The sequence below is a fragment of the Mauremys reevesii genome, linkage group 1 (genome assembly GCF_016161935.1).
Source record: "Mauremys reevesii isolate NIE-2019 linkage group 1, ASM1616193v1, whole genome shotgun sequence".
Classification (NCBI taxonomy): Eukaryota; Metazoa; Chordata; order Testudines; family Geoemydidae; genus Mauremys; species Mauremys reevesii.
Genome location: NC_052623.1, coordinates 105,813,917 through 105,886,005, shown reverse-complemented (window position 1 = coordinate 105,886,005; position 72,089 = coordinate 105,813,917). Strand labels below are relative to the sequence as shown.

Genomic DNA, 72,089 nt, shown 5'->3' with positions numbered 1-72,089 from the left:
TGGCAGGGAGGCAAGCAGTGTGCCTGAGCCCTGCTGTTCTGCCGGCCAGGAGCAGCCTGTGATAAGTGCTTCCCGGCCAGAGCCTGCACCTTGCAACCCCTCCTTCACCCCAACCTCCTGCCCCAGGCCAGAACCCCCTCCTGCACCCAAACTCCCTCCCAGACCCTGCACCCACTCCTGTACCACAACCCCCTGTTCCAGGTCTGAATCCCCTTCCTGCACCCAAACTCCCTCCCAGACTCCGCACCCCCTCCTGCACCCCAAAACTCTGCCCCAGCCTGGCGCCCCCTCCTGCACCCAAACTCCTTCCCAGAAAGAAACTAATATAACAGCTGTTCTAAGGTAAGAAGTAGGTTATTTTGAATTAACTTAACTATATTCTACATGTTTTGAGATGGAAATATAACCACAGAACTGCTTTATGTTAATTAAAAGGCAAGTTTAGTATGGCATTAACAGCCTCGATGCCATAACTGTGAGCATTTTGTTTTAAATTAGGAAAAAGACTTGTATATCAGGGCCACACAAAATCGAATGGCCCTGGGCCCACAGGAGAGTTAATCCGGCCTTGGTGCCCCCCAGTACTGCTGCAGGACTATACAGCTGGCCTCAACAAGCCTGAACTGCCTTTCAATGTTCATGCCAAACTACAGCACTATCTTTGGGTTCAATTCCCTTTTATAACGGCAAAATAAACAGACTTCTGCAGTAATTATTCTGAACCCAAGAGGTTAACAATTCTGAGTTGTTGAGTGCTTTTTAATCTCTATGCATTTTTAAATGTCTCACTTTGGGAAATGTAATCATAAAATGCTATAGTAGCTAAATGATCAGGGCATTACTCAAACTGAAGAAAAGACCTTTTATATTGTGTTTTCTTTTCATGTATCTGCCCTTTCAATAAATGTGCCTGCATTACAATGTTGTAACTATTGAGATTGCTCAGGGCTGGAGTTCACCAAACCCCTATGATGCCAGTAGCACACCAGGTGCAGGGACACCTGGGGGAGGGGGGGCAAGTGGGGCAATTTGCCTCAGGCCCTGGACCCCGCAGGGGCCCCATGAGAATATAGTATTCTATAGTATTGCAACTTTTTTTTATGGAAAGGGCCCCCAAAATTGCTTTGCCCCAGGCCCCCTGAATCCTCTGGGTGGCACTGGCCAGGGGTACTGTGACTTGGAGGCAAGCAGTATAGGTGATTTAGCAGTTAGATTTTGGAGGCGCTAGTCCTGGTGGGTCCCAATCTTCTTCTTTCATATGGCTTGGGTAGGTAGCAATGACTACAGATTTATGTCTAAGTTTGATAGCCAGCACGTTGCCGCAGCAGTGAGCTGGTGAATGTCCTTCAGGCCCCCAGCAAAAGAATGAAGGGGATACTCAGATATGATGTGCTTCCTCATTTGTTCCTGTTGACAACAGTTGCATATAGGTGTTTGCCTCATTTTCCATTTAAAGAGGGTTTGTCCACATCTCCCATGAAATATCTTGATGTGACTCATTCTGCACCAGTCTTTCCAGCATACATCAATACCCAGTGGTTCCTCAGCAGGGTCAGTAATGAGCTGTTTGTTTTGAGCGGTCAAAATGCTCCATGTGGCTCTCCATTGAGCCTCAGTGTTGAAGTTGGGTGTAAGGCTCTTCATGTGGTTCCATAAGGGTTTGTGGGATTTTAATCTCGTCTTTGATGGGTTCTGCAGGTCGTCGTGTAGCCTCATGTTTGCATTGACATGGTTAAGAAAGCAAGATGTCTAAGTAGCTCTTCTAATCTGTGAAGTCTGGATGTGCGATAGGACTGGGATCCAGTCAACTGGGATTGAGTTGAGCATCCCTGACTCTATGTGTATAGCATTATTGAGTTGAGTGTCAAGGAATTTGGTGTGACTACTGTGAGACCACACTGGTGTACAATATTCAGCTGCAGAATATACCAAGGCAATTGTTGCAGTTCATAAAGTCCGTGGACTGGAGCCCCATGATGTTCCAGCCAATTTTCTGATAAGTGTGACACGAGACCTGAATGTATCACGGGTGTTCTCAATGTGTTGTCAAAAGGTCAAACTCTGGTCCAGTGTAATGCCAAGATTCTTTCGATTAGCCTCATGGCTAACACTCTAACCACAGAACTGCACATCAAGTTTGGTATTAGCCATTTTATTGTTCAGCTAGAAAGCGGTCACCATGGGATTTTGAGTTAGGCCTAAATTTCCAGCATTGGAAATAATCAGCAATTGTGCTAAGATCTCAGGTTAGGGTGCAGCTAATGGTATGGAGGCTTGTATGCTGAACAGCTAGGGAAATATAATCTGCATAGATGAATTTCCTTGACACTGTAGCTGGTATATCTGCGGTGTATAGATTAAAAAGTACTGGGGCCAGGACCAAGCCCTGAGGGGTGCCCAAGTTAAGAGTTCTTGGTTTACTGATCTGGCCATTACGTTGTACTTTAAAACAGCGGCCATTGTCACCAAGAGGCGGATCGTTCGCCAACAGTGAATAAAACGGGAGACCTTGAGGAGGAGGCTCTGTCTCCAGACAGTGTTGTATGCTGAGGACAGATCAACAAGGGTGATTCCTGTCTTCAACTTACGTTGGAATCCTGTCTCAGTGTGGCCGGTAAGTGAAGCTACTTGGTCACAGCAGTTCCAATTTTGGGCGAAATCCTGCCTGCTCCACTGGGAGGATGTCTTTGGTGATATCAGACAGCCGGTGGAACAGAACCCATTCCAGGACCTTGCTGGTGGTTGAGAGGAGAGAGATGGGGCGGTAGCTGGCTGCATCCTCTGGGGGTTTCACCGGCTTCAGTAGGGCAACCACTGTTGCCTGTCACCAGCTTGTTGGCATTTCTCTGGTTCTATGCACAGCAGTAAAAAGCACTGCCAGCCATCTCTGCATCCCCAGGTTCTTGAGAAACTCTGGAGGAATGCCATCATTCCCTGCATCTTTCCGGATTTTGGTTTCCGACAGCACAATGTTAGTCTCCTGGAGAGAATATGGAGAGAAGAGTGGGGATTCCTCTGGGCATTGTTGGAGGTTTCTGTGGAGTTCCCACTGGACCTCCTAGAGTGTAATCTTGTCTGTCAGCATTTTGCTGTTAGAAAGAAGATGAGAGGCCACAGCATTTGCGGTCACCTTTGCTGTGCATCATGTTACTGGCTGAGATCCTCCAAGTTGCCACAAAAGAGCCTGGGCCTTATGGCTCAAATGGGTGAAATCAAGGCTTTCAACAGTCTCTTTCCATCTGTCCAGGTGCGCTGAATTCAAGGACTCGAGGAGTGCAATGGCTTTTTCTGGGTTGCTTCTCCTTTCATATTCCCTCCAGAGCGACTCAGATTCTTTTGTCGAGCAGGGGGTGAAAGCCTTGCGGTGACCACGTGGGATGTACTTCTTAGCAGTCAATTTTAGGATGTTTGTAAATTGGCCAAAGTTTCTAGGTGGGTGCCAATAACCACACAGCGTATATCGACACTGGAATTGAAGACCCAGAGCTGGCCCATGCCAGCTGACTCGGGCTCACAGGGCTTGGGTTAAGGGGCTGTTTAATTGTGGTGTAGACATTTTGTCTCAGGCTGCAACCCAAGATCTGAGACCCTCTCACCTCACATGGTCTTAAAGCCCAGGCTCTAGCCTAAGCCCAAATATATACACCACAATTAAACAGCCCCTTAGCCCAAGCCCTACAAGCCCATGTCAGCTGACACAGCCAGCCATGGGTTTTTAATTGCAGTGTGGACATACCCACAGACAAATGGCTAAGTGCAAGAGTATTTTACTAAGGCTGGCAGGATAAAGATAGGTTACAGATACCCTAGGTACGGAGGCGTAACAGTTTCAGTTCAAAGTGAGCAATGGTGGTTCTTGTGTGGGCTCCTGAGACAGTCCAATTGACAGTGAGGGCTTGTCAGGCCCTGGGCTTGGGGTGCCCTCTTCAGTACAGTCTCTATTCAAGAAAATAGGAGCTTGCAGGTTTCCAGGCCAGGTTCAACTAGTGTCTCTCATTGGGGCCCTTCAGCCCTGGCTCCCTGCCCAACTGCAGCTGCTCCATCCATGCAGATCTGCATCCAGATATAATACCCAGCAGTCACAGCCTCTTCCACAGGTGGCTCTGCCTACAGTTTCTGAGGTTTTCTCCCTGCCTCTAGCTTCTCTGAAGCTCCTAGCTCACCATGCAGCTGTGCCTCTCAAGGACCCCGGCCACTTCCTGGTTCAGGACCTTTCCTGTTACTTGGCCAAGAGGAAAGGAAGGGAAGTGCAGTGGGGAAGGGCCTGTAGTTGCAGTTGTAGTTCCCTGCTTGGCAGATCCATCACAATGAGTTTGTTTTTTAACCTCTGTGGTGCAACCAGCTTGAAGAGGGGGAGCAGTGGAAAAGTAGGAGAGCAAGAGAAATTTTTATGTTTGCAGAGCTTAAGTTATTCAGGATGGATGCCATTTTGAACATGGGAATTGTGGAGCACAATAAAAACTGAGCAGGCTCAGAAAGGCTCATGTCTGCCCAAAATGGCTGCATCCACCAAGCACCATTTGAAACACCCTATATATTTGTGTTACAATATAGCACATAATACTAACTGGTGGAAGACACCCCCACTCAGCACAGTTATGCTGGGTGCCTGCCTGAACTTCAGGAGCTGTCTTCCTTAGTGTCTCCTTGACTCCTGTTGGGGAAAGAGATCCTGGCCTTCTGGGAATTTCCAGGGAAATTTCTTCATCAAAGTCCTGGTCAGAACCCACACTCTTATAGGTGCCTTTGGTGCTGTCCACAAAATACCAGGGTTTGTTAAAAATCTGGTCCAGTTCGTACTAGCAGAGGCAGGTACTGGGCCCTGTCTTGTTGCTGTCCTTGTTTTTTTTTAGCAATTCTGCCAGAGCTCCCTTCCTTTGTTGCGGTGTTGGAATTTGTCCCAGGAGTGACACCTCTCTGTCATTTTCTTTGATATACACTCGTATATTTTGGCATTACAGTGACTGCTGCTGAAGCAGGACTGGACTGTCTCCTCTCCCCAGATCACAAGGAAATCCATGATCTCTGCACAGATCTACACACATGAATGAGGGATGGCTGCTATAATCAAAGAATTGTAAGACTGGAAGGGACCTCAATAGGTCTTCTAGTCCAGTCCCTGCATTCAAGGCAGGATGAAATATTATCTAGACCATCCCTGACAGGTGTTCGTCTAACCTGCTCTTAAACACCTCCAATGAGGGAAATTCCACAACCTCCCTAAGCAGTTTATTCCATTGTTTAACTACCGTGACAAAGTTTTTCTTAATGTCCGACCTAAATCTCCCTTGCTGCAATTTAAGCTCATTGCTTCTTGTCCTATCCTAAGAGGTTAAGAAAAAAAATTTCTCCCTCCTGCTTGTAATAACCTTTTATGTTCTTGAAAACAGTTATGTCCCCCTTCGGTCTTTTCTTCTCCAGACTAAACAAACCCAATTTTTTCAATCTTTCCTCACGGGTCATGTTTTCTAAACCTTTAATCGTATTTGTTGCTTTCCTCTGGACTTTCTCCAATTTGTCCACATCTTTCCTGAAATGTGGTGCCCAGAATTGGACAAAATACTCCAGCTGAGGCCTTATTAGTGTGGAGAACAGTGGAAGAATTACTTCTTGTGTCTTGCTTACCACACTCCTGCTAATACACAGCAGAATGATGTTTGATTCTTTTGCAATAGTGTTACACTGTTAACTCATATTTAGTTTGTGATCCACAATGACCCCCAGATCCCTTTCTGCAGTACTTCTTCTTAGGCAGTCATTTCCCATTTTGTATATGTGCAATTGATTGTTTCTTCCTACGTGGAGTACTTTGCATTTGTCCTTATTGAATTTCATCCTATTTACTTCAAAACATTTCTCCAATTTGTCCAGATCATTTTGAATGTTAATCTTATCCTCCAAAGCACTTGCAACCCCTTCCCGTTTGGTATTATCCGCAAACTTTATAAGTGTACTCTGTATGCCATTATCTAAATCACTGATGAAGATATTGAACAGGACCAGACCCAGAACTGATCCCTGTGGGATCCCACTTGTTATGTCCTTCCAGCTTGACTGTGAACCACTGATAACTACTCTCTGGGAACAGTTTTCCAACCAGTTATGCACTCACTTTATAGTAGCTCCATCTAAGTTGTATTTCCCTAGTTTTTTTATGAGAAAGTCATGCGAGGCAGTATGAATAATGCTGAGAATGGTATGCACCTCTGGAAATATGTGCTTGCAGATGGGGTGAACCTGGTTGGGCACCAACATTTAAGCAGGGTAGTAGAGGGTGGAAAGGTAAACAGGGAGATTGATCCAGATGTGAGACAATATAGGGTCGGATAGCAGTGGGAGGACTGCCCAGAGGCAGAAAAGTTCTTCTGAAACACAGATGCATCCACAGGCACCTTTTTCTGAATTAACTCATCACAAAATGAACTTAATCTACTTTCAGGCCAGGTAATTTAGAAAAAAAAGAATATGTTTGTGTGGACACAAGACATTTTAATTCAAAAAGACACCCATAGGTTAATGAGAAAAAAAATCTCTCTATAGACAAGCTCTAGGCAGGGGTAGTCAATTATTTTTTGTCAAGGTCCTACTTTCTTGGTCAAGGTATAGTCTGGGTCCAGACTCCAGAGAAAATCATTTAAAAATATAATAATAATGATAATTTCCACCCTCTACTCCCTGTAGGGAGGAGGGAGAGCTCAGTGGTTTGCGCATTGGCCTGCTAAACCCAGGGTTGTGAGCTCAATCCTTGAGGAGGCCACTTAGGGATCTGGGGCAAAAATCAGTCCTGCTAGTGAAGGCAGGGGGCTGGACTCAATGACCTTTCAAGGTCCCTTCCAGTTCTAGGAGATTGGTATATCTCCAATTATTACCTCTAAAGGTAATTAAATAAGAAAATTTAGAGGTTCATTCAAAACCATCTGGTGGTCCGGATTTGGCCCACAGTCTGCTTATTGACTATCCCTGCTCTAAAGATATGTCTACACTTCAAAAAAATACCCACAACAGTGAATCTGAGAGCCTGGGTCTGAACTTGCACTATGGCACTAAAAATAGCCATGTAGATGTTCCTGCCTAGGCTGGAGCTCAGGCTCTCAAACCCACCCCTATTTCCAGTCCACATGGGTATGCCCACATGGCTATTATTAGTTCCAAAGGGCAAACCCAGCCTGTAGACATAGGCTCTGAGACTCACTACTGTTTTTGTTTATTTGCAGTGTAGATATACCCTATAAGATTAGAACAAGACCTAATGCCCCTAACTACTGCAGCATCTGGTCTGACAGAAGATATGATACTAGTTAGTCCTTGGGTCTGAACCAGACTGGTCACTTCAAAATTCTGTCTCAATTCTTCCTTCGAAATATATATATAGTGATTAATCCAACAGAGAATTCCATTAATTTTTACTGAAAATATTCTGGAAACTCAGCATCAAAAACAGCATTGTCAAAAAATGGATTTCTTATACATTAACGCAGAGTGCTTAGGACCTTACTTCCTTACTTCCAGGAAGTAAAATGGAAGTTCCCATTGCAGCGTCTCAGGAGGTTATTCCACAGCATTCCAGCTGTCCTCTGACTGAAACTGGTTTTCCTTTAAAAAGCCACCTTAAAAAGTGGGGGAAATGCCAAGTTCACGTCCACTATTTTTTGCAATGTACAAATCAAGCTTTTTGATGAACAGCAACACTTTGTCACACCTGGTTAATAGCTTAGCATCATAACCTTGAAAACACACATTTAATTCATTTACCTTTCTGAAATGTCAGCATATTATGACAGCTTGTACATCCTGTCTTTATCGTCAGGATGATATTTATGTTGTATATTGTTCAAGAAGTGAACTCTAAACTTCTTTGTGAAGCTCAGTGAGTTTTTATACACATTTTCATGTGAAAACTATCAAACTTCATTGTGCAGAAGCTCATGACAGAGTCCACTACTTCTTGCAGGACATGAATAAAATGTTAAGTGAGAGGCCTGAGTATGATAAGTGTAACCATCTTTACTATTTCATTTAAAGTGTGTATAAACCAAATCTCATTTGAGATACCCTTTTTATCATGCTGTGATTCCGGCTGCTTTTCCACTCATGGGAGATGAATCTTCACTACAAACTTATATGAACTACTTCTATAACGAACATTTTTCAAGCAAAATTCTATCAGTCTTGTAAAATCACATTCATATTCTTTTACCTTCCCATCCCCAACCTCCCTGTTTGTTTCACTCACTCATTATGTCTTGTCTTTTAGACTGTATACTCTTTGGGACAGATACTGTCTTAGACTGGGGAATTCAGGTGGTATTTTAATACAATTAGAGTTGGTCAGAAAACAGAAGTTCTATTCCCCGTGAAATTTCTACTTGACTTCAAAATCTGTTTTGAATAGGAACAAAAAGTTAAAATACCTATGGGACTGAAATTCTAAAAAAAATTTGATTGAGACACATGGAAACATTTTATTTTGAATTTATTGGTTCAATTAATTTCACGTTGACTTTTATATTATATTAAATTATGTGTTTATTATTTAATATTAAAGCCAACATGAAATGAATCAAAATGATAGTCAAAACAAAACATTTATCTTACTGAAATGAATTATTTCAATAATAAAAGTGCTATGTAAAAGGTATGTATTATTATTATTTATTATTAAAATGAAATGGTTCAACATTATTTCAATTAAGTTAGATAGTCAAAACAAATTGTTTCACTTTCCTGTTGAAAATTTCATCTAAACTGATATTTCCACACAATGTTTCAATTTTGACAAAAGCTGCCTTTTCCAATGGAAAATTGTTCAATCAAAAATATTTCTGCCTGTGCTATAACTAACTTGGAAATGCCTTCTCCAGTACTCTTAGTACGTATCAATATGCAAAAAGAATGTGCTCATGAAATAATCTAAAAAGGTAAAATTGAGTCTCTTTAGAAATCTCTCATTTCCTCTTGTTACAAGGCAGAACGTTATAAAACTATGTCAATTATGTGGTTAATGTCTTGAGCCATTTCAGCATTTCGCCATGACATGCTATTATTTGAACAAGTAAATGTTTTATCTGTAGGAACCACTTCAGAAAATGGCTGGCCCTGGCAACCAGGAAACCTCTAGTTCAGTGGTACTCAGCCTATTCACTTTGGCATTGATTCTGCAAGTCCTTCTGCTGTAATGTGCAGCAGGGAGCTCAAAGCTGTTGCTGTCCAGCAGCATCTCACGCACACAAATAAAGTGAAGAGCTAGGCATGATCCTTCATGCTAAGCAGCAGTCAGTCTCAAGCCCCTTATGCATCTTCTCCCTTATGCCTCAAAATGCAGTGTAAAGAAGTGTCAGGTGTGGTGGAGACTAGTTGTGAGTCAGAGGAGACCTGAAGCTCAAGTGCAATCCTCAGCATGTAAATGAGTCAATTGGCTATTTCCTCCCCTCTTTATCCCTGACATTAAGACGGGAGTAATAAACTTCACAACAGGCACATGTGGGGAGTGCTGGACAAAATCTTTTCAATGAATAGTGAATCTGTAAAAATAAAAATTAAAAAAAAATACATTTTTCAGGACAACAAAATGATTCATGAATGTGGATCAAATTCAGAGAATCATTTTAGCCAAAAGTGTTTAAATGGTTTATTTTGAAAAAAAAATCAAAACAAACCCTTGCGGAAATGTCAGTTTGAAATGACATTTTCAAAATGAAAAGTGCTGAAAAGTTTGTTTTGAATCAACAATTTGAATCAAAATGTCATTTCAGTTCAACATTTGAAACTTTTCATTTTGACCTGAACAAAATGATTTTTTTTGTCTTAGCGGGGTGGGTGGGTGGTGGAGAATCAGTTTTGGTTCAAAACTAACCAGTTTGGTTCTTTTTTTTTTTTTTTTTTAATTATTTTTCAGTTTGGCCCTGGAACTGAAAAATTGATTATTCACTCATGTCTACATATGGGGCCACACATTAAGTATCTCTCCAGCCTGGCTGAATAGGCTGGAATAGACACCCTGGAAGACAGTTTGGTTGAAAAGCTACTAAGGATGGTTGGACATTTGGCCACCAACCACCAGATCAAAAGCTGTAATTTGATCTGTGTTGGTATCTGCATTTTTACCTGAACTAGATCTGGACCCTAAAGAAGGAAACAGAGCAAGAAAGTTACCTGTAGCTCCTAAATTGTAGTGAACAGAGCTAGAGGTACCCTCTGGCAAAACTCTGAAAAGGAGAACAAGGTTTATTTTAAATTGAGAAATTCACTCAGTGAATTCTGTGGGATTAGCCTAGAGTCCCTACCGTTAACCAAGGGAGACAGGTATCAGGACTCCTAAATTAGCCAGGACACAGCCTTAATTTTCAATAGAGTTACTGCAACGGACATCATTAGCCTGCAAACATCCTGCCTGAGACAACCATTGACCAAATAGGTAAACAAGGGATTTCACGACAATCTCTATTTGTTGGTCTTTCTATGACACTCACAGTTACATCTTGAGCTTGCTACAGGAATGACTAGCTTAACTATTAGTATTTTGTTAGGTCTGCCTAGGTCTACCTAGATCAGAGAGAGACGAGAAAAGACAAACAAGGGTTAGGAGTCTGATTCAAAAGTAATTCGGCTGAGGCCGGTGAGATTATAGGGGAGTAAAACTGGCCTGCTGTGAGAGCAGAAGTAGGTCAATTGTCTATAACATTTCAATGTTCAGTGCATCTTATTATATTTGATGTACTGCAGGAAAAATAAAAGAAATTAGCTGGCCACCAATTGTTATTAGAAACAAGGTTAATCAGATGCACAAATGCTAAATTAGCTGCTGTTTTATGAAGTTAGGTTCCTGGGATTACACCTTTAAATGTGTGGAAGGCTGTATCTAATTGAGACAACTGGATCTCCCAGGTCAGGTGAGATAGAGTGTTACAACAGCCATAATGAAATACAGTAATGGCGGGGGGTGGAGGGGTAACAACACAATACTAAGTCTGCATATCTTCTAAAATGAAATACATGATTAGAATAAATAAGCTGTTTTGTAATGAAAGGGGAGCAACCCAGAAGTCATAGACAGCAATTTAGATGAATTTTTATAGTGATGGCAGTGAGATAATATGTTATAATCAATGTGTGTCACGTATAAAATAACTTTTCCATTTCGCCCATCAGGGAATAATTTCAAGTCACAAAGCTTATCAGCATCAGTGTCATATAACTTATCAGTCTCCAAGTTATATTCACCAGCACTGATTACATGGGGACTTCAGAGTTAGAGTCCCCTCTCTTTCTGGAAAGATTGGAAAAACATTGCCAACCAGGATACTTTAATCTCACAAAAAGACCAAGGATTGAATGTCTATGGAGACTGAACTGCAGGTGTTGCCTTCAGCTGAGGGTTTGGGCAGGGTCTGTGCTGCTACTGACTGTGCTTTGTGTGTTCCATATGTAACCCTTCTGCCAGGTGGAGCTGGCAGTAACCAGGGCCAGGTTCAATATTCTAGGGGTTCCTATTCAACAGTATAACACAGAACCGGCTTGAGCCCCCACCCAGTAACCTGGGAAAATTACACACCTACTCAGGGACAGCAGGTTTGTATAATTTTTGGCGGTGCCCAGACCAAGTCCCGCTCCACCCGCCCCCCCACACACACACACACGAACCTGCCTAAGGCTCAGGAAAGGAGTTTGGGTGCAGGACAGGGTTTGGGGTGCAGGCTCTGGGAGGAAGTTTGGATGCAGGCTCTGGGATGGAGTTTGGGTGCTGGGCGCAGGCTCTGAGCTGGGACAGGGGGCTGGTGCAGGAGGAAGTAGGGGGGCGGGGCTGGGGATGAGGAGTTTGGGGTGCACCAAGCAGGCTGCCCCAGGGCTGGGGCAGGAGACCAGAGAGGGAGACTCTCCCCAGACCTCTCCCAGCCAGCATCAGTGAGTTCCAGCATGACACCCCTCCCCAGCATGACACTCGCCCAAGCGCCCCCAGGCTGCTGCTCAGGAGGTCCAACCAGGATAAGCCTCCACACACACTCAGAGTCACCCACCAAGGGGAAGCTGCCATGTGCCTCCTCCCCTTCTCCCTCTGCAGGCACAGCAGCTGCCTCAGGCTGCCCCCGGCACTACTCCCTTGTAGCCAGCAGCAGCAGCGGCCGGCAAAGGAGCACAGCAAAGAGCTGCAGGGGGTAGCCACCTGCTGCCCAGGCCAGGCAGAGATGCTCAGGGGAGGCGTGTGGGGGCAGCAGGCAGGGCCGGGGGAGAGACCCAGCCCCGAACACTGGTGGAGCCGGACCCACCTGGGCCCTGAATTTGCTGGAGCCCAGGCACCACAGGCCCATACAGCTCGCTGCCCCTGCACACGCCGGGCACCTCTGAGAGGCAGTACTTCCCTACACGCAAGCACAAAGTCTGAGTATAGAAAGAAAATGGTTAATGAAAGGAGGGAAGTCACCAGACATTAATTAGGAAAATGCTACAAGCAGGATTCATAATCATAAAACTATGAGCAGGACACCCACTCCAGAATGCCTCGTGTTCTTGAGTTCTACAACCAAAAGTTCCTTTTCTGTGCACCTCTGCTTCCTCACCATACCCCATTCACAGTGGTTGTCCTTGGTCAATGAGGACCCAGGGTAGAGAAGTGCATTTGTGTGAGTTTACCTCCCACCTGAGGAAGAAGACACCTGGCCTGCACTGCCATCTGAGTGCTTGCTCTGGCTGGCCACCCTGCCAGCCTTGGCTTCTCACCCCCTGGCAACCCCCCCAGCAGCTGCTCCTCGCCGCCTGGCCACCCTGCCGACTACTCACCACTTTCACCAACTGCTCCCACCAGCTGACTGCTCACCACTTTCACTGGCTGCCCATCAATTACCTCATGCTGCCATCTGCCTCTCTGCTGTGACCCCTGTAGGTCAGTCTGTTAGTGATTTTTAGCTCTTAGCAGTCTAGGCAGAAACACTGCCTGACTACAAATGATTTAAGGTCTCACTGAGTTCTTAAAAGGGCTGGCAAACAATCAAAAAAATTAATTGTGATTAATTGCACTGTTCAATAATAGAATACCATTTATTTAAATAATTTTTGGATGTTTTCTAAATTCTCAAATATATTGATTTCAATTTCGACACAGAATACAAAGTGTACAATGCTCACTTTATTTTTATTACAAGTATTTTCACTGTCCAACAAAAGAAACAGTATTTTTCAATTAACCTAATACAAGTACTGTAGTGCAATCTCTATCATGAAAATTCAACTTACAAATGTAGTATTATGTACAAAAAAACTGCCATAAAAAATAAAACAATGTAACATTTTAGATCCTGTAAGTCCACTCAGTCCTACTTCTTGTTCAGCCAATTGCTCAGACAAACAAGTTTGTTTACATTTTCAGGAGATAATGCTGCTCACTTCTTGTTTACAATGTTACTTGAAAGAGAGACTAGGCATTCTTGTGGCACTGTTGTAGCTGGAGTTGCAAGATATTTACATGCCAGGTACACTAAAGATTCATATGTCCCTTCATGCTTCAACCACCATTTCAGGGAACATGCATCCATGCTGATAACAGGTTCTGCTCAATAACAATCCAAAGCAGTACAGACCGGCACATATTCATTTTCATTATCTGAGTCAGATGCCACCAGCAGAAGGCTGATTTTCTTTTTCAGTGGTTCCGGTTCTGTAGTTTCTGCATCAGAGTGTTAGTCTTTTAAAACTTCTGAAAGCATGCTCCACACCTTGTCCCTCTCGTATTTTGGAAGGCACTTCAGATTCTTAAACCTTGGGTCCAGTGCTGTAGCTATCTTTAGAAATCTCACACTGGTACCTTCTTTCCGTTTTGTGAAATCTGCAGTGAAAGTGTTCTTAAAATGAACGTGTGCTGGGTAATCATCCAAGACTGCAATAACATTAAATATATGGCAGAATGTGGGTAAAACAGACCAGGAGACACACAATTCTCCCCCAAGGAGTTCAGTCACTAAGTAATTAACACATTATTTTTTAACGAGTGTCATCAGCATGGAAGCATGTCCTCTGGAATAGTGGCCGAATCATGAAGAGGCATATGAATGTTTAGCATATCTGGCACATAAATACCTTCCAATGCCGGCTACAGAAGTGCCATGCAAATACCTGTTCTCACTTTCTAGTGACATTGTAAATAAAAGGAGAGCATTATCTCCTGCAAATGTAAACATACTTGTTTGGCTGAACAAGAAGTAGGACTGAATGGACTCTAAAGTTTTACGCTGTTTTGTTTTTGAGTGCAGTTATGTAACAAAAAAAGTCTAGATTTGTAAGTTGTACTTTCATGATAAAGATATTGCACTATAGTACTTGTATGAGGTGAATTGAAAAATACTATCTCTTTTGTTTAATTTTTACAGTACAAATATTTATGATAAAAAATATATACTCTGATTTCAATTACAGCACGGAATACAATATATATGAAAATGTAGAAAAATTCCAAAATATTTAATAAATTCCAATTGGTATTCTATTTTTTAACAATGCAATTAAAACTATGAGTAATCTTGATTAATCTTTTTATCACAATTAAATTTTTTGAGTTCATCACGTGAGTTAACTGGGATTAATCAGTAGCCCTAGTACTTAACATAACAAAAGGCTCCTAATTAAACCTATTTAGCTCTATCTTTGAAAAATGGGAAGGAACAGGTTAAACCAGACCAGAGACCCTTAGGGAGAGTCCACAGCTCCTGGCTAGAACACTTGTCCCCACCCCTTCTCCTTTCACAGGGGTCTGGCATTTGAGCCCCTGGCTTACTGAGGTCCTTTCATCTGAGGGTGATCCTCTCATTTGGAACAGGTTAAGCTCCCATTTATTCATACAATAAAGACAACAACATTGGTAACAGCATTTCACTACCCCTGTGTTCAGTACTAAAGTGATTTGTAAACCAACAGCAGCAAAAGTTGATCACTTTGAGCAACACCACTCTATCTGCTGGATATCTAAGCAGAGTAGGTGTGTTCATGTAAATGCAGCTTGCTCCTGAAGTCTCTCCCCCTCCCAGCTAGCTGTCAAGGGAGAATTCATTCAGACCCTGCTTACACATGGATAAACAGCGAACTCCACCCTATCAGCTGTCCATCTGCCCTCTTTCATGAAGAGTAAATTCACCCATAAAAATTAAAATACAAGGGAAAAGACATTTCTACAGTCTGGTGGAAAAAAGGAAAAAGTGCATCCTTTCAAAAAAGTGAGAGATGAGAAAAGGGGAGGAGAGAATAAATACAAATGAGAGAAAACATTGACAGAAATAAGGAAAGAAGAGAGATGATAGAGATGGAAGAAAAGCAAGAGTTTGCTGCATGTGGAGATACCGAAGGCTCATCACAGAGGCTAAAAGGCAAGAGAATCACAGGAAGGAAGATCCTGTACTAAAGTCTCATGCAGAATGAGAGGGGTTGCCAAAGCTTCCTAGAAAGATCATGGTTATGTGATAAGAAATTGAGATGTTCCGACCCTTCCTGATCCCCAGGCAAATTAAAACTAGAGACATGATTCATAGGAATATCAAATATGTCCTCAGCTCTCTACACTGGCTTCCAATAAAATATCAAGTCAGATTCAAGTTCTTGGTCCTTATCTTAAAGGTGCTCAATGGGCTGGTCCCAGGATATCTAAAAGGTTGCTTGAAGGGATCTTGAGAAATTGGAGAACTGGGCTATAAACAAAAAAAAAGAAATTCAACAAAGACAAATGTAAGGTGCTACACTTAGGGAAGAAAAACCAAGTGCACAAATACAGAATGGCTTGGCAGTAACACTGCTGAGAAGGATCTGGGAGTTGTGGTGGATCACAACCTCAACATGAGTCAACAAGGCGATGCTGTTGTGAAAAAAAACAAATGCAATTTTGGGTTGCATTAACAGAGGCATAGCATGCAAATCACGAGAGGTAGTAGTCCCTCTCTATTTGGCACTGGTTAAGCCTCAGCTGGAGCCATAGGAGCAAAAGCTGAAGGAACTGGGTATATTTCGTTTGGAAAAAAGGAGATTTAGGGGAGACATGATAGTGGTCTTCAAATATTTGAAATGCTGCCATGAAAAAGATGGAGAAAAATTGTTCTCTCTCTCACCACAGAAGGCAGGATAAGAGTCAATGAGCTCAAACTACAGCATAGCAGATTTAGATTAAATCTCAGGAAAAAACTTCCTAACTGTAAGAACAGTAGGACAATGGAACAAACTGCCTGGGGAAGCTGTGGAAACTTCTTCACTGGAGGCTTTCAAAAAGAGGCTGGATAGCATCTGTCTTGGATGGTTAGATACATCTTGACAGGAGATTAGACTAGATGACCCTTGTGGCCCCTTCTAACACCATGGTTCTCTGATTCTATTGTTCTAGGCTTCAGCAGAAAGATCATGGTCAACAATTCCACTCCTCAGGAAAAACAGAGTTGTCTACTGCAAGGGTAAACTCCCAGAGGAGCCAAGAACCACCTCAGATCTCACCGCCTTCCAAGTGCAAGAATCATTTTTTCTACTTTGCTTTTGCTGATATAAACACATTGTCAGATAATTTATACACAAAATACCACACTGCACAGACACTTTTTCCCCTGAAAGAAGATGAGCCATATGTGACAAATGTTAGTCACATCATTTAATGCATTACTAGAAGGCACTTGGATACTATGGTGATACCTGTCTAAGTCTGGTGGATCTGTATAGAATAGAAATTAATTCACTCTTCACACAGACCTTAGCAGTTTAAAAGGGCCGTAATGTAGGTAACAGTGTAATTTATACTTACTTTAAGGCAACTTTGTGCTGTCAGAATGATGCAAAGAGACCCCATTGTAAATGAGAAACAGGCCCTAGGTGTCTATTGCTATAAACGTCGTTAAAAACATTAGCTTTTCAGAATACATAAGTCAGCTAGCAGCGTTATAATTAATTTAGTTTGTTTGCTTTAATAGATCATTGCTGGTTAAACACTGACAATATGCTTGGCGCTGTCCAAAACAAATGATCAAGGCAGTTCCGGAGGTTACTGGACTGAACTGCCACATCAACAAAGTCCCACGCAGGCTCCATGGTCTGCCCATGTGGAGTATTTTGCACATGTTCACTGAAAGCCACATTTAGAAGTCCCTAAAACCAATACTGTCCTAGCAGTTCCTGACAAATTCAAATAGACAGTGAGCTCAGTGTTGAGATTATTGTTCATACCAAGCGGTTAAATATATATTTACCTCTTTAGCCCATTCAAGTTTCCTTTAAGTTGCTGTTAGGTCATTTTTAATTACAATGTTGTATTTCTCAGTCCAGCGCACATTGCCTTATTTGCTAATATTTTCACAATCTAAATGCTACCACTGTGCCACCGATACTAATTAGATATTATACAGGAATTGGTTTATTAATACACAACCTATGAAGCCTAATTTAACTCTTAATTTGTTTTGTTCTTTAATAGATAGGGAAAAACTACTGTGGAAATAACCTTTCGTTGATACATTTTCTACAGAACCACATATGAGCAAGAGACTATGCAAATTATGGTCCCAGGACTGACAACGCAAAGCATCCAAAAGTCATGAGTCAGACCCCCAAAATTATGAGATTGGCTTAAAATCATGAGATCTTCTAAAATAATATGTTTTTTGTTCTTTTTATATGCCTTCTGGCCTTTGAGCCTTCAACATGCAACTTGCTTCACGTTTTCAAGATTATCTCAACCAGGGGCTCTAGAAAAATTTTTTATTATTATTTTAATGACATTGAGCTTCTCATGCAATCTCTTGATTCCAACAGCTGGGGCTTGAATAAAAATACCAACCACCATGATAGCTGGCAACACTGTGTTCTCAGCCCTCAGTATAACAGGGTCTGCAACATGGAGCCCACTGGAGCTTTGCAGCTCTAGAGGAGAATATGTATCTTGCAGGAATGAAGGTTCCTCCAAAGGGCCCAAAGAAGCCTCATCTTTCCCACGGGAAGAGTCTGACTGCCATCGGAGACACGCAATCATAGAAGAATGGCATTGGAGGAGGCACTAAACATGAGCAGTGCCTCCCCGATATTTCAGGAGAAGGAGAAGATAGACTCCTTTGTTGGAAAGAAACTAAAATGGGGACATTCCCTGTAAAGGCTAGTTGACAGCTTTGAAACAGGACGTAGCCAAGGAGACACAAATAAGGCTTGTTGGGATGAAGTTACAATTTATACACACACGCACAGGGGATGTGGTGGGGAGAGAAGAGAGACTCTGCCAGCAATACTTCCCATCTCGCCTTGCATCTCCCTTTCCACACTCCCAAGTGGAATGGCCTTTTTCGTTGAAGGTAAAGAGACTAAACTCAGTTCATACTACAATCCCTTCCTCTCCCTCTTGATAGGGTTACTGTTGCATTTGAGGTACCAGCAGAAGGGGGAAGGGGAGAATCAAGGCGCTCATTTACATGAGTTCACTGCTCGAAGCAGCTTTATAGTTCCCCTCCCCTCTTTAATGCACCAGACTGACCTTTCCCAGAATAAACTGGCCTGACTGGTTTATATAGCCTACTAGTTCTCATGTGTCACTTGCTGCCATGTAAACTGGAATCATGATTTGGCCCTATACCAGTAGCAGAAATAATTGCTGTATTAAATTCAAAGGAAGTAACTTAACATTCAGAGAGGTAATGATGGCTTATTAGATGTCAGTCAAACTTAATAAACATTTGCAGTTCAGCAGTCAGGCAGAAGAAAAAAAAAGCAGATTCTCAGCTGGTATAATTTGTCATAGGTCAAATTACTTCAGAGTGGAGATGACAATTTACACCAGCAGAATATCTGTCCTTTAAGAAAATCTTTGGCTCACATGAGCAGACTGGCATTGGACAGTGGGTATTCTGCATTCTGAAAGGGCACTTATCAGAAAAGGCTACAACAGGGATCAGCAACCTTTGGCACGTGGCTTTCCAGGGTAAGCACCCTAGCGGGCCGGGCCGATTTGTTTACCAGCCGTGTCCGCAGGTTCGGACGATTGCAGCTCCCACTGGCCGCGGTTCGCCGTCCCAGACCAATGCGGGCTGCGGGAAGCGGCACGAGCCGAGGGATGTGCTGGCCGCCGCTCCCTGCCACTCCCATTGGCCTGGCATGGCCAGTGGGAGCCACGACAAACCTGCGGATGCGGCAGGTAAACAAACCAGTCCAGCCCACCAAAGGACTTACCCTGGTGAGCCGCATGCCAAAGGTTGCCGATCCCTGGGCTACAAGATGGTTCCAAGTCATAGCTTTACTTTTAGTACTTGAGACCCGGCTTCACCAAGGCACTGAAGCACATGCCTAAATTTAAGCACACGAGTAATCCCATTGACTTCAAAGTTGAAGATAATGGTGGTTTTAGGTGAATGGGACTATTCACATGCTTAAGCACTGTGCTTAATCAGGGCCTAAATTTGCAAAAAATCAGGACACTGAAGGTGAAATCCTGGCCCCCTTGACATCAACAGGAGTTTTGCTGTTGATTTCAATGGGACAAAGATTTTACACTGCAAGTTTCCTGAACTAAATCTAAGAAAGAGGCAAAATAATCCCCTCAACTTGACAAGAAAAGCCTCCATTTGGGAAACTGAGAATGCCATATGATATTGCTGTAACCTGCATCCTCCCTTATCCTATATTTTCCCCCACGCTGTCTGGTTACTCCCCTTGTCAATTCAGGTCCAAAATTATATTGTAATCTGTGTGCAACTTGTCTTTCTATCCAAAAGGTGCCTAGTGCATTTTTAGATGCTCAATAAATAAATAAAATTAAAGCAATATGTTATGCTTCAATTCACAGTTATGATTAATGTTACCTTTGTGTATCATCTAAATAGAGACATTTAAATATAGCAACAGTCAGATAGTTATTTTCACTTCTACCATAAGCTTGTTTTACTATGCGTTATTTTATATGTAAATGTTTGTTACATTTCATGTTAGTTCTATGTACTTAAAAAAAAGATAATTATAAAAGTAATTCAAAGTACAAGACATTAATTTTATTCGTAGGATTAGGGTGTCTCTTGATAACATATCAACTGTATTCAAATTAATAGGGAGATTATTAAAATATTTTATAAACAGATGTTTACATTAAGGTTAGCAGCTGATAAACTAGAAATTTCATAATTTCTAATATTAAAATGCCAAAGCTGGATCAGTTGGATAATGAGAAACCGATTGCCTCAATTACCACAGAGGAAATGAGTGCAGCAAGATAGAAACGTGCTACTCGGCTGATGGGTACTGAATAGAATATTTTATAGTTTTTCAGAAGGAATTAATGGGTTTTACATGAGGAATATATAATGGAGTAAAGTCTGCCCCAATAAGATGCACACTCACAATTGTAATCCCTATAGATCATAGGTGGGAACCTTATATTAGGTGATAACTTTTGTCCTATTTAATTAATTAGTTGTGTTTCAAAAAAATCCCATCCGGTACTTTAGAACAGGTCACAGATTAACCTGATCTCTGTGAATTAGTTTGTTTCCTGTAAGGCCAATTTATTCCTGGTAATATGCGTAAAATATCTAATTGAATACACCAAGCAAATAGATTAAACATCATATCTATGGCAGTTCTTGTTGATGCACAGAGAGCCTTTGGCAGGCTATTTAGGTGAATTCCCAAGAGAATTTACTTCCCAGGGACTTTTACTAATATGATTTTTACACTATGTTCCTCTGCTACTGAATCAGCTCTTTCCAGCAATACAGTACTGCCTACTCTGGCTTCTTTTTGAGCCAAGGGACTACAAGCATACATTTTGTGATGTTTAGGAGATTACTATGGCTCAGAGCCCTGACACTAGTAGCCAGCCTCTAAGCATAAAGGCCTCACTCGGGCTTCCACAAGCCTAGTGATTCCTCGCAGGGTGACCTCAACAACCCTTCTGGCCCAAGTCTCCCCAAATCCGTCCCTTCAAGGTCTTAACTACCAGGGAGCTTTCTCCTCTGGTTCGTCACTTCTAAAGGCGTGAAACCTGCCCCTCCCCCGTTATTAGTTCACTTCGGCACACAGTTGGCCTAACAGAGACCTGCTTGGGATAAAAATAAACAAAAAAGCTTATTTAATAGAAAAATCACAGATTCAAAGATGCAATAGTAAGGAAAAGCAAACACATACAAGTTACCCAGAAAATAACCATAAAGACACATCTTCAGGTTTTACACTTCTATACTGGCTAAATTCCTTTCTCTAATACAAGTTACCTATTGCCTCTGAACAGTTTCCCAGTATGCCCTCATCACAGAGGGGATTCAGCATTTCACAGACAGCTTCCCACTTCGAGGCATCCCTCAGTGTTTGGACGTCTTTCACTTTAAACCCCTTCTTTTTTAAGAGTTTGCAGTTTTTTGTTTTAATTTCTCAGACTGTGGAGATTCATGGTGGGGGGAAAAAATCCCTGCTCCCTTCGTTTTCCAAGGCTGGGGTTTTCTTTTCCGTTTCAAGTTGGTTCAAGGTTTTCCCATTAACTCTAATGGTCCAACATGGTCTTTTCCCAGCTGGCCAATGGATGGGTACTTGAAGTTACTTTTGTGTAAATAACTGACTGGACAGGAGCTCCATCCTGCTGTGAGGTCTACTTGAAATGGTAGAACTAGTCATTAGCATACTAGTCTATATACATAAATATATAGATTCATAACCACAGTCTGTTTACATATCCCATCATGACCATCAAGTTCAGAATATTACAAGCTTTCATAAGAGACCTTACTTGGCATATTTTTATTCACAATAGCATTGTATACAACCAGTTGATTTAATTGTTTATTCTTTGGGGATGAGACCCCATTGTCCCCTTGGGGTGTCTGATTGTCAGATCTTTTCATTTTACTTAATCTCTAAACACTGTCAGAACTGTCAATCAAGCCTCCCCCAATATCCTATCCACCCTGGATCACCATGACTCCATCTTCTCCTGGTTCTACTCCTATCTTTCTGCATATCCCATTCAGCACCTCTTTCAATGAGCTTTCTCTTTCCTCCTCTCTCCCACTGTCCATGGATATTTCACAGGGCTGCATCATTAACCTTCTCTTCTTTTCTACACTTTTTTTCAGAGCTACTTCGTCTGCATACACAGCTTCAGCTACCAACTCTATGCTGATGACTGACAAATCTACATTGTCACTTCTGGTTTGTCTCCCACAATCCAACTGCACACCTCAGCCTCTCTCTCTCTCTCTCTCTCTGACATCTCCATCTAAGTGATCTCCAAATCCTGCTGCTTCTTCCTCCTCCAACTAATTCTGGGGTCTGTCCTTTTCTTTTTAGCCCTACAGCTAAAACTCTTTGCCGTGCCTTTGTCATCACCTCTCAATTTCTTCTCTGGCCTCCATGAAGAAATGGCAGCCACATGGTACTGCTCGAGACCATAAAAATGCACCCACCAAGATCATGCTCCTTTCCCGTCAATCTGACTATGTCACACACCCCCACCTTTTAAGTCCTTCCACTGGCTCCCCCTCCTACACCACATCAAATTCAAGTTTCTTGTCCTTCCTGCAATTCTCTGCATAACTCTGTGCCTCCCCATTTAATCCTACATCCCTTTTTAACTTGTCCCATCCCTCTTATTGATACCAGCTCTATGTTCTATTAGTCTGCTTCTTCCATGAGCCCCTCTCTGCCTTCAGCCACATGCCTATATGCATGGAAGAATTGTTTTTAATCTGCTCCACAAAGCCACAAGCCCTTCTACACTCAAACCCTGAAGATTCCATTCTACTGTGATGCCTACAAGAAACTGACCAGCTTTTTATAGGCAACTTTGTGGAAATAATCTATTTATTTTACACACGGAAAAAACAACAAAGAGTCCCATGGCACCTTATAGACTAACAGGCGTATTGGAGCATAAGCTTTCGTGGGTGAATATCCATTTCATCAGATGCATGTGATGGATTTCCGCTCCATACAGCTAAATGCAGTGCCTTGCATGGTGTCAAGTATCAGATGGGTAGCCATGTTAGTCTGGATCTTTAAAAAGCAACAAAGAGTCCTGTGGCATCTTATAGACTAATAGATGTATTGGAGCATAAGCTTTCATGGGTGAATAGCCACTTTGTTGTGTTTTTTTAAACATTACCAATATGTAGTGTGACAAAGTTCCTCCTCTACCTTGGTGGGTCCTGCGCTTACTGGCGGATTTGCTCACCTCAGTAATCTTCCCCTCTGGTGGAACCCACAGTCTGGGTCAACTCCTCCTGTGTCTGATCAGGAGTTGGGAGGTTTGGGGGGAACCTGGGCCTGCCCTCTACTCCGGGTTGCAGCCCAGGGCCCTGTGGATCACAGCTGTCTAGAGTGCCTCCCATAACAGCTGCATAACAGCTACAACTCCCTGGGCTACTTCCCCATGGCCTCCTCCAAACACCTTCTTTATCCTCACCACAGGACCTTCCTCCTGGTGTCTGATAATGCTTGTACTCCTCAGTCCTCCAGCAGCACACCCTCTCCCTCTCAGCTCCTTGCGCCTCTTGCTCCCAGCTCCTCACACGCACACCTCACTGACTAACTGGGAGGCTTTTAACTAGTTCCAGCCAGCCCTTGATTGGCTTCAGGTGTCCCAATCAATGTAGCTATCTCCACTGCCTTCTAGAAAGATCTTAATTGGCCCCAGGTGTCTTGATTAACCTGGAGCAACTGCCATTTGGTTACCATGGTACTAGGGATTTGTTTAGCCTGGGGCTAACATACCTGTTCCTCACTACTTTACTGTAGCCATCTGGCCTTGCCCCATCACAGTAGCCAATTACCACCGTCACCTCTTTGCTTATATGCTTTACTCCTTCCTTTCCTCTTTGCCTGTTTCTCTCTTCAGTTGTAAGCTCTTTGGGACAGGGACCATGCTGTCTTTTGTGCTTTGAAGGCACCAACTCTGCAGGCGCTATCAGAAATTTAGAGCATGTCTACACTACAGCTGCTACAGCTATGGCGCTGTAGCTGTGCCACTGTAGTGCCACAATGTAGATGCTTCCTACATCGACGCAAGGGACTATTCTGTCAATGTAGTTAATCCACCTCTCCAAGAGGCAGTAGCCAGGTTGATGGAAGTGCAGGAGTCCAATAAATTATCTGTATGATTTAAAATTGTTCATGCATTTTTAACTAAATAGAAGATAATATTATATAGTCCAATATATTTGACCACTGGATCTCAAAGCATTAGCTCACATTCCCATCTCAATTTGAAAAATGGATAAGCACAAGGAAAGTATGATAGTCCAGATGATATTGCATACAATTTTGAGACTAGAAGAGAGGAGGATGCAAGTTTAAATACTGAAAAAAGCTATAGGAGATGGCTACAGGCAAGTAGGAATGCGCATAACTTAAAGTAAAATGTAACCGCAGTTACTGGTTGTTTCAATAAGTTAAAACCATTTTGCAAGGTTGTAAAAGCAGCTGATAAGCCTACCAGATATGAAAATCTAAGAGAGAAAAATCTATGCCAATACCCTGACTTCCTTGAAATTTGTCTTTAACCCCCACTTCTATCAGGATGATAAAATTGCCATCTGAGAATAACTGACACCACGGTAGATGGCCAGTAGGGACTTGTGATATTTATCTACTTTGTACATCTTATGCAAATACTTTTCTGGTTCCTTCTTCATTCCTCTCCCATTTTCTTTTTGTTGCACCCACTTATCGCATCTTATCTTACATTCTAAGTCCTTCAGGGATCATCTACTGTTGTGTATTTATGCACTTCTTATAACTAGAGCTGACCCAAAAACAATTCCACTTCCTGGAAAACTGCTGAGGTTTCAAAATTTGTTTTTATTCTGATGTGGAATGAAAATGAGACCTTTCAAATTGTGTGTGAGAGTGAGAGAGACAGACACCTACCCCAGAATAATGAACAGACTGGTGTTTAGGGCACTCCCCTGGGATGTGTGAAACCCAGTTCAAGTCCCTGCTCCAAACCAGAGCATGGACTTGACCCTATATCTCCCACAAGGAATCTCAGTCTCCCTCTCAATCGCTCCTGTTGGAGCTGTTCCACTTTGTGTCAATAATTAAATATCCATTTGGCCACTGATTGAGACTGACTCCGTAGTCTAGTGGTTAGGTCCCTTGCCCGGCATGTTCAAGTCCATGTTCTGAAGCAGGCACATCTGGGCTATTCAAGGGTCGGGCTCATTCTCTCTCTCTTACTGACGATTTTTCAACCAGTTCTATCTACACCACCAGAAGGATGGAAGCCATCTATTGTATTACAGCTCATTTTACAACTTAAACTTTCTTCCTTGCCTCAAGCTCTTCATTGGTCCCACCCTCTGCTACTCTGGTGGTTACTTTACTTGGCCTGAGGTTCAATCTGTACTAAAAGATGCTATATCAAATAAAGTTTATTGTACGGTAAAGTACAATGTTCCAAACCAAATGTTACTACCAGCTTAAAAACAAAAAAATATAAAACCTAAGTGGGAGAACATAAATATGGCTTTAACAATCAGAAAATTTCCACCCTGCCACATGCTAGTCTCTGATCTATCTGTGCTACGTCTCTAATTTAAGTCATCTAGATTTATGTATAATACTCATCACCATAGTGTTGGAACACTTCACCATAAATGGTGCACAAATCATGAATGTTTGTACAGGTAAATTATGGGCTAAATTCTGGCTGCCCCTCCCTTGGTGCAGTAGGAAAGGAAGAAATTCCCGAGGAGCAGTGAGAATTTAGACCTGAAGTTTCCTGGAGCATGATGCTGTGGTGCTTTTCAACCCCATGGGATTATGGCAAGACAGGTTCATCCTGCTGCCAGCCCCCACCTCCACTGCATGTCTGCTGGCATCCAACAGCAGGTACTGGTGGTGGAAGTGAGGATAAAATTTTACATTGCTCTTCTAGAAAGCAGATGTGTGGAATGCAGATGACTGCACTGCCCCCCAGGCCACCCTGTGCAATTCTGCTTGCATCTGATTTATGCGGGAAGAATGGCTCCATCCATGAACAACCTCTCAGCTGCTTCAGCTCTGCTCCTCCTGGCCATACCATAGTGTGCTTCTGGCAACCAAAGCCTGAATTCAATTCTATATTTGAACTATCTGTATCTAAAATGCTGCTTAACCAGATAAAGCCATCTGTGCTGATTTGCATCCTGTATATCAGTGGCATTGTGCAGGATAAAAATAGGTGCCGAATTTAGCCCTGAGATTTAGCCCTGAAGTATTTAAAATACCTACGTGATAAAACTCTTTTTTTCCCTTGGGGAGGGGAAAGAGGTTCATTGAAAGATTAACTAGAAGATTATTTAAATCCTGAATTTCCATGTCAATACTAGCATTAAATTGTTGATAAATTATTGCAATAGAATTTATCAGTCTGTGTCTGTACTTCACTAGTAAATAGCACTATTATTTTTTTAAATTACTGTAGCACCTATGGGCTTTAGTGGTGGACTCAGGACCCCATTGTGCTAGGTGCTTACATACACAGATCAAAAAGCTAGTCCCTATCATGCAGCTTCAAAGTCTACTCAAAGGATTTCCTGTGCTCTTGTTATAAGTAGATTGACAAGGCTTTCTTTATAAAAGCAAACTAAGTAAACTGGGTTGTCTTGTGTCTTAAATCCTGTACTGCAGCTGGGACTGCAGCTGCAGTGTTAGAGTTCATTAAAGAATCTGTTGATTAGTTTAGTTGATTTTAAATCAAATATCTGTACAGTGTTTTAGTATCTCTAAGTATGGGGGAAAGATACTGTTTTTTTCAATTTCTTCTTGTGAACGTATTATTTTATATTCATCCCTGACCCATAATCCCACGAGGTTTAGTGTTACCTGCTGCTTAGTGTGGTTAAAAACTCTTGCAGGAAGCCAGGCAACTCTGAATTTCAAGTCATGAAGTTTCTTAATTGTATTGTTTGGAACGGGAGCTGAGAGCTGTTGGATTCTCAGACTATAATGGTCAATGGAGTGGTCTTGGTCAGTGGGATAATCAAGTTAAGCATGTGCATAAGTGTAGAGCCCTGCAGTGGGGCTGGGATCCCGTGGGTCCTGCAGTACCTGTTGCCATAATAGCGGGAACAGGTAAAATGTACTTTGTTGCAGGCAGGATTGGGTGGGCAAAAAAAAAAAAAACAACAACCACCACCAGACTGTGATTATTTGCAAGAAAATACAATCTCTCATCAATTTGTCATAAATAGAATTTCAGCAATGTAAAGCAAGTTTTTCTTTTTTTATTAAGTAAAGGTTTGAATACTTAAATTTAAGCGAGGGACAGAAAGAGATTTGGTTCCTATTATAACTAGAGTTAAAGTATTTTTATGTGCTTTAAGCAAGATTTGTTTTATTCTTTAGTGTTAAAAATTGTGTCTGAATTCCATTTATATATATATATACACACACACACACGTATGTGTATTTTGGGGGTGGAGTTTGTTTTGTTCTTAGTAGCATAGGGGAATCTGTCTTTCTTGCAGGATTTGTGGGATCTAAGTTTTTTGCAGGTAGGAGTCAGATAAAAATGCAAAAGACAATGCTGGAGCAGGTGGGTATAGCAGTCGGTATTGCAGGGTGTGATGGGAGTGGGATTAAAAAAATAGTCTCACACAGGGCTCTACATAAGTGTTTTTCTGCATCAGGGACTAAAGGCATCCAAAAATATCTCTAAAGACAAAGTCTCAGCATTATGCCTGGATCCTCTATCACAATGGAACGACACAGTGCCAAGACATCATATCACACTAGGACAATGTTTTTACCAGGAGACAAAGTCAGCTGGAATTTTTTCTGGGGCTCCTGTGATAGCACAGCCTCCTATACTCTACAAAACGTGACCTGGCCTCCTCTGGCTCATCTATGAATCTATAAACCAAAGAGATGTTTATAATTAGCCTCACCATATGCAATCGATACAATCCTCATTTTGAAAAGGAATGACTCTGTCATACACACAGTAAGTGTTGCTCTAAAGTTGAGAAAGAATCTTGATGTTTCCTGTGTTAGCCAAAGAACCATTAATGATTATTTTTATATGTATTGGAAGATGGAAAGAGATTCCAGATGACTGGAAAGGGGCAAATATAATGCCAATCTACAAAAAGGGCAACCCAGGGAATTACAGACCGGTCAGTTTAACTTCTGTACCCAGAAAGATAATGGAGCAAATAGTTAAGTGATCAATTTGCAAACATCTAGAAGAAAATAAGGTGATAAGTGACAGTCAGAATAGATTTGTCAAGAACAAATCATGTCAAACCAACCTGATAGCTTTTTGTGACAGGGTAACAAGCCTCATGGCTGGGGGGAAGTGGTAGATGTGGTATATCTTGACTTTAATAAAGCTTTGGATACGGTCTCACATGACCTTTTCATAAACAAACTAGGGAAATGCAACCTAGATGGAGTTACTATAAGCAGGGCCGGCTTTAGGGCGATTTCCTGATTCCCAGGAATCGGGCCCTGCACCTAAGAGGGCCCCGCAGCATCCAGAAGAGGGGCCCCGCACCCTCCGCTGAAGTGCCAGCGGAAACAGCAGCAACTGATTAGCTGCCGCCGAATTGCCACCGCTATCTTCAGCGGCAGCTCAATCGCTGCCGCTGTCTTCAGAGGCATTTCGGCGGCAGCTCTTTCAAATTGGGCCCCACACATCCTAAAGCCGGCCCTGATTATAAGGTGGGTGCTAAACTGGTTGGAAAACCATTCCCAGAGTAGTTATCAGTGGTTCACAGTCATGCTGGAAGTATATAATGAGTGGGGTCCCACGGGAATCAGTTCTGGGTCTCGTTCTCTTCAATATCTTCATCAATGATTTAGATAATGACATAGAGAGTACACTTATAAAGTGTGTGGATGATAGCAAGCTGGGAGGAGTTTCAAGTGCTTTGGAGGATAGGATAATAATTCAAAATGATCTGGACAAACTGGAGAAATGGTCTGAAGTAAACAGGATGAAATTCAATAAGGACAAATGCAAAGTACTCCTTATAGGAAGGAACAATCAGTTGCACATATGCAAAATGGGAAATGACTGCCTAGGAAGGAGTATTGCAGAAAGGGATCTGGGGGTCATAGTGGATCACAAGCTAAATATGAGTCAACAGTGTAACACTGTTGCAAAAAAAGCAAACATCATTCTGGGATGTATTAGCAGGAGTGTTGTAAGCAAGACACGAGAAGTAATTCTTCCACTCTACTCCACGCTGATTAGGCCTCAACTGAAGTATTGTGTCCAGTTCTGGGTACCACATTTCAGGAAAGATGTGGAGAAATTGGAGAAAGTCAAAAGGAGAGCAACAAAAATGATTAAAGGCCTAGAAAACATGACCCGTCATGGAAGATTGAAAAAATTGGGTTTGTTTAGTATGGAAAAGAGAAGACTGAGAGTGGATGTAATAACAGTTTTCAAGTGCATAAAAGGTTGTTACAAGGAGGAGGGAGAAAAAAAAATATTCCTAACCACTGAGGATAGGACAAGAAGCAATGGACTTAAATTGCAGCAAGGAAGGTTTAGGTTGGACATTAGGAAAAAATTCCTAACTGTCAGGGTGGTTAAGCACTGGAATAAATTGCCTAGGGAGATTTTGGAATCTCCATCATTGGAGATTTTGAAGAGCAGGTTAGACAATAGATAATATTTAGTCCTGCCATGAGTTCAAGGGTCTGGACTACATGACCTCTCAAGATCCCTTCCAGTCCTATGATTGATTCTATGATTGTGGCCGCATATAGAGGAGGCCTCTGCCCTAATGCGTTAGGCCACACACACACACACACACACACACACACAGAAAAGATTGTCCCTGCCTCAAAGAGTTTACAATCTAAATAGATGAGAACAGGTAAGTACAACAGACAGAGGAAGGAGCATAGGTAGCACACCTCCCCAAGAGGCAGAAGGGACGTCATTGGGAGAATTCTCCCATTGACCTAGTGCTGTCCACCCCCAGGATTAGGTCAGTTTAACTGCATCATTTGGGGGGTGGAGGATGATTTTTATGCCAACATAATTTCCTAGTATAGACCAGGCCAATTAGAGGATTAGAATAAGTGTAACATGCTGTGACCACTGCTTACCACCTGTCTAGCCATACTCAAGTGTCTTGTAGGTATCACAGCAGAGGTGAAATTTGATGGCAGACAGTGTAATGGTCTTGGGCAACCTTAGAAGGAGCTTTTCCCATGTGTAAGGGCCAGTACTGGAGTACACAGGTTTTTTTGCATAACACCATTTATCTAGGGGAAAAAATAACTTTTTCAGTTAGATTAGAAAAATACTGGCAACCACACCATACAAGCATGTTATATAATTTTGGGATCATGACCCAGCAGTGGGTTTTGTTATGGAGAGAGAACCAGGGCAAAGTTTAATAGAGCATAACTTAGTTTTATTAGGAGCATGAAGTCTCAACAGGAGCACATAACAAGCATTTTTCACTCCAGTTCCCCTTACAGGAGTACCCAGGGCATTAGACTAAAAACAAACTAGGTAAACACTGTATGTGATCCACAGGATGCAGTTTCTACATAATAAAACGAAGGGAAATTCTTTTTAACAAGGCTCAACATATTAAACTGTTAATGAAATCATCTCCCTTTCCCCTTTATAAATAAGGATAATATATATTATTGTAAACATTGACTTCCTTGGGACTGCCCACCTGAGTCAGATTCAACATACACACAAGTGTTCACCGAATCAGGGGCTCTAGATTGTAAAGTCTTTGGGTCAATTCTGGCCCCACCAAAGCCCCTGAGAGTTTCACCACAGATCTCACAGAGGTCAGGATTTGACCCCTTGGATCAGCCACTTCTGTATTTTTATAATGTCAGTCACAGGGCTTGTCTAGATAGAGTAGTGCAAGACAAGCTGGGGTGTGAACATACAGCATATGCTGCACACTGACTGCCCATGTGGAACCTGCTACCGTGCACTAAAAGTTCCCTCGTGTGCTTTAGTATGCTCCTGTTTGAAACAGGAGTAGGTTAATGCACACAAGGAAACTTTTAGCGCACAGCTCCTCGGTACACACAAACAGTCTGCATCATGCTAGTTGTGCTGTAGATTTACACCCCCGTTTGCCACTCTGTCTACACAAGCCAATAAAACAAATAAATAATACATAAAATAATAACAATTAGCACTAAATAATAGATGTTAGGGATCTGGAGAGAGAACTTTGTGACACTTTGAAGACTAGAGGGTGGTCTAGGGCTCAGAGTTAAGTGCAGTTTCACTTATGGCACTAAATAACACTTTCTCAACTCTCTTTAAAATTGAAGGCTATATTTAGATCTGCAAGAAATTGTTGAAAAAGCAAAGAATGGCAACCCTGACAAATGAAATGAACTGCCAAGTAGATTTTCACAAGTGTAATAGCTTATCCTGAAATCTCACAGCTTGCTTTTTTCTAGTAAAAAGCAATTCTCTTTACTAGCTTTCATGACAACTTAGGGACCAGCAACTTTCAAACTGATTTTCCCTTGCAGTGATACTGTTAATTGTAATAATGAGATACCTAAGAATCCAAGCCCTTTGAAACTGAAGTAGAACCTTGTTGTCTATCAAACTAGAACACAATTAAAGGAAGAATTTACCATTTTAAATGCTATGTGGCAAATTGTCTCATATATATTAAGTCTGTTGAAAATTTCATGCATAGTTAGGTTTAAATCTTCCCTGGTGTTTGCAAGACACAGCTGAGGCAGTGAATTTGTGTCCCAGATATAATTATGTGGCATATTGCCATGAGTTTCCTGATTCTTATAGACCCATAGACTTTAAGACCAGAAGGGACTATCATGATCATCTGATGTTGTGGCCCAGATGTCAAAGCAAGCTATTGATTAGAGGCAGGATGTGATCTTAACTTCTTTAAGGGAAAGTTAATGGTTATTTTTTATTTGATTGAAAATCCAATATGACTTTGATTGAAATGAATAAGTCCTTTGATATTAATTGAGACAAATTTTGGGGGTTTTCCCCCCACCTAGTCCTATTATCCTCTTGTTCTAAGACAACTAGACATGAATATGTGCCAACCTGGGAAATAATTTGCACTTCAGTCAAGTTTCCTGTGAGCACACGGCATCATCACAAAAACCATCACCCAACTGGTTTTTGTTGGCATTCTCAGCAGCAGAGGAGCCAAGAATTGAAGGGATAGAAATATCCCTTTCACCCCTTAGATGTAATTCCTCCAAGTGAGGGAGGAGGAACATTGCAGGGGGAGCATGGGAAACTTGCACTGTCACTTCCCACGCTATGCCTGTCCTACGAATAAACAAAGGACAAAACATTCCAGAGGTAATAATCTGACCCCTTCCTCAGCTGTGAAAGTTCACTACAATAATAAAAAAGGGAGGGGGGAGAATGCAATTCATAGGTATGCTCCATAATCACACACACACAAGCTGATAAAACATCACATTTTCTTAAACTTTAAACACACTCCTGGTATGGGGGAGGGATAGCTCAATGGTTTGAGCTTTGGCCTACTAAACCCAGGGTTGTGAGGCTCAATCCTTGAGGGGGCCACTTAGAGATCTAGGGCAAAAATTGGTCCTATTAGTGAAGGCAGGGGGCTGGACTTGATGACCTTTCAAGGTCCCTTCCAGTTCTAGGAGATTGGTATATCTCCAATTATTATTTACAGCTTTGGCTCCTCCTTGTAGCACTGGAAGTTCTTTTACATCAAATACCTTTACCAAGAGATTAAGCTGGGCACAGGTCATGGGATTCCTACATGTCATATTTCCCATCACCACACTCCTTGGAAATTCCCTTAAGAGGAAGTCCTGGGGATGGCACTAGTGACTTGGATGCTATAAGGGCTGCGCCTGCACCACTGAAGTCAATGAAAGTTTTGCCATTGAATTCAGGAGATTCAAGATCAGAATCCATCCATAGCACCTCCCAAGTAGTAGCATCAGTCAAATGCTGACAGTTTCATTGTATCTGTTCCTGCCGGTGTCATGGTATACTGAATCACAGGTCTTCTTAAACAAGATTCCGAACCCCCTTTTCTGGCCTTCAAACAATACCCCAACCTCACCAAGCTCATCTTCAGAAGCAAGCTCCCCACAGACCAGGACACACCAACTCAATGCAGTACCAGACTCTGCAAGAACAGAGGCAACACCTGTAGACATATCTCTGCTGCTACAATGTCAAATATCCCCCCCCAAACACACCTTTCAAGATCCATGGGGCCTACATATGCCTATAGCATGCAGTGTACCTCATCCAATACACTAAATGCCCCAATAACAACTATGTGGGTGAAACCAATCGTTATGGTCACAAATGAAGTCACACAGAAAAATGATAAAAAAGAAAAACACCCTATCACCTGTGGGCAAATACTTTTCACAAAATGATCACTCTATATCTGACCTCTCAGTCCTCATCCTCATAGGAAACCTGGACAATACTTTCAAAAGACGAGCCTGGGAGCTTAAATTCATAACTTTGGTAGATACTGAAAAATCCTGATCTTAATAAAGACACTGCATTTGTGGTTTATTACAGCAATCTGTAACCCACTGACTCCCCTCACCCCTGTTTTTTTCCTATGGCTGCAGAGGTGTTAAAAGGCCACATCACCTTAAGAATATAAGAACAGCCATAATGGATCAGACCAGTGGTCCATCTAGCCCAGTATCCGATCTTCCGATAGCAGCCAATGCCCAGTGCCTCAGAGGGAATGAACAGAAAAGGGCAAATATTGTGTGATCCGTCCCATGTTGACAGTATCTGACAGTCAGAGGCTTAGGAACACAGAGCATGGGTTTGCATCCCTAACCATCTTGGCTAATAGCCATTGATGGACTTATCCTCCATGACCTTATCAAATTCTTTTTTGAACCCAGTTATAGTTTGAGCCTTTACAACATCCCCTGGCAATGAGTTTCACAGGTTGACTGCACATTGTGTGAAGAAGTACTTCCTTTAATTTGTTTTAAACTTGCTACTAATTTCACTGGGTGATCCCTGGTTCTTATGTTATGTGATGGGGTAAATAACACTTCCTTATTCACTTTCTCCACACCATTCAGGATTTTATAGACCTCTATCATACCCCCCTTAGTCGTCTCTTTTCTATCCTCAGATGGAAGCTGTTCCATATTCCTAATCATATTTTGTAATCCTTCTCTGTACTTTTTCCATTTCTAATGTTTCTTTTTTCAGACATGGGGGACCAGAACTGCACACAGTATTCAAGGTGTGGGTAAGCCATAGATTTACAAAGTGGCATTATGATGTTTACTGTCTTCTTATATATCCCTTTCCCAATGGTTCCTAATACTGTTAGCTTTTTTTGATTGCCACCATACACTGAGCTGATGTTTTCAGAGAACTATCGACAATGACTCCAAGATCTTTCTTGAAAGGCAACAGCTAATTTAAATCCTATCATATTGTACGTATCATTGTGATTATGTTTTCCAAAGTGCTTTACTTTGCAGTTATTAGTGCTCAATTTCATCTGCCATTTTGTTGCCCAGTCATTCGGTTTTGGGAGATCCCTTTGTAACTCTTAGTAATGTCCAAATCAGACTGCAATCCTAAATAATTTTGTATCGTCTACAGATTTTGCCACCTCACTGTTTACCCCCTTTTTCTACATCATTTATCAATATGTGGGACAGAACTGGTCCCAGTACAAATGCCTGAGGGATCCTGCTATTTATGTCTCTCCATTGTGAAAACTAACCATTTATTCCTACTCCTTTGCCCCCCCCATCTTGTAACCAGTTATTGATCCATGAGAGGACCTTCCCTCTTATCCCATGACTGCTTACTGTGCTTATGAGCCTTTAGTGAAGGATCTTGTCAAAGGCTTTCTGAAAGTCCAAGTACACTACATCCACTGGATCATCCTTGTGCACGTTTGTTGCCCCCACAAAGAACTCTAATAGACCTTGAATGGTCCCTTAGCATTTGTGTTAACTACTTATGATAAGCAATCTGCTCCACCTTGTATTTAGCTGTGACACTGGGAGTACCTTTCCCAAACCTAGAGCTGGGTGTAGCTTGAAAACTTGTCTCTCTCATCTACACAAGTTGGTTCAATAAAAGATAGTACCTCACTCACCTTAAACAAGAAGCATTTAGTAAGGAAAACAATTACAAACTATAAACTCAAAGAAATTGGCTTCACCTCGATTGCTTACCAGGGACCACACTCTGTCTATATATAGCACACAGAGACAGCTACCAGTAAACATATTACACTGTGGACACAGTAGGTGCAGGAGTGGGTAAGTGATAACCCCATTCCTTTACTGCAGCTGGGAATGCTCTGCAGAGAGAAGGAGAGGTAGAAAGGAGCAAGACTAAGCATTCATTAGTCTCACTGTTCTTTCTTGCTCCATCACACACTGAATTCAATATCTCTATCTCCTCCAGATTGCCGGGCATGGTCAAATTGTCATGTGATCAGAAAACAGCCCAGCTTCTCAATATATTGGCTTGTCTGGATTGCTACCTAGTTGAACCATTTTGTTTTTCATTTGGGATTCTCTATTTTGTTCAAACCCCTCTTTTGCTAGATGATTTTTTTTACTATCTCAAATATAACACACGCTATAAGTGCCATATTTTGCAAGTCCCAGAACTCATACGGGAGGAAAAAATGATGGCAAATTTCTTGGGCCTTTTCCATTGTCAGCAATGATTAGGGTGGGTATGGCATGCCCCAGAAGACTCACCCAATCTGAGCATTGCCTCACCCTAGGCAGTCCCTCATTTTGTATCCTCTTAACTACAGAGATGGTCACAATATTTTTGAAGGAAAAGAAGCATTCAATAAAAACAAGACTTTTTTTAAATAAAGAATTTTTGTACAGCTCTGCTTAACAACCTCCCTTCCACATTTCACCTTCAGTATGGACATTAGCATTTGCATCACATCTTTCCTCATTCTCAGCTTTTCTCTCCCCTCCTTAGTCAGCCCATCACTTCTCTGCCACCTCTCCTTTGACCTCCTTCACTAGGGAAAGCATTATTAGGCGTATAGCTGCCAATTCAGCAAAATGTTTAAGCATCTGCTCAAGTCCATCACCATTAGGAAACATTTACGCACCTGCACAAAGTTAACCACATATGTAAGTGCTTTGCTGAATAGAGATAGACTGATGAATTGAAGCTAGAGTGCTTATATCATCTGTGCCTACAAATGATGTTCACACTGGCTGACAGACAACATGGAAAGGCTCTAGTAAATCTCTTTGGGCTTGTCTTCACTACCGTGCTACATCGGGTGAAGATGCACACTGTCAATGGGAGAGCGCTCTCCCATCAACATAATTACTCCACCTCAACAGGAGACAGAAGCTATGTTGGTGGGAAAGCATCTCCCGCTGACATAGCATGATGTAAACACCACTTTAAGGCGATATAACTTATGTTGCTCAGGGGGGTGGTTTTTTCACACCCCTGAGTGACGCAAGTTACATCGACCTAAGCAGTAGCATAGACAAGCCCTAAGTTGCAACTGCTGCTGCCCTAATAACCATCTCATTTTCGATACAATTCATTTGGACATATGAACTGTAAGGCATACGTCATTATTCCTGCAGCACAAAAGAGAGACTGGCCTCCTCTAAAAGCTGATAGAGGAAGAGGCATGGCCACGCACAGTGTGTCTACAATGTATTCATTGAAATAATCAGAAATAAGACATGAACAGAGAATGCTATATATGTGTTATGTCCTGATAACACCAACCATGCATACAGTGTTTTACACGCTCAGAGCACTTTAACTAATCCTTACAACTATCCTATGAACTAGATAAGTATCATTACTCCCATTTCATAGATGGGAAAACCAAGGCAGGGAAATTAAGCAAGTTGCCCCAGGCCATAGAAGTCAGTGTCATCAGTGGAAATCAGGCTTCCAGTGCAGTGTGCAGACCATTCAACCACTCCAAAATCAGTGTTCGGTCCTTTCTTTACAAGTTTTTTTAATTCTTTGAATTGGCATCAGGCAGTCCTTTTGCATCTCTTTTTCTATTTAACACATGCTCATAGCTGAATAGGATGCAGAACTATTTATAGCATGGCTATTTGGAAAGCTGAAGTGTTATGGCTTTCTAAGCAGCAAATATGTTAAATATTATCATTACATCTCCTATTGATTTGAGCAATTAGTTTAAACTATCGTATGAGTTGAGACTACCCTTTTCTTTTTTTAATGTGGAAAACAATTCATTAATCTTTATCAATCCTGCTCCAAAGAGAATGTCTCAAGAGAAAATGGCTGCAGCTCTTAGGCAATAAAGTAAGGGGATTTCAGGTAGAAAGTACTGGAGTTAGAAACTACAATCAAAGAGTTATGCTGGAATATGTAAGTACATTTGTATATTGTAAGGCATGGGCTGTTTGGTATCCATCTGTCTGTGTTAATACTGACATTATAAGGAGACTAAAGGAACTGTACAATAAAGTGTCATATCTTCATTACAAATTTCTATTTACAATTCAAACATTTAAATAGTTTCAACACAACCTGATACTACTTTTTTTTCAGTCCTGCCAACCCCAAGTGTTCAAAAACAATGAGTCAGGCCCCCAAAACTATGAGATTTTTTTTTAATTACACATTTTGGCTTCTTTTTATTTGCCTTCTAATTTCCAAGGTTGCACTGGATCATGTGTTCAAGCCTTTGTCTGCAACCATGAGCATTAGACCTTTACTTTTTTAAAAAACTGAAAGTTGAGATTCTCACAAAACAACTTGATTCCAAGAGCTGGGATCTTAACACCAAACATCACAAGGCTCTCAATCTATTTGCAAGAGTTAGCAACATTCTTTCTCTTCGACATATTGTGCTTTGTGCTAGTGGGGTGGCTAGATTTAGGTTCTCTCCTTCTCTGGTGGCATAGTCCTCAAAAGCACTTCTTCATTTTGAGGGACGTGACTCATTTTATTCTTGAAGTTTCCTACAGTCTGTGTGCAGCAGCTGCTTCTGTGGTGTATAGATGTGAGACATGACTGCAGAGGCCAAAGATCGTCCTCCATTTAGAAGCGTGGGGCTCTAGACTGCAGGAAGGCAGAACAGACAGGGCTGGCTGAAGCTTACAGCAGGTTTTCTGTTGCATTATGTGATATTTCAATAATTGTTTCCTTGTTAAATGGAAGCTCTCCGTGCGCACACACCATATAGATCGATGTGCAACCCATCACTTTTATTGTTAAAAATTATTTGTAACCAGAAACGCAGAATCATGAAAGAGGGTCTATAGCAGAGGTCGGCAACCTTTCAGAAGTGCTGTGCCAAATCTTCATTTATTCTCTCTAATTTAAGGTTTCGCATGCCAGTAATACATTTTAACATTTTTAGAAGGTCTCTTTCTGTAAGTCTATAATATATAACTAAACTATTGTTTTATGTAAAGTAAATAAGGTTTTAAAAATGTTTAAGAAGCTTCATTTAAAATTAAATTAAAATGCAGAGTCCCCCGGACCGGTGGCCAGGACCCGGGCAGTGTGAGTGCCACTGAAAATCAGTTTGTGTGCCGCCTTTGGCACGTGTGCCAGAGGTTGCCTACCCCTGGTCTATAGGAAGAGCTATTTACACTAAATGAATCTCACAGCATTTTAAGTTTCTTATGTGAATAACTGCCTCTCTTTGTGTGTGCGCATTCCTCCGTGTGGGTTACTGTTCATACAGCCCAGACAAAACAGTCAGACTATAACTGCTAAACCTAAGGGTGGAACAGAGGGAGGAACTGGTGAACAAACCAGTAATGCCAGAATTGCTGAGAAGTATCAAGCTGGGAAATGTAGTACAACTCTGCAGTAAGCAACATTTTAGAGATAGGGAAACCGAGGCAGGGGTAAAGTCCCTTGACGAAGACCTCCCACTGAGTCAGTGATACAGCCCTGACTGCAATCCTAGAGCTCTGAGCCCTGTGTTCATTCCTGCAGACTAGGGTGCTTCTCTTCAGGGATTTGAGGTGTGGTACTGAAAACGGGTTGTTGGATTAAGTCTTTCAGACGTCAGAGCTCATTTTTAAAGCATTGTTGGTTTCTGCAGAGTTAACATCCACACATCCTAATCAGAAACTAGAGCACTGGTTTTCCAAACTGCATGGTGGTGCTCACTGCGCACTAGAGATCCACCCAAAACAAAACACTTTGTGGTTTTGATTTTGAAGAAGATTGGGTTAGCCAACAAGATGCTAAGAGCATGTAATATTATTTCAACTATGAGAAGAGTGGGAGATTTCTGAAAACTCAGTAATTATTGCAACCTCTTTCTGGCCTCCTTGAAACCTATGTTGCCCTCCTCCAGTCTATGTCAATCACAGCTGCTGAGATCATCTTCCTTGCCTGCTTCTCTGATCATGTCACTTCTCTCTTTGAAGCTCTCCTCCAGTACAAGTCCAAACTACTTGCCTTCACAATGCCCCTCTCCCTGCTCTTTATCCACTCTTGCTTATTACCACATTGCCAATCTAAAGTGCAGATTCACCTGCAAGAGAAGGAAAAAAAGTAAGGTTTCAGCCAAGGCCTCTTCACATCCCTTTCTTTGGGGCTGGCTCGGTTTTCAAAAACCAAACTCAAAACCAGAACTAAACAACAACTCAGATTACTGGGTACTAACCACCTTAGGCCTTTCCAGCTGCATCCAGCTGGGAGGAGCAAGGACTCAGCCTTCTCCTCTCATAGCCTCCTTCGTACCAGTTACCTTTCCTTTTGTACGTTAGTCTAGGATCTGCCACATGACAGGTTGAAACCCAGCAACTCTTTACATGCCAGAATGTCTATACACTTCGTTGTAGTCACCCACAGGCCCTCCAGTAATAATGCCAGTCCTGACCATATCCCATTTGTCTGCTTTTTCCTAAAGATGTCTCTATGCCTTCTTTCATGCTATTGCTTGTGCCTGGGACACCCTCCCTGAATGGAACTGTAAAGCCATTTCCCTGTCCTCCTTCAAACCCTCGAGTCTCGCTTCAAATGAGTAAGTAGCAGGACAGAGGGGAATAGCCAATATTTAAATGTAACCAATGCTGATTGTGGCTCAAATTGTCCCCTGTAGCGGAACTGCATCTTGCACAGCAAGGAGGGGTGTCAGGGAGCAGGTCCCAGGAGAAAGTTAGAGCAGCTGAGATGCTGCGGAGTATAAACTCCACTGCACCACATACCTTCCCTGCACACTTCCTCCCCTTCCCTTCATCACAGATGGGGGGATGGCTGGTTGGAGCAAGAAGCCTGTATGCCACCTCCCACAGCTTTATGCCAGAAGAGAAAGCTCCCCCTTTCCCCTTCTCCTTCCCCCCACCCCACACACGGGGAATTCTTCACTGGCCACCTCCAGCCAAAATACTACCCGTTTGTGCTACATGAGTGGCACGAAGAAGCTGTAGCAGACCTGTGTATTGTCTCTCTCACTCCCTTTTCCTATGTTGCTTGCCTTAGGTTGTAAGCTTGTTGGGGCAAGGGCTGTGCCTTCCTGTGTGACTGGAGAGCTCCCATTATAGGTGCTAACAGAATACAGATAACAAATAATAATTTAGGGAGCTTCATAAGCACCCGTGGCTGCTGTGTCTCAACATGTTCAGCATCTTCTCACCCCCCCCCCCTTCTAGTTTGAATAATTGAAGTCAATGGCACTGCTCATGTGCTTAAGTGCTTTGCTGGATGAGAGCCAGCTTGCTTAGTACCTCCCAGGATCAGAGCAATGAGTGGGCAAAACAGTCCTTTCCCAGGAGCAGTGTGGGTTTGTACTGCTCATTCTGTACATGGTACATGCAAGAGAGCTACAATTCAGAACAGCAGAGGAGAATTTTAGCCTTATTTCAGTTGACACAAGAGGAAAATTTTAGAAGTCTAAGGAATGTGTGTTTACAGGCTATGTGGGGCACTTAGCCAGGAAGGCAAAAAAAACAAAAACTTCACTTGCTAGAGGATTGCTGAAGGATCATACATTTTTCTATTACATTTAACATTTTGCTTATTTTTAAATTATGGCTATTTGGTATGCCTCTATCAGGGCAACTATCTACTAACTAATTCAAGCACGCAACTATGCTTCAAGAATATCCCAAGCTGCTTCCAGTTCTTGGCCAACGAATCTTACTGACGTAGAGGTTTGCTGCAGGGAAGGGAAATATTATATTCCTGCGGGATAACAGGTGTCGTGCTCATGAGGAGGCAAGCTTTCAGGAGCCAAAGATTCAAACCCTCAACCTAGGCCTTTGCGGATCAAGTTCCCTACATCAGTAGCCAGCTGAAAGACATTCTGCTTTGGGAGAGGAGGAGAGTCACAAGAAGAAACCTCAAACAGCAGTTGTGTGGAGCAACTCCACCTCCACTGTGTAAAAATGAAAAACCAGGGGTTAACTTCTCCTCTCTTCAGCCACTCACAGTGTGGTTGATGCTCACTTTATACAGAAGGGGGCTGTAGGTAGTGGACTCCTACACTTTTTGCTTAAAATAATTCCTGTGAATGTCATATATTTGTAATCGTAGCTTATTGTGTGTGTTTGTACCACACAGTTTTCACACCAGTTACTTATAAAGTCACAGAGCAGCTCCGTTTTTAAGCTGTTTTTATTATTGAGTTACTTACTTTTGTAGAGCTATGGTGACCTCCAGTGGCCAGTCAGAGTGATCACAGCCCTTTGGTTCATAATGCTATTTTGGGAGTGGTAATCAAATCCCTGATTATTATTTAAGTGTGACATGCTGATTTGGAATGGGAGACAGGCGAGTCATCCATGGATCTTTAGGGCAACATCAAAGCTGAAATGCTATCTGTATTATCTCCAAACTAAGGAGGGAGACCTGAGTTTACAGAACCCATTCTTCAGCCATTTCTTTAGCAAGTACGCTTAAATTAAGTAAAGCTGATAACCAGGGCCCTACCAAATTCACAGCCATGAAAAACATGTCATAGACCATGAAAACTGGTCTCCCCCATGAAATCTGGTCTTTTCCCTACTTTTACCCTATACTATTCAGATTTCATGGGAGAGACTAGCATTGCTCAAACTGGGGGTCCTGACTCAAAAGGAGGTTGTGCGGGGATTACAAAGGCTGTTGTAGAGGGGTTGTGGTATTGCCACCCTGGCTTCTGCACTGCCTTCAGAGCTGGATGGCTGGAGAGTGACACCCGCTGGCAGCAGTGCAGAAGTAAGAGTGGCAATACCATACCATGCCATCCTTACTTCTGTGCTGCTGCTGACAATGGCACTGCCTTGAGAGCTGGGCTCCAAGCCAGCAGTAGCCACTCTCTCAAACTCTCTCCCGCAGGACCTTCCCTTCCCCATCACAAGATTACTTGCTCTTCAGTTTAAGCCCAAACCTAGCACCTCAACAGTAATATTACTGAGTCTGTCAGTCCTCTCATCTACCTTGCAACCTTGAATACGATAACTAAAGAATCTGCAGTGCTCACAAACCACAGTGATGGGTGCCTGTACAAAACCTGATAACAGATAAGAACGTAACTTCATTGTAAAGCCAATCTGGGGTGATAGTGGGGAGGAGAGGGGAGTGGTTAGGTAAGGGTTAATGGAATGGAGGACTGCTATTGTGGTCTAATGGGTGTGTGTATGTAAAGAATAGAAAATTTCATTCTCCCCAGGAGGATCTACAACTTTCAGACATGGAAGGTGACAAAGAGTCCTGTAGCACCTTATAGATCAGTGGTCTCCAAGCGTTTTTGATCACGCACCCCTATCAGTAAAAATTTTTTGAGCCTGCACCCCCAAAATATGTATATTTATTTATGTATATTATATACAGGTATTATATACATAATACATTATGTACATTATAAAACATACACAAAAAATAGAAATTAAAAAAGGATGAGAGATGAAAAACAATACTTTTAAATTTTTTTAATTTTATTAATGGTACAAAAAACCTTTTTGCTCTCACAAAAAAATATTAATATTTTTAGGGAGAGAAATGTGACTGAATATGCTTCATTATTTCTGAAAATCTTGGTTTAACACTTTGTGATACAGCAATTCGAAGATCTAGATTAGAGTTAGGGTGCGGGAGGGTGCTCAGGGTGGGGGTGCGGGGTCTGGGAGGGAGTTAGGGTGCGGGAGGGCGCTCAGGGTGGGGGTGTGGGAGGAGGCGCAGAGCACTTACCTGGGGCAGCTCCTGTTTGGTGCAGGGGGTGTGCAGGTGGCTCTGTGCAGCACAGTTCTGGGAGCTGCGATTCTGGGAGCTGCCCCTCCCCCCCCCAGGCAGGCAGGGCCACCCGGAACGCAGGGGCTTTAGGGGCTGCAGGGCCCTGGGCTAAAGGGGCCCCAGGGCCCTGGCCTACAGCTCTAAAGCCCCTTTCGGAATGCGGCCCTGCGAGCACGGGCTGGAGGACTCAGGAGGAGCAGGGGCAATCGCACAGCCAGCGGCCAGAGAGAAGCGGCGCTTTTCCCTTCAAAGCACCGATTCTCTCCAGCCGGCTTTGAAGGGGAAAGCTCCGCTTCTCTCCAGCCGCTGGCTGCGCAGCTGCCTCTGCTCCTCCATGGGCCAGAGGACTCAGGGCCACATTCCGAAAGGGGCTTTAGGTGCTTACCCTGGTAAGCCGCGTGCCAGAGGTTGCCGACCCCTGCACTACACACTGATCACCAGACCTTTATCAGTACAAAGCAGTGTACAGACTGTAGCCATAAAACTGCACTCACTTCTGGGACAAACCGGTTCGACTGAGAAGAGCCCCAAAAATGTTTTCCCTCATCTAATCGACATTCAGTCAAGCTGGAAAGAACTCACCCCACATTAAGATGCGTAAGGGATTCCTGTGAGAGTGCTTTACCAAGGTGCCCTGTTGTACATTTGGGAAACTGAGATACAGTGAGGTTAAGTGACTGGACTAAGACCATACCGTGAGTCCGCGGCACAGCTGGGGGGAAATCCAAGCTCTCTTGCCTCCCAACCTCACAGTCAACCCAAGACCAAAGCTGCCCCAGAATGAATAAAATGCTAAGGGAATGGTGACAGCCTGACAGTGCTAGACTCAAGTCCACAGAACAGGTACATCAAATAGATAGTCTAGATGGGTCAAATTAACTCCCCACAATCCAGATTGGGCTTCTCTCTCTCCTTTCTCTGATTCTCTGGAGCAGGGCAGAGATTCAATGGGGAGGATGCTGGATTTGGTGGGGAAGGTGGAAACGAGGCACAGGAAGCTGAAACAAATGTTGAAGGAGCTCAGAGTGATGTTGTAACACTGAAGATTTGGACCCACTGGAATTTAGTTTGCAGGCTGGCAGTTTACATGTTTAGGCTGGTCTCTGTTCTTGACAGCAGGGTGGTGTCAGCCAGTTCCTGTGTTTGGTGCAGGTGTGAGGACAATAGTTAGAGGCTCTGAACAGAAAATTCTTTACTCTGAACTAGACTGAGTACATTGCAACTACCTCTCATAAATTAATATCCACTCATAAGGGACAGAGGTGAGGTTATAGTAGCTGTATCTTCTGTACTTACCAGAAGCAGAATCAGCAAAGAATCCTGTGGCACCTTATAGACTAACAGATGTTTTGCAGCATGAGCAGAATGTTCAAATGTCTCCTCAAAACCATGACAGGCCACTGAGCTTACATTCAGTGGCTTGCTTCAGAGAGTAGAGTCATAATTTAAATATGATGCCACAATCTAATTAAAAAAGGAATGGAAAGAGACATTAAACTGAGTTTTAGTTTTCCTTATTTAAACTTTTTTCTGCCCCTGTTATTCAGTTGCTTGTGACCACTGTGCGGCCTACCTGAGTTCAGCAAATTTGTTTATACAACCAAGCTACTAAATAAAATGATGCTGTTTTAAACCACTCCGCTTTAATTTCCTTATTATTGCTACTGAAGCCTTCCTCATTGAGATGATTTTATCTGTTGTGCTCTAACGAGTTTTGCATGGATTCATGCTTTTAAAAAATTATAGACAGTATACAATTAACCTGGCTGCAATTATTTCCTTGTTTTTCCTCTGTCTGTTTTCTCCTTCTTTCTGATGAAGCATGAAATCCCTATTGGAAAGTGTAATTATTAGTATAGTATTTACCTCAGAGGCTTCCAACCATCAGCCCCTTTCTGCCCTGCGTGTCTCACAGGGGCCGGCTAGAAAATGATGATCCTCTACATCTACCTATATTCAGCTCCTTGAGCGTGTTCTCTCTCTGTCTCAAGGCAACATTGTACAGCATTCAATAAGCCAGAATGAGCACATAAACCTTTACTAACTTATACACGAGTGTGACAGCAGATCCTCTCAGAGTCTCTTTGTCAGGGTTCTGAAAGCTCTGTCAATGGTAGAGCTGTCAGCTTGGTAAAAAGAATTCTAATTTCCCTTTTGAGGTATTGCTGAGATCAGTAAAAGGAGCCATGAACCATGTTTTGAAAGCAGAGAGAGTATTCCCTATGAGCAAGAAATCTGTTCACCAGCCCAGAGCAGGTAACCATAACAAGAACGCTAATGCTACCATGAGCGGATTTGCTGTCTTTATCCAGAAGCCAGCTTCCAGCAATCTCTCTGGTCTCTTAGTCCATTGCCACACCACAGGATCTGAGAATGTGACAGCCATGGTATGCTCCTGAGTGACACCTGTGGCTATTCAATTTGCCTCACGGGTGAGCTGCAGCTTGAGTTAATGGAACCCCTTTTTGCTCCCCAAAGGCCTAGGAAGAACATGAGTATAGTTAGGAGCACAAAGGACAGATTAGAAGTCTGTAAGATCAAAGACTCCTACACTGATTTGCTGCCTCTGGAAAAATTAGTGTGATTATTAACCTGCCTGAGAATAATACAAAATTGCTTGATGCAACTGGAGAGGTCTAACTTATCACTGGAGGTGACTCCTTTGAGTCTCTGAAATGTTCTCACTGCCAACAACCTCAGAGTGGTGTTGACTTTGACCATCATAAGTAGAGCACAGTTCTCCTACGTGTCTCTCCATATCCCCTTTTAATTCCTCGCAGAGATGCAGGATGGAGATAGTCAAACCTGTATCTCTCAAAAGTCTGCTGAAGCTAAGTCATAAAACTTCACTGTGGCCTTTAGATCCTATTTTCAGGGTGTAGTCTGGGCACACTTGTATAAAATGGGAAGTTGAAATGCATGACGCTTTCCTCCTGACCCCCCTAGATCTTCACACATTTATCTGGTTTCTCTCCCCTTTGGAGAAAAAAAACCACCCAGACTTGAAAAATAACTTAAATCATAACAATAATGTAACTCCTGCTTTACTGCATGTGAACTCCAACAATAGTAGGGCACAAGGAATCAAGAGCTGTCATTTTTGTGGTTTGAGGTACTGCACTCTCACTCAGGAGACCTGGGTTCAGTTCCTAGCTCTGCCACAGACTTTGTGTGTCCTTGGGCAAGTCACTTAATCTGTGCCTCACAACCTGCTCATGTAAAATGGGGATAATAATGCTTCCCTACCTCACAGAGGTATTGTGAAAATAAATCCATTATGACTTTAAAGTGTTAAGATGCAACAGTGATGTCTTGCCTGGACACATCTCTCTTCCTTTTCTAAACTATCTGAGGTCACTCCATAGTTGCTACCAGTGTAGCACTGATGGCCATGACCAGCCCAAAATTCCCATAATTGTGGAGGCATTCCTGAGGGCCTGAGAAATCTCCCAAAAGCCTGCATCTCAGGACAAAAATTTGAGGATAGAAAAGTCTATGTCTAACTCTCATGTTATCCATGGTACCTGTAAAAAGCCACCTCTTCCTAAAGACCCCTCGCTCTTCCATACCTCAGGTTAACCCAAATGTTTATAAATATCATCAGGACCCCTCCAACTTACTCACTTACATTCTTCAGCCTAGTGACAGTCAATATGTCTCCAGCTTCTCCACAGTACAAAGAGAGGTTGATGAGGCCACACAATGCAACTTAGGTGAGTGCTATTAACCTTATACTGACTAACAGAGGTGCAAAAATCTGGTACAAGCTATTTGCTACCCAGCAACCATGTGCATTGAAGTGCAATTATTTGAAAAATTCTTGGCAGTTGTATTCTTTAGGCCATACCTCTCCACTATATTGGTGCTACACCCCAGTTGAACTCTTTTAAATGCTCAGCAGCAGCAGCATTTCCTCTTGCACCTGTTAGAGACAAAAGCCTGATCTAGTTGCATGAACATGGAAAATGTAGGGTAATAATTCAGACACAACCTGTATGACACTAAGAGGAAAATATTCAATATGACCATATGGAAACCATATAAGGATGAGGAAATTTGTTACTTTAATGTTTAATAGTGAAAAGTAAAAAATTGTAAATAGAACTCTCTAGATGCTATGATACGCAATGAATGAAAGTACATTGCTGTAATGTTTGTATAAATGCTAGATAAAATTAAACGGCTGAAACACATTAAAGTTTAAGATTCAAATGCAAGATATTTGAGACAAGGAAATTCTAACAAATGTGGTCACATTACTTTATAGATATTGTTGTTCGTGAAATGATTGTTAGATTAGCACATAAAGAAAAATTATGTGGAAAACCAGCTAACTGTTCTATACAGTACCCCCCAATTTGGATAGCCTTCTCCTCAGAGCCAACATAATCTCACTACAGCCTCTGTAGCAATTCCTCACAGTTAGGGCTTTCACATATAAAAATTTGCTGGACTTCATTGTTTTCTCCTCCTTCAAAACAACTACCAATTGTAGCTATCAAAGATCTTTAGACTAGAGTGTACAGTTATGTGCAATGCAAATACACCAGTTCTTTAGCAAGCCAACAACTAGCATGGACATTAGAGTCTCTTTTTTAAAGAGGAACAAAAATCAAACTCTGTGTAAGTAGCTTTAAAAAATATAGTTTGTCGGGAACTTGCCTTGGGAGCTATAACCATACTTGACATTATTGTGGGAGGACTATTACTGAAGAAATAATTTCTCTATGCAAATGAAGTATATGACCTCCAACCTCACATTGGTCATGGCTAATTCACTACTAGTCAAAACAGAGGACCAAAAGGTCACAGGCACAATAGAACAGATAGTCACTAAAGCTTTCCCAGGAAGTTTCATACAACTTTGCTAAACAGAGGTGTGAGAAAACAGAGTAATGTTAATAAAGAGTTCACCTTATGGACCCAATCCTGTTAACTTCAAAGGGAGTCCAGTATGTGGACAGCCTGAAGAACTGGGCCTTAGCTGAAAAACTAATCAGTATAACAGCCACTGAAAAGCAGCTGCATTTTTTATTGCTTCTTTGTAACACAGAAGGTTTCTGTTTTCTTCTTTCAGACAACCAGCCATATTTCCCTGACATATTTTGGAGTTCATTTCCCCTTTTAAAGAACTTTCGAGTTTTGGGTTTGGCCTTGTTGTTAATTACATGTTAAGAGCCAGCACTATTCATATATCTATTACATAATCCTACGTACAAATGACCTTTGGGGTGCCAGGTTCACAGCCACAAGCCCCTATGATTCAGGGAATCTAGAAATGGCAGAGGGACTCTTCTTTCTTTAAAAAAAAATGTATCCTTTTTTTCCTTGTGAAGAGAGTTTTGGAAACAAAAACAGATCCACTAGGGTGGAAAGTTTGTCATTGATTTTTTTCCTAAAAATTCTCAATTATTAATTTTCATCCCCACCTAACATCCAACGCTGGCTTTTGCCATATCTGCAACCAGATTTTAAAAAACGGGGAGAAGAGATGATGGTCCATTCTCTCTACATTTCCCATCCCACTTGGGCTGTGCTGGAAACCGCGGATAACTCTAGGATCACCACAAGGTCCCTCCTTGCTGCCTCCTGCAGCTGAGCTGGCCCCTCTGTCCAGAGCCACTGAGCTCCCTAACCACTGGAAGAATGAAAGCTAAATAGTCTGAGAAGTGCAGGACTGAGAAGAGGGATCCTTACATTCGAATGCATGGTTTTGTCACTCATTGGTCTTAGACAAGTTGCTTAATTTTTCTGTCTTATTTTTCCAGTTTGACCCTGGAGTTGTGATGATTAATGCATTTTGTAAATCAGCATAAACAAGTGCTACAATTCACACAATGCACACAGAAAGGCTGTGTTAGGTGGGGGCCTATCAGCCCCCAAGACCCCAGGTTATTTGAACAATTGTCCTTGACAAAACTTTTCTAAATGATGGTAACTCTATGCGTGGACCCCAGCAGAAGCAGCTGGGTTTGCCTTTCTGCACAGTTGGGCTGGAATTGAGCTGAAGATCTCATGCTTACTTATTAAGTGACTCAGGAAATTTAGTAGTATTCAAAGAATCCATATAAACCTCCCTAAAACAAAATTCTCTGGTCAGTTCCAAGCAAAGTTGTGTGGTCATCACATACAGAAATCTATTACAATTAAAGAACAATTATTTTGTGGGAGTGAAATACCCAGGGTACAATCTTGACTGGTGGACAGCTGTGTCCCCTCAATTCTCCACACTAGGGTGCCTTTTACACTGCTTTGCTGTGAGAGTAACAACTCCTGGTCTGCTCTCACACAGCCTCCAGAATGTAAATCACTCCCAGCTATACTGTAGAAATGCTACAGCCAGCCACCCATGAATTACACTGCAGGGCAACATCTGCAAACTCCCAGTCCAAGACTTTCCCCCGGAAATGTGTGTCTTATTACTGCCTGGCACCCTCCTGGACAATACAAGCTCAGATAAATCCATCATTTCATTCATAGAAAGTGATATGCACAAATTTTGTTATCTCACATGGAGTTTTCCAAACACTTCAATCCAAGCACACTGGTTTAGATAAAACAAGTTTATTAACTACAGAAAGACAGATTTTAAGTGATTACAAGTAATGAGACATAAGAGTCAGAGTTGGTTACAAGAAAATAAAAGGTAAAACGCAATTAATATCTAACTTAACAAGCTAAATTAATCCAAAGCAAAGGTCTCTCTCACCTCATGTTTGAACAGTCTTACTGTCTGGATTTCAGTTGGCCAGGATTCTTCCACCTAACCCCCCTCCCTGGTTCAGTGTTACTTTCCTCGTCTTTCAGGTGTTGTTGATGTCATGGGTAGAGAGAAAGGGAGGAGTATTTTGAGGCATCTGTTCCCCTTTCTTATGGTTCTCTTTTATTTTGAAAATTATCTCCAGCTGAGGTTCAGGAGACAGAAGGTCTGAGGAGATGGGAACCTCCAGCTGTTTATTTGCCAAGATTTAAATTTCTTACTCACACCCTTTTTCCTACCAAAGAACAGCAGCTTAACCAGGTGATAGTCCATGTGATTTTGTTGACATCTGGCTGAGGCATCAGTTTGCCTTTTGTCTTTGGGGAACTGGTTTGTGCCTGCTTTTGCAGAGTTGGAATATGTCTTAATAATCTCATACAGTAGAGCAGGGGTCAGCAACTTCTGGCATGCGGCTCGCCAAGGTAAGCACCCTGGTGGGCCGGGTCAGTTTATTTACCTGCCGCATCCACAGGTTCAACCGATCGCGGCTCCCACTGGCCACGGTTCACCACTCCAGGCCAATGGGGGCTGTGGGAAGCGGCGGCCAGCACATCCCTTGGCCTGCCGCCCCTATTGGCCTGGAGCGGTGAACTGCAGCCAGTGGGAGCCACGATCAGCCAAACCTGCGGACGCGGCAGGTAAACAAACTGGCCCAGCCTGCTAGGGTGCTTATTCTGGCGAGCCACGTGCCAGAGGTTGCCGATCCCTGCAGTAGAGTCTTATAACTTAACATACCACACATGGTTTACCAGGACAATAATGATCAGTAAATTATGAATTTTCAAATGACATCTCACATGGCATATTTTGTACAAAATGGATTATAGTTTTGTAAAAAGGTGAACACAGGGATACAGACAGACAGTCACAGCAGGCCTATCCAAATATGCTAAGCAACTTTTTATGCTCATAACTAAGCATGCAAATTAAATCATTTTGATCTCAAGCTACCACAAAGAGGCAGTGATGCAAAACATTTTCTTGAGGGCAATTGTTCGTATTGTTGTGCTCTCAGAGCTAGAGGTCCACAGTTGTCTATTTTGAGAGGGGCAAAGCTCCAAAGATTTGAGAATTTTTTTTAAAGGGAATTGGTAGTATTCTGCACTATTCTTACACAAGACCACTTGTTAAAAAGTTTACAACATGAGGAAGAAGAGCCACTTGCCCCAAGGCTGTGAGGCTCATAATCACCATGCATAAGAGAATGCAAAGAGTGTTGGTGGGAAGGGACTTTCTTCTGAAGGGGACAGAGGCATTCATCTGCTGCCCTGACACCCCCAAAAGGCATGCCGCCTGCATGGAGCTCACATCTGAGATGTCACAGAAAGGTTGCCATGGAACTATTCACTACAGTATATATTCCCATACTCTATCCAGGCTGGTTTATTGTCCTGTGGGAGTTATTAAAAGAACATGACTTTGAACAGCATGGGTGGCAGTGTGGAAACACCAGAGTGCAATTTAATACCACAACTTTTAATTTTAAATAGATTATAATCTTACATTGTGTGTAGTCATCTGATCTTATCAGGCACTATTATAAGCTGTAGTGGAAAGTGGTTGGCAGCAATACTACAGCCTAGTGGATATATGATCCATACAACTTGTGAAAAATATTAGTGTTTCACAGTTTAGCAGCTAAAGTTCAGAAAATGCCAACAATATGTTCCCTGACATGTACAAGTAGATGAAAAATTAATTTAGGATATATCTTTTCAAGCATGTAAGAAGTTTTATATTTTGTTTATGACATGACATTGATTTAACCCTAAAAAGCACATAATCTACAGGTGTCATCAAGTGTTAACATGGAACCTGTGAAGAAACTCAAACGCCCCCCCCCCCCCGCCACACACACACTCTAATACTCAAGTTGGAAATCACATCATCTTCTTGCCTCTTCTCATTGCCTTATACAATGTTATGTTTAAACTGGGGAAATTGGAAATTACCTCCAGGTCAAACAATTCCTGAAATCTGCTCATAAATTGGTTCTGTGTGTCCAGCCTGAATCTCATGGCCCAGAGAATAACAGTGTTGTCCTGACACAAGTGATGGAAGGTAAGCAGCAGCTCCTCCAGGAAGGGATGGTAGTACACAACATCAGCAGCCATGATGTAGTCAAACTGACACAAAGACTTGGGAAAGTTCTTCTCTAAATCAACTCCCCAGGAGAGTTCTTTAACCTGGGGCTGATGCTTACATTTCATTTTGGTATTTTTGAGAATATTGTACTGAAGGTTTCCTAGTACTTCAGGCAGATCTGTGGCAGTCACATGTGCACCTATGACAAAAAAACAACCACAGATTAACCTTCGAAGAATTAAGAAGTAATCTGTACACAAAACCTACTGCACAAACAATTGCTTTTCCAGCTCTCTCCTATATATATATACACATACACACACATATATATACACATACAATATACCTGTGCGTTTCATTACACTAGAAATGTATATTAGGTTTTCACACCAAAAATATTCATTAAAATATGGTCCTGTTCTGCAAGGTCAAAATGATATCCTGGGGATCCACCTTTATGGGGTCTTTATATCAAATCTGCTTGATATACAAGTCAAAAGATGAGCGGGGGAGGGGTTTCTAACTACAACCCTGCAAAGTCAACCTGGGATCTGAGAATCCCCTGGATTCTTTTCTTCTCATACAGTAATAAAAAAAGACACTGCAAGCTAAATTGTGTCCTTGGTTACAATGCAGTGGTTAGTGATTCCAGTTACTGTTGGTAAAGAACAGGCTGTCAGGAAAGAAGACAGAATGGCCAATGCCGGGACAGCGAGCTGAAGGATACGTTTCTGAAAGAACAGGTTACAAATTTGAAAACAGAAGTGACTTAGGAAACCAGGAAGGGGTTATAATAGTCAGAAGATAAACTGCTCTTGTGAGAGGTTGTGTCTGAATCCAGCCTCTTCTATATGCCTCTGACTTCCTGGTCTAGTAGAAACCCTAGTTCTCACAGCACCTAATTTCTATCCTCTGTTTAATACTGGATGGCAGCCACACCTACTATACCCTCCCACAAGGCATTCTAAAGTGAAGGCAAGTAATTTTATGGAGATAAAAGCAGAATTGGCTTTCAAGTTGGCTGAAAACCCCAAAGAATTCAGTGTTTCTTCCTCGATTTTCAACAACATTTTAGAGGAACTGAACAACTTACGATATGCTCCAACAGTCATCAATATTCATCTTAATGAAGTTTCCAAACCCAGCAAAGCAACAGCCAGCACTTACCAAGTAAAGTGGCTACTATGGAGACCAGCCCTGTTCCAGCTCCAATTTCAATTACACTTTTATCAACCAGGCTGTATTGTTTAGCATTTGTTTCCAAAAAGTGACATAGAACAAGAGCCTGCCAGGGAAAACACAAGAACATATTGAACAAAACAAAAAAGAAATACCACTCTATGAACACAAAAATCCATAGCTATATGAGCACTGACCTTTCTGAATATGAATTACAAGAAAAATAACTTTTTTAAAGAGTCAAGATTTTATGTAATTTATTTCACATCTATCTAAGCGGAATAAGTCCAACTGCACAGTAATAAGGCACATTTTTATCTTGGCTCTCTCTTGCAATAAAAGATCATCCTTTATCCATTACCTGATGCAGAGATTATATAATTTTCCCTCCAACAGCGCCTTCTGGTGACTAATTTCTGGAACAGCATTATTTTTCCAATCACAGCCATCTGAATAATACCACCTTGCACTTAAATAGCTCCTTCCATTCCAGATTCTCAAAACACTTCACAAACATCACACATTTTTGTCCAACATCTCCCCACCTCCCTGCGTGAGATAAAGAAGTACTGTCACCCCCGTTGTGAGGGGGCATGAGGAGCCTGAAGCACAGATTGCTGAAGTGAATTGCCCAACCTCACAGCACAAGTTTGTAGTAGGGCTGGGAACACCACCCACGTCTCCTGACTCCTGTGCCTCAAATGCACGAAACAATGAGAATAATGGGAGCGCAGTGGTTTATCAGAATGAAGAGGAGATGTTTCGTCAGGACCGGGTGAACCAACCCAGAAACGATTGCTGGCAGACTGAGATTTACTTCACCCCCAGCAGAGGGAGGGGAAGCAGTGTTTCTGTGAGTTTTCTGTTGGACCATAAACACCCTTTAACATAACAGTTTTGGGGTATGATTCCCATGTGTGTTGCTGAGACTTTTCAAAAGAATTATTTCAGTTGTTCTTACATCCTTATTGAAAATGTTCTCTCAAGATCTATATTAGTTTCTGTTTACTGTGTTGATCCCTAGTCTATGGGGGGGGGGGAGAGATCACATTTGTAGAATGCCTTGGACATGCATAAATTAACACAAAACTGATGTATATGTATCCCAAAGAAGCTTCCCTCTCTCCAAGCAGGTTGGAGGAAGCCATTACTAATCATTATTTGTTAAGAGCCTACCTCATGCTTTGGCACTGTACAAGACATACCCCTAAAGACAATCCCTCTCCTGAAGGGACCAAGGCTCGCAATCATCTTTGAGCTATATAAGCTGCAGAAATATGCCACAATAACCCTGGATATAGATTCACAGACTTGAAGGCCAGAAGGAACGGCTGTGATCATCTAGTGTGGCTTCCAGCAGAAAACAAATCATAGAATGTCACCAGTAATTCCTGACTGAAATCCAGTAACTGCTGGCTGACTTAGAGCATACATTTTAGAAAAGCATCTCATTTTGATTTAAAGACTTCAAGTGACAGAGAATCCACCACATCCCTTGGTAAGCAGCTTTAATAGTTAACTACTGTTAAAAATCTACCCCTCACTTCTCCTTTCAAGTTGTCTAGCTTCAGCTTCCAGATATTAGCTCTTGTTATTGCTTTGTCTGCCAGGTTAAAGAACTCTTCAAAGTCTTCTCTCCATGTAGGCACTTACAGACTGATCAAGTAGCCTCTTAACCTTCTATATCCCTCCTTACTCTGCTAACTTATACCCACAAAATGGTTGCCAGTAAACCACATAGATCTGGTGCATTCTACATGATATTTCAACTCACTAGTGAAGCAGAAAGCACTACTTCCAATCCTCATCTGAAGACAGGTTTGGGCAGAAATTAAAAACTATTTCCAAGTTCCGGTAAATGTCAGATGACAACTTTTGGTAGAAAATTCCCGGGTACCCATGAAAACCAGATGTAATGGTTGCCAGCTCTTCTGGTTTCCTTGCAAGAGTAATCACTTTTAGGAAGGCCACTTTTTAATGGTCCAGGATAGAACAAAATAGTTCTTTCCCTTGTTTCACTTGTAGCAGGTTCAGAGGGAAACGGGGGGCACTGACCCAAAAGTTGCTGAAAGCACAAAAACTGAAAAATGATATATATTTCCCTTTATCTAGTCCTTCAACTGAGAGACTAGGGAGCCCTGTGCATCAGCAAGTTCATGATTAATTCTGTGGATGTGTGGACGGCTCCCACTTGCACAGCTCTAACATAAAAGATTTGTGGGTTGCAAAGAAGAGGCAGAGAAAATGCAGAACATTTCCCTTGGTTTTACAGGAATAAACAACAACAAATATGCAAAACAATTTAAAGGGCTAGAGTTTTTAGGGGGGAAAAAACCCAATAATATTGCATAAATATTGTACCGATGGCCAGACTACTGCCCCATAACATTCAGTGGCTTCTGTAATTTTTATCTCATGGCCAGCAAAGTGAAAACATTCCCAGGGTCTGTTAGTTACAACAGCAGGAGAAAAACGTCTTCTCATGATTTCTGCAACTGTCTGTTCATCTTCATTTTTATCTGGAAGTAAAATTATAAAGATCATGTAAGTTATAGAGTGTTGTAACAAAATTGTGACATAGAAGCAGAATTGACTGATCATGAAGCTACCAGTTTACACAGACAGGCAGCTCTCTAACTTCCAATCTGGCTTATGCCGGAGAGTGGAAATGCCTTTTACAATAAATTGTTTGGTATGATATAGTCCTACTTTCTATGGTAATACTACTACTAACAACAACTACAACATAGAAGGAGTCTCCTGGAATATAATTCAAAACTATTTATACAGTTCACATAATGCATCTCTTCTTGTTGCTGATGCAGCTGGGTACAGAAAATATAAAGAAAATAGTTAGAAAAGTGACAATATCTTGTTATTAATTTAAACAACACAATAGGAAGTATTTTCAATTGCTGCTGCTATGCTCTTTACTCACATATAGTTTTATTTGTGTATTTTTCAGTTATTATTTCCTATGCCTTTTTATGGGTTCTAAGAGTGCTATTCTCTTTGACAATGTACAAAAGGAGTCAAAATACCAACTTGAATCAACGAGGAGTACTTGTGGCACCTTAGAGACTAACAAATTTATTTGAGCATAAAGCTTTCATGGGCTAAAACCCACTTCATATGCTCAAATAAATTTGTTAGTCTCTAAGATGCCACAAGTACTCCTGTTCTTTTTGATGATACAGACTAACCCGACTACCACTCTGAAACTTTAAGCAATCAGTCACTGAACACGTGAAACAGAAACCTTAGCAACACACATTATGACAGCTAGAAGAAGAAAGCACTGCCGCTGGCAGGTAAGCATATCCATGCAGCCCACCGTACCCTTGTACGTAGATTCTTTCCAGTTGGTTAGATCACCCAAATGTCTTCCTTGTTGCTGTGTGAAGAACATTTAGGACAGCTAACACAATCGCAGACTACACTGCCATTTTTGTTTAGTAGAACAGAAAATTAACCTCAGTTATGTCATCATCACACACTTTGCTGCAGTGAAGTTATGATGCAATAGCATGTTTTAATTACACCTCTACCTCAATATAACGCTGTCCTTGGGAGCCAAAAGAATCTTATTGCATTATAGGTGAAACCGTGTTATATTGAACTTGCTTTGATCCACTGGAGTACGCAGCCCTGCCCCCCCGGAGCACTGCTTTACCGTGTTATATCCAAATCTGTGTTATATCAGGTGGCGTTATACCGAGGTAGTGGTGTGTGTGATTTTTATATTATATACACATATACATATATACACACACACACATATATACACACATACACACACAATTTAATAGATATACTGTATGTATATACATACTGTTACATAACTTGCATTATAATCACAATATCATGCACAATTGATTTAAATATAACCACCATAAAAGGCACAGGCGTTAGCAACATTTTCTACACTAAACTATGAACACAGGTTTCAAAATGGGCTCTTCTGGTAAATATTCTTGAAGATTGGAGCTTCTTGGTTAATTAGTGAAGGGCTAGTTATATAACAGTGCAACAATTATTAAACCTTGCACAGGGAGGCAGAGCTCTTTTCAATCATTCTAATGTCAATTTAGGTGATTTATTAGCTCAAAATCTGGAGTAAAAAAGGGGTTGAGTTTCCTTCTGGAGAAGAAGGTACCGGGGCAGAGACAGAGAAGTCCTGCAGAAAAAAAAATTAGAGAGAGAGAGAGAAACAGTCAAGTTCAAAAGGAAACTTGTGCTAAAGTTTATTGTTTAAGTTAACAATAAAGGCAATCCCTGGAAAGGGGCAAATTAGACCTATGTTGAGTCTGCATACTTAGTATTCCTACCACTTCTAAACAATTTGTTTAAAAGTAGATACACTCTGGCAACTGTCCAATTTGCACTAAACCCCACACCCTTTAAACAATAATAGTAGATTGTTTAAATCAGGAAGCAGTAGCCTTAAAATTGAGTAGGAGTACATCCCTCAATTACTACACATATTAGATATACTGTAATACTGGAGTGGACAAACTATGACCCACGGGTCAGATCCGGCCCATCAGACCTTTCGATCTGTCCCTTAGCTCCCACCAGGGAGCGAGGTTGGGGGCTTGCCCCATTCCGTGTGGCTCCCAGGAAGCAGCCAGCATGACCCCCCAACCCCGGCTCTGACGTAGTACGCAGAGGTGTGGCCAGGCAGCTCTGCGCACTGCCCCTTCCGCAGGCACCACCCCCAGAGCTCCCATTGGCCATGATTCCCGCCCAATGGGAGCTGCACAGGTGGCACCTGCAGACAGGGCAGCACACAGAGCTGCCTGGCCATGCCTCCACTTAGGAGCTGGACGGGGGACATGCTTCCAGGAGCTGCTTGCGGTAAGCACAGCCCAGAGCCTGCACCCCTAATTACCAGATAATTTGCTGCAAGGCCTGATCAAGATGTCTGTTGTATTGGAGTAGTGAAGGAGTTGGTGCAGGAATCAGGTGACCACTCCAGTTTTGCTTGCAATCAATGAATTCTCCCCAATAAGTAGTTAATACTTTGCACTTATAGACTACCTTTATCCAGATCATAAAGTGCTTTATGAACATTAATTAAAATTCATATCCTTTTGTGAGTTAGGACACGGACACATCACCTACTACTGAAAAGCAGCAATTTTTGGGAAGGAACATGGCATCATTCAGCAGCACATAAAGTGGTGGAAAAGAAGTGATGAGAATTAAATTGAAACTGCAGGAGGAATGTTAATAAGCAAAAGTTAAGTATCCAAGTTGGAATGTGATCAAGACAATGGGATTAAATGCCCCTCCTATACAGGATCAGTAATGATTATCAGCAATCAGATAGCAGTTTTATGTCATCCATGAGACACATATACAGCAGCCAAGCATTCTCCGTATACTCTGCTAATAGACTGGTACCGCACTGATTCAGATGCAAGAGGGCCACCTACTGAGTCACCAACATCACTTTCTCAGGAAAAAGTCCATAACCCCTTCCAAGTATTGACCTGACATAACCTTACTTAACTTTCGACGTCTGATGTGGCAGACAGTAATCTTATTTATCCTGAAGCCATATCATCTCGTGCTGTGACCTTAACTCTCTCAGCTGAACAGACTTTTTCCAGCTGACGTGAATACAGAAACCCAAGACTTCCAATTTGCAATGTAGGATGTGACCTGACAAGGTTCAGTGCTGCAACAACATACTCAACCTGCTACAGAAGCTACATACTCTCTCACCCACAGAGTTAATTTAAGCCCTGTACTTGTAAATCTCACGTATCAGTCCGTGCAGCTCTTGAACTGCAAGCAGTTCCTCCAAGCATTACAATCTTAAGTCTTCTTAAGTTTGTAAAGCATGGCATGAATACTTAGACAAACTGGTTTGTATGGCATCCTGGTGACATGGCCATTTTCTCTGGGGCAAGTGCTATTTCAAATGAAAATATACAAGTATATAGACACTCAAGGCTCTCCATAGAACCACAGTTTCTAAGGTTATATTTAGAGATGAGCCAATTCAACACACGGATTCAACTTTGAATATCAGAGCCCATGTTGAGCCCTAAACAATACCACAAAAGCCCTGTGATAGATGGGCCTAAATTTTCAAAAGCAACTAGCAACTTTGGGTGCCCAATTTGAGCTATTTTAAATGGGCCTGATGTTCAGAAAGTGCTGAGACTCCATCCTCTGAAATATCAGGCCCCTTCCCTTTCAAGTATCTCAAATTGTCCTAAAAATGGAGGATCCGTAAGTCACAATTCAGGTGAAGATAATACCTTTATTTAGTTGTATTTAAGTATTACTTCATAATAAACTTGCTCCATTTTATATTCTAAGCATGTTAATGTCTTTTGTGGTTCTCTCGGACTCAATTTGATGGCAATGTTGCCCTCAAACTACTGAAGGATGAATGCTACTGATATATGCTATAGCAGTGCTGTAGCAACAATTTAGAAAGTTCAGGCGGAGATGGGATTTTCATTCCAAGTTACTATTTTCTTTTCATAAACTTATTTTGGGAGCTGAAATTTATCATGTTGAGATGCAGCCAAGCAGCAATGTGCACATGTGGAAAGTTTCTTATAAATTCATATGTCCATTTTTGATTTATCACAGTGGGAAAGAGTATTTTTCAGCAGTCATGAAATTTGGGTTTGGATAACTCAAAAGCAGGGTTCCTTAAAAATTTCCAACTTTGCATATGCGGAGACCTAAGTGTGGGGAATGTTTTTTTTGTTTTGGCTTGTCTGAAGAATTTTGGTTTGAAATAACATTTAGAAGGTTTGAAATTAATGGATTGCATTAGCAAAGTATTGTTTTATGACAATAATGCTTTCATCTTCAAGCAATTGTGTAATTTACTCTTTATTTTCACTTCCAATAATAGTATCAGAGGGGTAGCCGTGTTAGTCTGGATCTGTAAAAGCAGCACGAAAGCTCATGCTCCAAAACTTCTGTTAGTCTACAAGGTGCCACAGGACTCTTTGCTGCTTTTACTTCCAATGATAGTTACTCTCCCAATTCTAAAAGGTGTGGGAGGGGAGCACAAGGAAGCATTTAGTAACACTCAGGGGTAAACCTCAAAAGATATTGTTCATTTTGAATACAAATTTTTCAGATGTTATTTATAGACCAAAGAGATTCAAATTATCAGAAGGTCTCTATTTCCATCCAGATTAGGGCCCAATCCTGAGAGGAGTGGAGTACCCACAAGTCCCATTGAGCTATTAGCACCTTTCAGGATAAGAGGTGTGATCTTGCAACCCTTACTCTTGTGAAAAGTCCCACAGAAGCCAATGACCACTAAGGGACTCCTTAGACATGCAAAGGCTGCAAGACTGGGGCCCAGAGTCCCACCACCTTTGTGCCTGTTTCACTTTATCTGCTTGTCCTTACCTAGTTCTACGGGTCCTTGAGAAACAAAAGGAGGGAATCCTCAATTATTCATGCCCTTGTCACCTCTCAGCTGGACTGCAGCAATGCAATACACCTGGGCATGAAGCCTTCAGTACTTAGGAAACTCCAACTGATCCAGAATGCCACAGCTCATCTCTTCAGAAACACAGGCTACCATGAACTCTTCAAACCTGTCCTCAGCTCTTTACACCAACACACAGTAGAATACTGAATCAAGTTCAAGGTCTCAGTCCTTATCTTCAAGGTGCTCTACAGTCTGGGGCCAAGGTATCTAAAAAATGACTAACGCTCCAGGGTGAAGACCATAGTCTACAACTTCACTCCTCAGGTACAACAGAACTCTCTACCATAAATGGAAAGTTCATCCATGCAGGAGACAGAACTTCCTGAAGGGCTGGTCCAAGCCTGTGGAACATATTAGGATCATCACAAACCTCATCACCTGCTCTAAGTGCAAGGCACATTTCTTTGACTTGCCTTCTCTAACAAGCACATAACGTACGTGCGTGTGCGTGTACACACACACACACACACACACACACTACACACTACACACAAAAAGATACATTAAAAGAATATGCTGCAGACTGAATGAGGCAGAGGTCCTGTCAAAAAACCAGTAAGTGTTCATGTAATTAACGACTATCATAATGCATGTGCACAAGGGGCCCAAACCAGGGTTCCACAGGCAACCTTAATTGTGGCATTTCCTGACTTTTGCATACTTGACTTGAAAACCTTAATGTTTTTAACATATTTTTGTGTGTAATTTCCCAGGTTTTTTAAAAAAAGCAAACAAAAAAAATCATCACACAGCATCATATTGACACCCACATAGATCATTGGCAACATTGGAACTTTTAGATCCAACTTCATAGACCTCTGCCACTTGAGCTAACAGAAGTAACTGATACCAGTAGCGGGTTGTTATCCCCCATGTGGGCCAGCACTAGAAGGAGGATGAGGGAGCAGCAGGGGAAGGCTTAGACTCTGGGATTTTTGGTTCCATTCCAGGCTCTTGAGGGGGAGCGTACTTTAGAGGCCAGAGTCATTTGCTCATTTCCCTCAAGCTTGACTCCTTCCATCTCTGTCCACCAGTCCTCTCTCTACTTCAACACTGGCTCCTCATCCCATCCCATTCTCTTTGCCTAGTCGGTCGCAGACTCCATCAGGTTTCTGATCCCAGTCCCAGTAATTCCTAGTCTCACCATTCCAGACTCTCCATCCATCAGCCCCACCTATAATTTTAAAAAAATCCAAAACAAACACTCCACTGCACATACCCCTCTCCAGGGAGAAGATGATAGAAATAATGTGACAGATGATAGTTACGCTGCTTAATGCACTTCTGGAAGGTGCTCAGATGATATTACTGGGACGAACGTAGTACAAGAAGCTAGATAGAACAGAACATTAACCATGCCCTTGACAGATTTGAAAGAGCCCCCAGGAAGAGCCTTGCAGATTACTTCAATATAGCAACTGTTAGATGACCTAGCAGTGATTATCAGAGGGTGTAGAACACTAAATCCTTCCACTCCGCTTAACACATACTGAGAGTAAAGTGCTACTTTCCAAGAATATGAAACAAAATATTTTTCCAGAGAATAAATTTACCTAGAGACTATTTGACTAATGTTCTTTGGCTTTATCTTTTATAGGGCTTGCAGTTAAGCCAGTACTATTGCTATTAATACCTGCAAAGGGGGAGAGGGACAGTGTGTCTGGAAATATAGAATCAAATGCATCTGTGTTAATTTTGAAGACAAGACACTGAAATACAGTAATTGCAGTGCATTTATTTCTAGGTGTGTGACTTTTTTATTTGCCTCGAAAATCAATTTAATACCCTATGTCAATGTAATATAATGCTTGAAACTTTATACATGTAGAAATGTAAAGACATGACTCCCGTAGCAGCTATAACTCTTACACAGATGGCATCTAGTGAGATAGACTGTCCCTAGCCCTGATCTGGTGCACAGAGCAGGGGAGTAATCCCCTCCCCTTGTATCCTGGCACAGAAATCAGACAGTTTCGATCCCTCCTGCCCTGCTGCTGATGGACCAGAAGCTAGCACCCCAAGCAGCATAAGAAAGAGCACAGTAATCTGGTCCCCAACTGGTAGTTAATTATACTTTGCATTTTCAAAGCACATTTTAAGCAAAGGCTCTCCAGGTGTTTTATATCAGATATAAATCAATTAAAACTACTCATACCACCTTAATGCAGTAAGGCAAGAAACACCTCTCTCACAACTGAAACAAAGCCATCTCTGGGGAGGAACAAATGACAACAGCATAGGAGGAGGAGTGAACACCTCCACAGCAGATGGCCACTCCAAAGGAAGTGTAGGTAGGCAAAACAGAACCCAGTGCTGGAATTCAGAGGGAGCTACAGCCCTGCCCTTCCTGTACATTTGTCAGAGGAGTTGAGCCAGCCACAGGAGGAGCACACACCTTTTGAAAGGATGCAACAATCCATATCCTACTTCTATGGGCTTCCTGGGGCATATCAGGCATGTTGCCTCCAGAAGCTGGTCTGGCACAGACCTGAACTCTTTACACAATACAGTCTACAGCAAGTTAAGTTATTAAAAGGTAGATTATAGAGAAGTATTTTTATTAAACACAGAAGGACTGAGACAGATGTTGTAGGATATCAGAACTTTGCAATTTTATGCTTTTGTACATGCAAAAGCCACCATCAGAATGCTGCATTCCTCCTTCCCCCCGCCCCAGTCATATAAATGAACATCCAAATTTAGAAAAGAACAAAAATCTTAATTATTTCATGAGTCAACTCCATAATAAAAAAACAGTATATTTTACCCAAGTGAATGAATGTACTTTGATGCAATCAGTCCTGATTAAATCTGAAGAAATTTGTTAGGAAATGCCTGACACCTGCTTACTTTTCTGAATTAATTGCTATTACACCAAGTTCTGCACAGCACTTGCTCTCTTTTCGTTTGTTACGCTGAACTTTTTGTAAGTGTAGCCCCCAATGTATTATTATTTGTATCACAAACATCTATGGAGCCCAGGCAAGATTGAGATGCCTCTGTGTTAGGCACTGTACAAACAGAGGGAGAGACAGTCCCTGCCCCAAAGAGCTTACAGTCTAAACTGACAACAACAGACTCAGGGTTGGGAGGAAGGGATAGAACATCTATGGGCTTCTCTTCCCTGCAGAGTTAACTTGAGTCTTGCTCCTAACTTGAGTCCCATCCACACTTTACAGGAGCATGGTGGCCCTTTTAACTTCAATTAGCCAGCCAATCAGGGACATAGGCTACAACATGAGTTGATACAACTCATCAGCTTCTAATGCAACGACTCTGCGTAGCTCGAGCGGTATGTCATAGTGTGACCACTCATTCGAGGTAGGCTAACCCAAAAGGAATTAATTCGATTGTAGATGACTTCAGTCAAGATTGCAGTGAAGACAAGTCCTAAGTAGAGCAAACAATGCAATAATTTGCAAACATTTATGTACCATTAATATTGTTTTTTAATATTTTGGAGTCGGGTTTTGTTTGGAGAGGATTAGCTGAAAAGAGAAATAAGGAAGTAGAGGGGATACCAAGGGAATGGAGCAGGAAAAGAAAGGAAGGCAGATGGAGAGAGGCTGTAGTAAAGAGATTATTAGAGGCAGGACTGACAGCACTCTCTAGTATTAAGGCTTGCTTGACACTTCCCATTACAAGACCCTATTTTAAGTTGCTTATAGCTTTGCCAAACTTTACGTTTGGGCTGAAGTTTTCCATGCTGAATGCCTGCCACATGTTCACTTTTTTGGAAAATTTCAGCCAACATGGTTCAGCCATTTCTGAGAACAAATCTAGGGAAAAATATATTTTTCAATATTAAAAACATCTGGCAACCTTTTCTTTGGAAATCTCTACAACCTCTGGGTTTGAAGCAGAGACTTGACGTTTGGCAGGGGAGTGACCTTCATGACAGGGATGGGTTTGTTACTGTCCCTGTAAAAATCCACCCAAATTTGGCAATGTTCTATGCCTTTGAAAACTTGTAGCATGTGTATGTTCAGTAGACACTCGCTACAGCTCAAAAGCTAAAGTTTCAGCAGATTCTGTCCTCACTGAGCATGCTCAATCCTCTCAACTCCTAGGGCATGCACCATTCCCGCAGAGTGATTGAACATGCTCCAGCTCAGGGCTACAGGGGCAAAACCCAACATTCCTTGTAATGGCAGCAACTGGTTGCTCCAAGTTGGGGAACAGAGCGAGGTGCCTGTCTTCTCTGTGCTCTCATTGACCCCCCCTGCTGGCACCCATTCAGTATGGATGAGGAAGCCATCTCATTCAAAAGCAGAGGGGACAAAAGATGGACTGAAAACACTGTAGGGAAGAGATGGGGGAGCAGATTGGCACAAGGAACATGGGGGCAGAGACTGGTATTGGTAGCTGGTAATGGCAGAGATTGCATCTGGGTGGGCAAGGAGACTAGGTCCAGGAGCCAGGAAGGGAAATGGGGAAGAGACATGGAACCAATAGGTAGGGGAGAACCTGAGACTGAATGAGGAGTCGGGAAGAGTAATTGGGGCTGGTAGGGCAAGGAGACTGGGAACCAATAGGGCAAGGGATCTGACAAGTAGTTGGAATATGGAGGAGAACTCAGACTGGCTGGACAAAGGGACTGGGACAAGGATTCAGGGAAACAAGGACTGTGGAGAACGTACGATTTTTGTTAATGTTATTAATGTATGTGACTCAGTTTACCCATTTACATTGTATTGCTACCCACTGGGCGTTAAAGGGACTGAGATGGACTACAGGAGACCATGGAAATGTAGACCAGTTGCTCCTGCCACTGTAAACAAAGACTTAAGCTTGACTTTTCCATGCTAATCTAAGATTGTATGTCAGCAGACTAACCGATGCTGGCTTGTTTCGAAAATGCTGCCCTGCACTGATGCAAATACTTACCGGTTACATTGCTCCCTGAATGAGTACAGCTTCTACCAGGAGTCTTAACTCATTTTGACTTGCTGTAGAGCACATGGCAAGTACAGAGGTACCATACTCCACAGGTTCAGTCTCAGAGTTGTGAGACTTCATGTTTTGCCCTTGTAAAAAGTTGTGCCTGAGGCCTAAAAAATAATAGAGGTAGGCCCACAGAGTCTGTATAAAGGCTGGGGCATTAAACCACCCTGTATATCTATGATAAAAGGCATGGATCCGATGAGGAGCCTGGAGAAAGACTAAGACTGGGAGCCAGTAGGAACAGGGAAAATGGAGTGTGTGGAGTGACTGAAGGCTGGGGACAGAGACAGACAGATTGGGGATTTGGGAAAGGAACTAGGACTAGCTGGGAAAGGAGACTAGGTCTGGGAGCCAACAGAGAGTGGAGACAGAGTCAGTGGATGGGAGGGAACTGAGATCAGATGAGAAGCCAGGGGGTGACGGTGTGGCAATGCAAGGAAAGGGTTGAGGCTGAAAGGGTCATAGTTGGGGGCAACCGGTAGAAGAGTGTGGCCAGTAGAGCACACTTCCCTTCAGAGCCTGGAATGGAATCCGAGATTTCTGAGTTTTACCATCCCTCTTCTGTCAGCAAATATCAGTGGCAGAGGCCCGAGTGAATCTAAAGGATCCAAACCAGATGGTTACCCAAGTGAGCATAAATATGATGCCACATGATAGAAGTTCTTTTTTCAGTTGGCTTGTTTAAAAAGCTAGGAAATTACACACACACAAAAAGCAATGTTAAAGGATTATTAAGGTTGCAAGGTCAAGCACTCAAATATTAGAAAACACCAATATTAAGGTTGCCTGTATAACCTTAATTCATTGTATGCATTACAATACAGTCTTTTTAATTACACAATTACATGCTATTTTTTCCACTCTGCTCTAAAGGTGATGTGAAGGAAGAAGTTGTCTGTATGACCCATGTTTCACTTGTTGCAGAAGATGGAAGGCACGTAGTGTATGAGGCAGGGGATTACAGGAAGAGAGGGAATGGTCTCATGGTTAAGGCAATTGAATGTAACCCTAGAGAACTGGATTCTCTCTCTGCCTCTGCCACAGAGTTCCAATGTCATGCTGGGCAACTCATTTAAATCAAACTTTTCATGGATGGTTACTAATTGTTGTTAGTATATAGGCCTGTTTGTTAGCCTGGGATAGAATTTGAAGTTTGACTTTTGATACTCCGATATCCTTACTAATATGTGTGAACAAAGAACAGACACTGTGTGTTACATCTGCCCACAAGCAGATGGGGTGAAAAGAGATAAGAGATGGAGTCAAAAGTGTTACAGGGCATGGTGGGAGTGTAATATATGAGCATACACCGGAATGCTGCCTGGCTCCTCTCTCAAGCAACCAGTTAGGAGTGGAGGCATAAGACACACTAAAATCCAAAAAAAGGCCTGGTCACGTCCAGAGCACAACCTCACTCCTTATCCCACCCATGGGATACAAAAGAGGTGGGACAAAGACCCCAGACTCACGACCCTCCAAAATGGAACATGACCATAAGTTGTAAGGGGTGGGACTAGGAGTGTGCACTGCAGGTATATTTGGGCCTGCTAAGGAGGAGGTGGGAATGGGGAACAGGGACACAGGCAAAAGTTCTGTGGCATCAGTGCTAGGAAGGGAGACATGGGGTAACGGCTCTGCAGCGTCGGAGCTGGGAACGGAACACTGGGAAACAGATTCAGCCGGTGTGTAGAGCTATGGATATGCTTGCTTGAAACTAACCCCCAATAAACATCACATTGCCTGCACTTCAGACTTCTGGTCTTCTGTGTGACAAGAATCGGGGGAGGGGAGTGAAGGGAAAATCCTCTAACAATTGTGTGTTTCTCTTTTTCCGGTTACCCAACTTGAGAGCATGGGGTTTGATTTACAGAAGTGCTGAAAACTCACAGCAGCAACACATGTCTATGGGCACTGAGATTTATATGTTCAACGTGCTATATAATGGTAAGTACTATGAAAAATCGGGTCCTAAGTATCTCAAACTGGGCACCCTAAATTAGTGGATACTTTTGACCTCAAATCTCCCTGTGCCTCAATTTCTCTTGAGTAAAATGGGGATACCACCATTCCCTGATGATCTCACGGGACAGTGTGGGGGTGTGTATTGTGAAAATAAATGTGTTAGTGTTTGTGAAGCATGCAGATACTGTAGCAATTAATACAATTGAAAAAGCACAAGGACATTAATAATTGTCTTTAGCGAAGGGTTTGAATATTGTGCAATAAGAAAGGCAGATCACACACTGAACAGTGAGGAGAAAGCAAATACTGAATAACTGCTCATTAAGTGCACACCGTCCAGTCACCATGCCAAACTTTGTCTTAGCTATAAATTAACATTTTGAAAACTCCCTTCACAGCCAGTACTCAAAAGCTTTGATCTGTTTAAAACCTAAAATCCGAGATTAACCTTCATGTTTAAGGGTCTTTAAAAAAAAAAAAAAATCACAGGGCCTGAAACCACAAGCCTGATCCTGCTACTAGTTTTATATGAAGATCTCTCAGGATTAAGTTGGAGGCAGTCCAGACTGAAATGGAGCTTGTAAGTAATTCATTTTGGCTTATTGACATCCCACATAGAAACTCTACATTAATATCCTGATCTATGGCAACAGCTTCATTCACTGGAACCAGCCAGAGGCACTGCTCTAAACTCTGGTAGAAAGCTGCCAAGGTTTGTGTGAGCTGGCATGGCATAACATTACCAATTTCCACTACAACACTGCAATAACACTAATGCATTTTTATGTAAATGTTAACAAAGTTCCTTAAGTGAAATGAATGTGAAAATACCTCATGGATAAAACACTTTTTCCTCCTACTTAATAACCTTCTCAAGCATAACAGGAAAATGAATCAGATAAAAAAAATTACCTTCCTTGTATTCTGGTTTCCTTGTTAATTCAGCAGATATCAGATGATTACATTGTGATGGTATCATGTCCATTTCATGTGATACAATACTGGACAGAAAATATACTTATTAAAATATCAAACAGAATATTATTTATTTAAATATGTACATTGTGTGTGAGAGAGAGAATTTTGTGCATAAAAAGGTACTGGAAACCAAAATTCTGCTTAGGAAAAATGGATGAGGCAAACAATGAGGAATACACAGTTAAGATTTGCAGGGAAAATAAAAAGGTGGATTTAAAAAATGAGTTGCTATTACCTAAAAACGATAAGATGGGGTTTCAAAATCATCATCGGGCAGGCAGTATTAGGCAAAGGAGGGACCAGTAATAAAATGACACAAATGACTGCGATGACTCAATTAATGACTCAAATGAATCACATACTGAACTTGTTTCAAATTTTTAAACAAAAAAAATAAAATAAAAAAATTTAGGGATGAAAAATAAGAAAGAAAGGAAGCGTGTGCAAAAAGTATTATTAAACAAATAAAAGAATACTTGGACAACCTGGATATATACAAACTTGCTTACACCTAGGCAACATGGCCACCTGGGCAATTAAGAACATTAGCTAATGAATTTATTGAACTATGGAAATTATTTTTTGAAAAACCGTAAGAACTGGGGAGATACTGGCAGGCTGTAGACAAGAAAATATTGTACTGATTTTCAAAAAAGTAAAGAAGAGAGTGCTCCTGGCAATTACAATCCTACAAATAACTTCTATCACTAGTAAAATAATGGAATTTCAAGAAAAAAAATTCACTAAATATCTAACAGAGTATGGAACAAAGAATAAATTTTCTCAAGCAAATCTGATTTTTTTATTCTTAAAGAAAAAATAGATGAAGGGAATGCAGTTGATGGAAATTTGAGGTTTTACTGAAGGATTTAATACTATTTTATTAAATCTTACTTGAAAATTAATTCAAATAGTCTTGGATAGGAATATGGCTGAAAGACCATAAAAAGGTGATGAGAAATGTATGGCAGAGGAGAAAACTATCCAGCATAGTATCGAAGAGATTGCCATAAGATCTGGCCTTGCTTAACTTCATTAATTATCTGGAAGGAGGTATAAACCGTATATTAATGAAATTCATACATGATAAGCAGGAAGCAGGAATTGCAAAAGCCATTCAGAACAGAGAAATAATACAAAGATCTAGAAAGATTAGAAACATAGGAAGAAAACAACAAAATGAGATTCAACTTGGAAAAATTCAAGCAAACGCTTAACTGAAAAAATGCCCTGCCCCCCCCCCCCCACACACACACACAGAGAAAAGAACTCAAAACGCATATACTCAATGGAAAGTTGTAATGCCCAAAGAGTTTGGAGTGACAGGGAACAAAAAATTATAGAAAAGTTTGCAATAAAGGCAATGCAATTTTGGGCTGGATATACAGAAGCATCCCTGCAAGGAATGACGTTAATAGTCCCCCTGTGTATGGATTTGGTGCAACTGACCTGAGTATTGTGTTCAGTCCTTGACACTTCATTATCAGATGAACATTGATAAATTGGGAGTTCAGAGAAGAGTAATGCAAAAATTATCAGGGGCAGCAAGATTTATCAATAATAGATTAGGAGAACTACAAATGGTTGGAGTGGCTAAAGAATGGTTGTAATACTTTATACATATTTTAATACCAAAGAGGGAGAGGATTAAGTGAGAGGATCTATAAACAGTAGTAAGGAAATAAAATTATGAAAGTGAAAATATAGGCTGAATATCAGGGACAACTTCCTGACAGTAAAATCTATTGGACTGTGGAAGAATTTCCTCAGGGGAGAGGTGGATACCCTTTTCCTTGGGATATTTAGAATTAGACTAGAAATCATGTAAAGTAAAAAAAACATTCCTGCCTTGTTAGGGGGCTGGTGGTGTGGTCAATCTTCAACTTCTATGATTTTATCCACACAAGAGTTACAGATTTTTCCCTACCACCATATTGCTCTCCCAATGTTAACCCATACAGGGATGACACAAAATAATCAATTCGTAGCTATTGGACAGCTTAGTAAATGTTACACTGATCAGCTTGTCCTCTACTTCCATAGTGTAGAATGCATAGGTTTTCTTCAGATTGGCAGAGAAATTAGTATTGTTAAACAGACACAGCACTCCGCATGACAGACAGTATTGTTTCACTACACAACCGTTCTAAGCTGGGAAAACATTTCCCTTTATAGCATCCACACATATTTTTCTTCTGAAGGTCATCTCCATAATACACTATTACGTGTACCGAACTAGACAACATCCTGCTAGACTTTGAATGTTAATTCATAGCATGTTTAATGGATTTTATACTCTATTGCTATGATTAACTAAAAGCACTTCAGTACTAAACAGTTCAGTTACTAACCTGCACTATTTAATATAAGCAGTGTGAAGTAATTCAGATTACTTAGAATGTATTCTGAAAATTGAGGCAGTAAGAAGAATGTCTATGGTGTCCAGTGTCTAAAAGCTGTGTTTTATATCTATCAACATACCTGAATCTTTTTTCTTGGCCTTTCAATAAAGGAGGAGATATAAAAAGATTTATCCACTGGATTTTCCCCTGAAATGAGCTCAAATAGTCCCAGATAGAAACACTAAAGTTCTGTTACATACTACCAACAATCCCCCACCAGAAGGTATTAATAAATCCTGACAGCTGCAGCTCTGCAGCTTGAACACAAAGTGGTCACGCAGTGCTGTGGTTCCCAGAGAACTTGGTACTCTTACATAAGGGAGGAGGAGATTTCAGAACAGCAAGAGGTCTATATCCAATAGCACTCCAACTAATAAAATTGAGTTATCTGGACAAATCCACAAAAATAGCATTTACTAAGGCTGTCACGATCTATGTCATTAAAAAAAATAAAAGGGGGGAGGGGAGAAAATAATTCAAAAGCCAAGTATTCTTCCAAACATTCAGGGTCACATTTAAACCAGAGGTCTGTTTGTGAAATGCATGTACAACTGCATGTCTAAATTACTGAGTGCACAATTACTACAACTGTAAAAACTGAACACCTGAGAGATTTGTACACTCACATGTTCAATTTGCAGGAGACAAATGTAGGCACAGAATTGTATATCTTTGTACATAAATTTCAAATTCAGAAAATACAGCATTAAGTGCATCTATAAGACTCCATGTATCAGAATCTTTTCTATCGTCATCTTCCCCTCCAACCTCTTCTAAAAGGCACAATTATATCAGTGGAGCCACATATGCATGTCTCTGAAAATTATCTTATTTAGACTGTAAACTTCTCAGGGCAGAGAGTCTCTTACTCTGCCTTTGTCTACTTACTCTCCATTAGCCACAATGGAGCCCCAATCTCATTTGCCTATAGGCACTACTATTAAAAAAATAATCATAAAATGTAATCGCACTAGAACCTAATGAAGAACAGCAGGATTCTACCATACTCAGCAACAGTAAATACTGGAGAGCACATTTTATATTTGGGAGCAAGCGTCAAATACAACCCATTTAATCTCAAATGTGAGGCAAGCTGACCACTAGAGCAGTGGTTCTCAAACTTTTTTTTCCACGGACAACTTGAAAATTGCTGAGGGTCTCAGCAGACCACTTAATGCTCTTTCCAAATGTTGTTTG

At 41.7% G+C, this 72,089-nt stretch overlaps 1 protein-coding gene across 3 annotated transcripts; it reads right to left on the bottom strand.

The window, feature by feature from the left end:
• Positions 1 to 51,720: 51,720 nt before the first annotated feature.
• On the bottom strand, positions 51,721 to 71,155 carry LOC120395881 (protein-lysine methyltransferase METTL21E-like). 3 transcript variants are annotated; one of them, XM_039520641.1, is made up of 5 exons: positions 70,972 to 71,155; positions 68,425 to 68,513; positions 55,491 to 55,648; positions 53,118 to 53,235; positions 51,721 to 52,149 (listed from the first exon to the last, which is right to left on the bottom strand). In XM_039520641.1, exons 2-5 carry the CDS (start codon positions 68,495 to 68,497, stop codon positions 51,746 to 51,748), a joined length of 753 nt encoding a protein of 250 aa, XP_039376575.1. In that variant the 5' UTR covers positions 68,498 to 68,513; positions 70,972 to 71,155; the 3' UTR covers positions 51,721 to 51,745. The 3 variants fall into 3 exon arrangements, with proteins under 3 accessions (XP_039376575.1, XP_039376577.1, XP_039376576.1); XM_039520643.1 differs by lacking the exon at positions 68,425 to 68,513; XM_039520642.1 differs by lacking the exons at positions 68,425 to 68,513; positions 70,972 to 71,155 and adding an exon at positions 56,469 to 56,686.
• Between the last annotated feature and the right edge of the window lie 934 nt (positions 71,156 to 72,089).

Coding starts and splice junctions, on each gene's coding strand:
- LOC120395881 (XM_039520641.1), bottom strand. CDS start 68,497: ATGGACATGATACCATCACAATGTAATCATCTGATATCTGCTGAATTA. Junction 55,649..68,424: donor GAAACCAGAATACAAGGAAG/GTAATTTTTTTT, acceptor TTTTACTTCCAG/ATAAAAATGAAGATGAACAG. Junction 53,236..55,490: donor GGGCAGTAGTCTGGCCATCG/GTACAATATTTA, acceptor TTTCCCTGGCAG/GCTCTTGTTCTATGTCACTT.